Genomic DNA, 72,089 nt, shown 5'->3' with positions numbered 1-72,089 from the left:
AAAATATAAACTATGTGTGTGTCAAAACGCACTTTATAGATGACAATTGGAAGTTGTACAAGAGGATCATCAATTTTTTCCTTGTTCCTAACCACAAAGGAGATACTATATTGACAGCGAGTCTATTCTTTTGTGAAAGCTTTAAAGTTAGGTAGTTGCTGACAGTACTAATGACAGCGCAACCAAATATTTTGAGAAACACGACTTTCAACATGAAGTCTTAAGTGTTGATTATTGCCGCTGTTCTTGACCCTCAATATAATATGGGACTTGTGAAGGTTCATATCAAATTGCCAACTGGTTACACGATAATGACATATATTGTGTGTTATCGAGTTAAAGATATATTGCAAAACTTATTGACGTTTTACAATGAGAATTATACATCTACCAAAGAGAAGCAAAAGCCTCAATCGCAGACAATTCCTCAAAGCTACACTAGTACTTCTGCCATCTTGAGTAGACTCATGGAAACTTGTGATTATAGTCATGGTGCTAAGAACGAAATTGATATTTTTGGTGAAACACCGGGTTGGTATCAGACACAAACAATCGCTCTGACACCAGGGGTTGTTGATTATTCACCTTATCATATTAACCGTGCGGAAAAATAATTAATTACGTTATCTTAAGCAAATCAATTTAATGTTATTAAAACACGATCTAGTTTTGTTTAATTAATTTAACAATGAAAGCATATGTGTCAAGCAACAATATAAATGGACGAATTACAAGAAAACTTACTAGTTTCTCCTTAAGCTTTCTGAATCGGGATCTCATCGAGCTCCTCGTCTTCTTCTCGTCTCGTCTCAGCCTCCCAGCGACGTCTTATACGATCAGCCCTTCGGGATTGTTGTCGGTCGTTTTCGGAAAACCCGAGATACCGAGAAGGTGCGTCGCTCAAAGGGCCGATGGTCAGGCCGGAGGTCCTGAAGAGCGGCAAGCCTCCAAACCCTCGTCCAAACTCTTGACTCCTTGAGTCGAGCTTAGCCCCTCGAGTTGAGACTTGAGTCGGTTCCTCGAGTCGAGCCTCGCTCTTCGAGTTGAGCCTCGAGTCGGTCTCCTCGAGTCGAGCTTCGCTCCTCGAGTCGGTCTCCTCGAGCCGAGCTTCGCTCCTCGAGTCGAGCCTCGATTCGGTCTCCTCGAGTCGAGCTTCGCTCCTCGAGTCGGTCTCCTCGAGTCGAGCTTCGCTCCTCGAGTCGAGCATCGACTCGAGTCCTATCCGTCGAACAAACATTTGTGTCATAAAGCCGAAATACCAAGCCCACAATAGCTCAACGGGCCCGGAAAGCGAGACGATCGCGAAAAGCCCGCAAAGACGAAGCCCAGCGCGCGCCGCACCGGCAGGGCCGCGCGCCGCGCATTGAGCAGCGCTGCCCGCGCGCCGTGGGTCGCGCGCCGCGCGCTGAGCGGTGCAGACCGCGCGCCGTGGGTTGAGCGCCGCGCCTGGTGCGCCGCGGCTCCTTTACGTGCCTCCTCTTGAAAAGGGGCGCGTTCCTAGTCCCACATGGACGCCAAAGGACCCCTTAGGGTCCCCAAACACCTATATAAACCCCCTCCCATTGAGGGGAAGTTCATCCCTTCATCTCCTATCGACACGCTCGATTTCTCACTCTTCTCTGCTTCTCCTGATGCCACCTTTGCCTGAAGCATTCTCACAAGTCTCTCTCGTTCTCAGAGGTTCTGAAGCACTCACGGGAACTCCCCGACGTTGCTCCCTCTGACCGAACGCCCCCCGGTGCTCAAGCACGCCCCTAGGGTTCTCGACTAGAGTTCCCCTCGCGCGTCTAACACGCTAGACGTGCACGCGATCTCCGAAGTTCCGAGACGTCGCCGAGGAACCCTCGTGCCCCGTGTCCTTCGTCGAGTACGCTTCTCCACCAAGGTTCTACGCCTCATACTGCGCTACACACGCCTGAACTACGTTCTGACCTGATCCCACGCACGGGTACGTAGGTAGCCGACAACCAAGGCACGGTCACTCCTCCTCCTCACCCCCTACCTCTCCCGAGAGGCGGGTTGATCGGAGAAAACCTAGCTCGAGACTTTCGAGTTCAAACTCTTGGCCCGGGTGCGATCACTTGGTCCGGCGTTGGATCGAACCGCCCAAGGTTTTCAATAGTTGTTCATTTTCGTGCGACAACATTTTGGCGCTAGAAGGAGGGGACTTCCCGACCTGTTCAGCCCGAAATCCCTTATGTTCATCTTCTTCTTCTCTTCTGCAAACTCAGCTTTCTCGAACTTGAGAAAAGATGAGTAGCCAACCACCCGTACGTTCTGAGGGCGTTAACAACCCCGATAACGTCACTGGGACCAAAAAGTACTTCTTGCGCTCCCGAGCGCATGGTGATGGAGAGTCGCTCCACAAAGGGAGCTCGGCCCGCTCACCATCTCCATCTCCTGATAGCAGGGACAACCGCATCATGGAGTTGGAGGAGAGTATCCGCCGACTAAAGGCAAGGAACGTAAGGTACCACAGCCGACTGGCTGCGAAGCAACCTGTGCGTGACACGATGATCCCCAACGGGGATCCTGAGAACCTCAACGAGGAAAGCCGCGACCGCGACCCTGATTACGAGGGTACTGGTGAGTCGGAGGATATCGAGACTTCTCTCACGAAGAACGGGGGACTCCCCGCCGTGTTTGAAGCCGGTCCATCGAATCCCCTACCCCGGACGGGCGACGCGCCGGCAGCTTCTCAAGAGGGGAATTCCCGACGTTAAGCCCTCGACCGGCTAGGTCCGAGGGAGAATGTTGCGGAAAGTCAGGGCACGCGGAGAGCGCGTCGTAGCAGACGAAGCCTGCGCCTCCATACGACCAGCCCTGACCTTAGGGACCGCCTCACTGCTCAACGCATTGGGCGTGGCAATGATCTGAGAGAGCGACTAAGCTCTAGACCCAACATCCCGCTGGCAGCCCCAACTAACGGGAACCGCCGCGCAGGTCAAGGGTCTAACGATAGGCTACAGGTGACTCATCCCGAACAAGGGGTTACTCCAACGACCGGTCTCGATGTGGTCACTATGATCCACAACCCTCAAAATGAGGTACGAGATCTCCGAGAATACGGAATAGGTGGAAGCACCTATGGGGTCGTTGAGGAGAATTCATCGCCTTTCACGGCTCAGATACTGGCTGAGGTTTGTACGGGGAATTTCAAACTCCCGAACCTCACTCCCTATGATGGGAAAGCAGACTTTGCTTACCACATCCAGCACTATGAAACCTGGATGACAATGCAAGGTGTTTCTCCTGGCGCCATGTGCCAAGCTTTTAGTTTAACCCTCGTCGGACCCGGTTTTGAGTGGTTCAAAAACTTAAGGCCAGGAAGCATCCATTCATTCAAAGACCTGAAGGAGATGTTCCTAGCACGGTTCGCTACATCTATGGTCCAAAAGAAGACCAAGATGTACCTGTGGTCAATCAGGCAAGAGAGTGGCGAGTCTCTTAGACGATACCTCGCCCGATTCACTGAAGAATCAAATAAGGTCGACCGCTTTGACGACGGTGACGCAATTGCCGCTATCATAGAAGGCCTGCGCACAAGTGACTTCCTCAAGTCAGTCGTCGGCCATGTCCTTTCTACCATGGCCGAGTTAATGACTCGAGCTAAGACCTTCATGGGGGTCGAAGATTACCTCAACGGCCGCAAGAGCAACAATCAAAGCTCTCGTCGTCGAGAAGAACCTAGCCACGATCAAGGCGAACCCCGTAAAAGACGAAACAAGGGAAATCAAGTTTCTAATAACCAACCCCATGTACCCCAGAAGCCGCGACTTGCAGAAAACTTCAAAGGATACTCGTCGTTCACACCATTAAACACGGCGCCGGAACGGATCCTGGCTCTGGCATGTGACAAGTTCACGCCCCCGGCTCCAATGAAAAAGGATCCCGCAACTCACGATCGATCCAGATATTGTGAGTTCCATCGAGAATACGGTCATTTGACCTCGGAATGCTACAACCTTAAAAGGCAAATCGAGGCCTTGATCCAACGGGGTGAGCTGAAAGAGTTCGTGTTGCGCATGATTAGCGCTGCGGGCCCCACCACGAACAGACACCAGTCTGGTCAGGGAGGAGGAACAGCCGCTTCTGCCGACCGAACCGCGGCTGCCGCCAATGCCAATCCATAGCTCCACGTGGTGACCACCATATTGGGAGGACCACAAGATGGAGACTCGGCCCGACAACGGAAGAAATTCCTTAGGGCCGTAACCCAGGAAGACGCTGCTATGCACGTTAACTTCACGTATGAAGAACCTCTGTCCGTACCTCACGAGACGATGTATTTCACCAATGAAGAGGCCAAGCGAGTTTAGCACCCGCACAATGACGTAATCGTGCTCAAGGCCCAAGTGGCCAATAACTTGGTAAAAAGGGTTCTTATCGACAACGGCAGCGCTGCCGACATAATTTTCAAGGCCACCCTAGAGCGCATGAAGCTCGGGGGGCTGCGCCCGACTCCGACCCAAACGCCTTTGTTTCGGTTCACTGGGGAAAAGGTTATGACCGAGGGCATCATCGACCTACCGGTCACCTTTGGGACCCCTGGAGGAATTGAGGTTGTTCACATGGTCCCATTCTTAGTGGTCGATTAGGAGTCGCCCTATAATTTAATCATCGGGCGACCCACGTTGAACCGGCTAAGGGCAATCACTTCCACGTATCACCTACTGGTGAAATTCCCCACCGAAGAGGGAATTGGCATTATGGCCGGAGACCAATCCCAAGCCAGAATATGCTACGTGCAAGAAGTTGATGGTAAATCCGCCAGAAAAACGGTCAACACAATCTTCCAACTGGAAGACGATTACCCATGCGACCCAAGGGGCGCAAGGAAGTTCGGAGAACTTGACCCCCGGGATGAAGTCGAAAGACTCCAGGTGGAAACCTCCGATGATCTTGTGCCAATCGTCCTGGACGAATCTAAGCCTGATCAGGTTGTAAAGGCCGGCACCCGGCTTCCACTCGCCATCAAAACTCAGCTTACTGCCTTCCTCAGGGAGTTCAAGGATGTTTTTGCATGGACTCATGCGGACATGCCCGGAATTGATCCCGAGGTAATAGTGCACCGATTGAACGACGACCCAAAGATCGCCGAAAAAGTGCAGGCTAGACGAACGTTCAACCCAGAACGATACCTGGCCATAAATGAAGAGGTCGAGAAACTCCTCACCGCAAACTTCATTCGAGAGGCTAAGTACCCCAAGTGGGTCGCCAACGTGGTAATGGTGAAAAAGCCTAATGGGAAGTGGCGAATTCGTATAGACTACAAAGATCTTAACAAAGCCTGCCCTAAAGACTGCTTTCCACTCCCGCGTATCGAACAATTGGTGGACGCCACGGCTGGCCATGAGCTTCTCAGTTTCATGGACGCCTATTCGGGCTATAACCAAATTCGAATGCACGAGCCCGATCAAATTAAGACAACCTTTGTCACGGATCGAAGTCTCTATTGTTATAAGGTCATGCCTTTCGGCCTTAAAAGCGCGGGATCAACATACCAGCGCTTGGTAAACCGGATCTTCGCCGATCAAATCGGCAAGACAATGGAAGTGTACGTGGACGACATGCTCGTTAAAAGCCTACTGGCAACCAATCACGTACACGACCTAAGGGAGATGTTCATGATCCTCCGCCGATACAAAATGAAGCTCAACCCTAACAAATGCGTGTTCGGGGTTGAATCCGGGAAATTCCTCGGATACATCGCCAGCCGACGAGGCATAGAGGCGAATCCCGAAAAGATCAAGGTGTTCCTTGAAATGAAGTCTCCAAGACGGGTCAAAGAGGTGCAAAGCCTGACCGGTCGGATTGCCGCTCTGACACGCTTCGTGTCTAAAGCCACCGATAAGTGTCAACCGTTCTTCAGAGCTCTAAAGAAAACAGACGGCTTTGAGTGGACGGACGAATGCGAAGATGCCTTCCAATAAATGAAGGCTTACTTCGGGTCCCCACTATTCTTCTCTAAACCAAGAGAGGGCGAGATGCTATACGTATATCTCGCCGTCTCAGAAAGAGCTGTAAGTGTTGTTCTTGTCCGCGAAGAAGACAAGGTCCAATGGCCGGTCTACTACGTGAACAAAGCCTTACTCGACGCGGAAACGCGCTACACCGAGATAGAGAAACTTTCTCTGGCTCTCGTAACGGCGGCTTAGAAGCTACGGCCGTACTTCCAAGCTCACCCAATCGCGGTGCGAACCGAACATCCGATCGGTAAAGCTCTTCTAAAGGGAACATCGACTTGCATGGCGATCTGGTCCCAAGAATTGAGCGAGTACGAGATTGAGTTCCACCCGAGAACGGCTATAAAGGGGCAGGCCTTAGCCGACTTCGTGGCAGAATTCTCCTATACTCCCAATATGGGAAGAGCAGAAACGAACCTAAACGATGAAGCGTTAACTCGGAAAAGGAAGGTAGACCGGACGGGTCCCATCTGGGAGTTATACGTAGACAGAGCATCTAATGCTCGGGGGGCTGGCGCTGGAATAATCCTGATTAACCCCGACGGGGAAAAGTTACGTTACGCCCTCCACTACGGCTTCCAGGCCTCCAACAATGAAGCCGAATACGAGGCGCTCATTGTAGGGATAGAGCTAGCTCAGAAGCTCGGCTCCCATAACTTGCGAATACACTGCGACTCGCAGTTGATCGTAAACCAAGTAAAAGGAGATTACACCGCCAAGGAACCTAATATGGTTGCGTACCTAGCTAAGACAAACTCCAAACTCGATGCCTTCTCTTGGTTCGAGATTCACCAAATCCCGAGAGAACAAAATTCAGAGGCTGACGCACTTGCTCGCCTCAGATCTGGCATCGACGAAGACGGATTGGGGACCATACCCATTGAGTTTCTCCCACAGCCATCCGTCTCCCGAGACGAAATCGGGATCATAGAGGTGGCATCTCAACCGACTTGGATGGACTCAATTGTCGAGTTTCTGTGAAGAGGGGAACTCCCCGAAGACCGCAAAGAAGCCGATAAGCTGAGGGCCTTAGCATCCAAATACATGCTCCGTGAGGGCGTACTCTATAAGCGCGGTTACTCAACAACGCTGCTCCGATGTCTCGATAGCGTTGGGAACCACGCCGCTGGAACTTTCCTCGCGCTCAAAGCACTTAAGCAAGGCTATTTCTGGCCTACCATGAAGCGAGATTCTTGCGAATGGGTAAGGCGTTGCGACAAATGCCAGCGCTTCGCGGAAATTCCGCGACAGCCTCCGACCCCGTTAAGCAGCATCGTTGTCCCACGTCCCTTTGCTAAGTGGGGCGTGGACATCATTGGTAAGCTCCCTAGAGCGCCAAGGCAATACGAGTATGCCATTATCGCCATTGACTACTTCACTAAGTGGGTAGAGGCCGAGCCGCTTGCCAGAATAACTGAAGCGAACACGACAAACTTCATCTGGAAAAGCATCATATGCAGGCACGGTATCCCCGCCTCGATCGTGACCGACAATGGCGCCCAATTCGACAACGCGCGAGTAAGAGATATCTGCGATTAGCTAAAGATTAGCAAGACCTTCTCCTCGCCGCGTCACCCTCAGGCCAACGGCCAGGTCGAAGCAGTCAACAAGACTATCAAGGGCAATCTTAAAAAGAAGCTCGAAGATAAAAAGGGCGCCTGGGCCGAGGAATTGCCGTTCGTCCTATGGGCGTACAGGACAACCGCGCAAAACGCTACCGGCGAAACGCCATTCTCCCTCACGTACGGGATCGAGGCTGTGGTCCCAATCGAAACCGAGATACCCACGTTCCGAGTCGATACGTTCGACGAAGCGAACAACAATGAGGCCATGCGCCTGGAGCTAGCTTTGATCGACGAAAAGAGATCAGAAGCGTTTAGACGCCTCGCCGCACAGAAGCGCAAGGTCGAAAGATACTACAACTCCAAGATCAAAAGGCGAACCTTTGCCGTCGGAAGCCTTGTACTCAGACGAGTTTTCCAGAATACGCAAGTTCAAGGCGCCGGCGTCCTAGGCCCGAACTGGGAAGGCCCCTACAGAGTCCGCAAAGTCATTCACGACGAGACATACTACATCGAGCACACAGACGGAACTCCGATTCGCCACCCGTGGAACGCGGAGCACTTGAGGCAGTACTACCAGTAGCTAGCGTTCCCCGCATTTTTATCGCTTTTATTTCCCATTTTCAATAAGGCCTACGTGCCAATGTTTTAGGATTTCAAATTTTTCGCAAATTTTTCGCAAAAGTAATAAAACTCAAGTCTTCAAATGTCGTTTTGTGCAAGTTTTCCGGTTATCAAAAATCAAACTTATAACCCAAAAACTTGGGGGGGCTAGCTATGGTAAGGAAACCCTCAAAAGAACACGCTCCACCAAAAAAAACGTAAGACGCCTACATGGCGCAACCTAAGACGCCTACATGGCGCAACTAAGACGCCTACATGGAGCAACCCAAGACGCCTACATGGCGCACGTAAGACGCCTACATGGCGCAACCTAAGACGCCTACATGGCGCACGTAAGACGCCTACATGGCGCAACCTAAGACGCCTACATGACGCACGTAAGACGCCTACATGGTGCAACCTAAGACGCCTACATGGCGCACGTAAGATGCCTACATGGCGCAACCTAAGACGCCTACATGGCGCAACCTAAGACGCCTACATGGCACACGTAAGACGCCTACATGACGCAACCTAAGACGCCTACATGGCACACGTAAGACGCCTACATGGCGCAACCTAAGATGCCTACATGGCGCACGTAAGACGCCTACATGGCGCAACCTAAGACGCCTACATGGCGCACGTAAGACGCCTACATGGCGCAACCTAAGATGCCTACATGGCGCACGTAAGACGCCTACATGGCGCAACCTAAGACGCCTACATGGCGCACGTAAGACGCCTACATGGCGCAACGTAAGACGCCTACATGGCGCAACCTAAGACGCCTACATGGCGCACGTAAGACGCCTACATGGTGCAACCTAAGACGCCTACATGGCGCAACGTAAGACGCCTACATGGTGCAACCTAAGACGCCTACATGGCGCAACTAAGACGCCTACATGGCGCAACTAAGACGCCTACATGGCGCAACTAAGACGCCTACACGGCGCACGTGAGACGCCTACATGCGCACCTAAGACGCCTACATGACGCACTTAAGACACCTACATGGCGCGCCTAAGACGCCTACATGGCGCAACCAGGACGCCTACCTGGCGCAACCTGAGACGTCTACGTGGCACAGTCCAGCCCACGTAAGGCGCCTACGTAGCATGGCTGACTCACAGTTGAAAAAAACTTAAAAACGCAAACCATCCAAGTGACTGGCGCGTCTGAAAAGGTATCCTGCTGAGATAAAAACGTTCATAAAAATAAAATAATGTCTCACAAAAGAAAAGGGCAACTGCCCCGAAACCCTAGAAAGCATGCGTTAAGACAAGTGCGCTGAAAGGGAAAAATCCTAGTAAGGAAGCGCTAAAACAAGTGCGCTGAATGGAAAAACCTAAAAGAAAACATGCTCTAAACACTTGCGCGAGAAAAACAATAAAGGAAAAAATGTGTCACTCGGCGGGATCGTCGCCTACAGGGTCGGCCCCGTCGAGTGGTGGGAACAACGAGTCGAATAAATGGAAGGTGACCCCCCGAGAAACATTCTCGATAGCTGTGGCGTCCCGACACTCCACCGCCGCCGCGTGTCTTGCCTCCTCGACTCCGACATCGAAGTCGTCTTGAAGGTCGGACGCGAGCTGTTCTGCCGCGGCTTTCTCCGCGGTGACCCGAGCCACCTCCTCCGCCAAGGAGTCGCGCTCGCACTCCGCTCGAACACGGGCAGCCTCGCTCGATGTAAGCTAGCCTTGGAGAATGCCAACTTCTTCTGTGCGCGATTCCAACTGGCGTCGAAGGTCCCGCGCCTCGCTCCGGAAGACCTCCGTCGATCGAGTCGCCACTTCGAGAGCTTGACGTTCCGTCGTTAGCTCCTCAGCCTTCTTCGCCACCGCCGCCTGAGCACAGTCGCACTTGCCGCGGGTAACTCCCAATTCCACGCGAGCCTCTTGAAGCTGCTCGCAAAGACTCGCAAACTCCGCCTTTGAGTGAGAACCTCGCTCGGCGTGGGCCAGCTGAGACTTCGCTTGAGCAAGCTCCTCTTGGGCACGGCTCATCCGCCTGATGAGGTCGTGAAGGATCTTCTTGCCCCGGGTCGCTCGAGCAAGCACCTGAGAAGGCAAAAAGACAATTCAGCAAAAGATAGGTTCCTAACAAACAAAGCAAGAGAAACTTACTCTCTGTGCATCGGAAACGCCGTGACGAAAGAACTCCACGTCACTGCTGGCCACGACGCTCTTCCACATCTTCATCGAGGATTGAGCGAGACCCAGGGAACATTCCCTTCTAACCTCCGCGGCCTCCACGTCGACCATCGAGTTCACACGCTTGAAGTCCGAGGACGTCTCTGGTAGAGCCGAGGAGGAGGGTCGCTTCAAAGAAGCACGAGGGCCATTCTCCGTCGGATGACCAATGTTAGGTTTCTCCCGACCGTTTCGTGCGGCAATCCGACAACGGACCGCCGCTAACGACTTCGGGTCCCGAGAGGCCTTCGCTAAACGCGCTCGAGCCCTCGCCCTAGCCGAAGAGACTACAAAAGCGACAAAGTCAGAACCCTAAGCTAATAACAAAGACAAAAAGTGCAAAAACGTCGACATACCTTGAAGACCGCCGCTCGAGAGAGATGATGCGGCACTGGGAGCACTCTCAGTCCGCTGACTGTCACCCCGGCTAGGTTGGAATGGCGGGAACCACCCGGTGGAAGCCATCAGCTCAGGGGAACGAAATCATTCGACGGCCTTCCGAGCCTCCGACATTCCCCGGATCTCCTTCACGAAGTCGAGATCATCGGCCCCCGTGTCAGCAGAAAACTCGGTCAAGGGGCCGAACCGGAGCGGCGCGTCGCCAAAGGCCTCCGACGAGACCCACTCCCATGGTCGTCGGTTACACTTCTCTGAGTCCATGATCAGCTTAGTGTTCCGGCGATCGCGGGCCATGAAGAAACTAGGTTGCCCGGGCGCAGGGAAGACCGCGATGAGATTACGAAAGTCGCTCATGGTCATCACCCGCTCAGTCTGGAAATGCCACTCCATGTGACACATCGCCACGATGCGATAGAACGCCGGACTCATCTGACACGCATGCACCCCCAGACGGGCCAGAAGCTGCTGAACGATGGGTTGAAACGGTAACCGCAACCCGCAGTTGAGACTCGCAACTGAAATTGCGGCAAACCCACGGCGAGGGCGGAAAGGACGGTCGCCCTGTAAGGGACGGAGAAGCGCCACGGACGATGGAATGGCGAATGCCTCCCTGAGACCGATGAATGTTCGGTAGGTGAGCGAGCTCGAAGCATCGACCCCCGAACAATCGAAGTCCTCGGGAGTAGCAAAGCCCTCCTCGGGATACCACTCCGTCCTAGCAAGCGACCTCGCCGACACTATCGCCTCTGCGTCAGGGGTCTCGGGCTGAGCACCCCCTGGCTCCATGGAAGGGCCTCCGCCCTCTGGCACGGCCGCGGCAGTAGCCGACGACCCCTCGGGACATTCCGACGCGAGGCCTTCAGCCCCCGGACATGTTTCTGAATCACCTCTGGGATCCTCATACTCGGGACCAAAGTCGTCCACGCAGTCAATCTCGTCGAGGACCGACTCTAGCGGAGTCACTGCATCCACGCCCGTAATATCTCCCGGCGCGCCTTGAGGGTCCAAGTCGGACTGCGGCACGTCGAGGCAGGCTTTGTCGCGAACCCCCTCGCCAACTAAGTTGATTACGAGGCGAGGGGCAGGTCCCCCGGACGTGGGATGATCAAACTCCCCGCCTGTGTCGCGCCCAGCTGGCACGCACTCTTCTTGAGGCTGAGCAACAGGCACGGTCACGCCCAGCTCGCCTTCCTCGAACCACTGCTCTACTCCGCTTGGATTCTCTTCCACGTGCAGAGGAACTTCCCCTAATCCCGCGAAGAGATCATCCTCTGCATGTTCAGAACCCTGAAACAAGAGAGAGAAATCAATCTCGGGACTCTCAGTTGAGAAAAGGGGAGGGACACCCATAATGCAAGCGTAAAAAAAGAAACAAGCGTAGAGAAAGAGAGAAAAAATAAAGTGGAGGAATAAAGAGATAGGGGGGGTCTATTTATAGACTCCTGGGGGGGTAGGAGTCGAAATCCTACTCCCACGAGGAGAAAAAACGGAGAAAAACTCCGAAAAGTCGGATTTCCCCCGCAAGGCGAGCCAGCCCCGCGCACGGGGCGCGCTGCGCGCCAAGACCGCGCGCCGCGCCATCCAGGGCGCGCGCCGCGCGGCTGCGCCACAAAAAAAAAAAAAAGAAGGAAAAATTTCCTTGGATGACGGGACTTGGAAAGTGTTTTCCTCAAACACCCAACTAAAAGGACAAAAAGTTCATCGCTGGGAACCTCCCGAGCGACGAACTTGGGGGGCTAATGTTGTCGGTCGTTTTCGGAAAACCCGAGATACCGGGAAGGTGCGTCGCTCAAAGGGCCGATGGTTAGGCCGGAGGTCCTGAAGAGCGGCAAGCCTCCAAACCCTCGTCCAAACTCTTGACTCCTTGACTCGAGCTTAGCCCCTCGAGTTGAGACTTGAGTCGGTTCCTCGAGTCGAGCCTCGCTCTTCGAGTTGAGCCTCGAGTCGGTCTCCTCGAGTCGAGCTTCGCTCCTCGAGTCGAGCCTCGAGTCGGTCTCCTCGAGTCCTATCCGTCGAACAAACATTTGTGTCATAAAGCCGAAATACCAAGCCCACAATAGCTCAACGGGCCCGGAAGCGAGACGATCGCGAAAAGCCCGCAAAGACGAAGCCCAGCGCGCGCCGCGCCGGCAGGGCCGCGCGCCACGCATTGAGCAGCCCTGCCCGTGCGCCGCGGGTCACGTGCCGCACCCGGCCAAGGCCGCGCCGCGCGCTTAGCGGCGCAGACCGCGCGCCGTGGGTTGAGCGCCGCGCGCCGCGGGTCGCGCACCGCTCCTGGTGCGCCGCGGCTCCTTTGCACGCCTCCTCTTGAAAAGGGGCGCGTTCCTAGTCCCTCATGGACGCCAAAGGACCCCCTTAGGGTCCCCAAACACCTATATAAACCCCCTCCCATTGAGGGGAAGTTCATCCCTTCATCTCATATCGACACGCTCGATTTCTCACTCTTCTCTGCTTCTCTTGATGCCACCTTTGGCCTGAAGCATTCTCACAAGTCTCTCTCGTTCTCAGAGGTTCTGAAGCACTCACGGGAACTCCCCCACGTCGCTCCCTTTGACCGAACGCCCCCGGTGCTCAAGCACCCCCCTAGGGTTCTCGACTAGAGTTCCCCTCGCGCGTCTAACACGCTAGACGTGCACGCGATCTCCGAATTTCCGAGACGTCGCCGAGGACCCCTCGTGCCCCGTCTCCTTCGTTGAGTACGCTTCTCCACCAAGGTTCTACGCCTCATACTGCGCTACACACGCCTGAACTATGTTCTGACCTGATCCCACGCACGGGTACGTAGGCAGCCGACAACCAAGGCACGGTCACTCCTCCTCCTCACCCCTACCTCTCCTGAGAGGTGGGTTGATCGGAGAAAACCTAGCTCGAGACTTTCGAGTTCAAACTCTTGGCCCGGGTGCGATCACTTGGTCCGGCCTTGGATCGAACCACTCGAGGTTTTCAATAGTTGTTCATTTTCGTGCGACAACAGGGATGTCTATGAAACTCTCGGGATCTCTTTTGTTTCGCCTTGATGACACCTTAGTCTTCTGAAACGTAATCTCCGGACGAACAAGAATACAGTGTGGGCACACCTCGAGTTGAGTTCCCTCCTCGAGTTGAGTTCCGAGTCCATGAGTCGACTGATGACTCCTCGTGCTGACTCAATACATAACTCCTCGAGTTGAGTCCCGAGTCCACGAGTCGACTAATAAGCCCTTGTGCCGACTCTTCACGTAACTCCTCGATTTGAGGTCACTCCTCGAGTCGAGTTCCGAGTCCACGGGTCGACTGATAAGTCCTCGTGCCGACTCTACACACGACTCCTCGAGTTGAGTTCCCTCCTCGAGTTGAGTTCCGAGTCCACGAGTCGACGGATGACTTCTCGTGCCAACTCAATACATAACTCCTCGAGTTGAGTTCCGAGTCCATGAGTCGACTAATGACTCCTCGTGCCGACTCAATACATAACTCCTCGAGTTGAGTTCGCTCCTCGAGTTGAGTTCCGAGTCCACGAGTCGACTGATAAGTCCTCGTGCCGACTCTACACGTAACTCCTCGAGTTGAGTTCCGAGTCCACAAGTCGACTAATGACTCCTCGTGTTGACTCTCCACATAACTCCTCGAGTTGAGTCCCGAGTCCACGAGTCGACTAATAAGCCCTTGTGCCGACTCTTCATATAACTCCTCGAGTTGAGGTCACTCCTCGAGTCGAGTTCCGAGTCCACGGGTCAACTGATAAGTCCTCGTGCCGACTCTACACACGACTCCTCGATTGAGTTCCCTCCTCGAGTTGAGTTCCGAGTCCACGAGTCAACTGATGACTCATCGTGCTGACTCAATACATAACTCCTCGAGTTGAGTTCCCTCCTTGAGTTGAGTCCCGAGTCCACAAGTCGACGGATGACTCCTCGTGCCGACTCAATACATAACTCCTCGAGTTAAGCTCGCTCCCGAGTTGAGTTCTGAGTCCACGAGTCGACTGATAAGCCCTCGTGCTGACTCAATACATAACTCCTCGAGTTGAGTTCACTCCTCGAGTTAAGTCCCGAGTCCACGAGTCAACTGATAAGCCCTTGTGCCGACTCAATACATAACTCCTCGAGTTGAGTTCACTCCTCGAGTTGAGTCTCGAGTCCACGAGTCGACTGATAAGCCTTCGTGCCGACTCGATACATGACTCCTCGATTTGAGTTCACCCCTCGAGTTGAGTCCCGAGTCCACAAGTCGACGGATGACTCCTTGTGCCGACTCAATACATAACTCCTCGAGTTGAGTTCGCTCCTCGAGTTGATTTCCGAGTCCACGAGTCGACTAATGACTCCTCGTGTTGACTCTCCACATAACTCCTCGAGTTGAGTTCACTCCTCGAGTTGAGTCGCGAGTCCACGAGTTGACTGATAAGCCATTGTGCCGACTCAATACATAACTCATCGAGTTGAGTCCCGAGTCCACGAGTCGATTGATAAGCCCTCGTGCCGACTCGATACATGACTCCTCGAGTTGAGTTCCCTCCTCGAGTTGAGTCCCGAGTCCACGAGTCGACGGATGACTCCTCGTGCCGACTCAATACATAACTCCTCGAGTTGAGTCCAGAGTCCACGAGTCGACTAATGACTCCTCGTGCCGACTCAATACATAACTCCTCGAGTTGAGTTCGATCCTCGAGTGAGTTTCGAGTCCACAAGTCCACAAGTCGACTGATGACTCCTCGTGTTGACTCTCCATATAACTTCTCGAGTTGAGTCCCGAGTCCACGAGTCAACTGATAAGCCCTTGTGCTGACTCTTCACGTAACTCCTCGAGTTGAGGTCACTCCTCGAGTCGAGTTCCGAGTCCACGGGTCGACTGATAAGTCCTCGTGCCGACTCTTCACACGACTCCCCGAGTTGAAGTCACTCCTTGAGTTGAGTTTCGAGTCCACGAGTCGACTAATGACTCCTCGTGCCAACTCAATACATAACTCCTCGAGTTGAGTTCGCCCCTCGAGTTGAGTTCCAAGTCCACGAGTCGACTGATGACTCATCGTGTCGGCTCTACACATGACTCCTCAAGTTGAGTTCACCCCTCGAGTTGAGTCCCGAGTCCACGAGTCGACTGATAAGTCCTCGTACCGACTCAACACATGACTCCTCGAGATGAGTCGCAAGCCCACGAGTCGACTTGAAATTCCTCGCGCCAAACGCGCACAACTTCTTGAGCCACTAGTCAACGATAGACTCACAAGACTCAATGATAAATCTAAATGCTCTCCCACGACGCACCAAAACTCGCTCCACGACGCTCTCGCGAGAGAAAGAATGGGCCAATTGAGTCCCCAAACGTGACACGCGCGCCATGGCGTCACACTCACAAGGGCACAAGACTCGACCCAAGAGACTCAACCCGAAAATGCGACCAGTGCACTAAGGTGCCATACTCGTCGGGGGATCAAGTCTACACCTAACCCCGCCTATCACATGGCACGCGCACCCAAGGGTGCCACGCTCATAAGATGGTATGGTCACGCTCGCCGCCCAGCTCGTGCGCCGATAGGCAGCGAGTCACATATGGGTTTCAAAGGCCTGCGCCCGCCGGATGAAACTGGTCTAGCCAGCGTCCACGGAAAACTCGGTCACCCAAATGTGACACCAAAGCCGTGCAAATCGATTACGCCTTCATTGGTAAGTCGAGAAAATAAGCCGCGCAATGCCAAGCCGTGCAAATCGATTACGCCTTCATTGGTAAGTCGAGAAAATAAGCCACGCACAACAAAGTCGTGCAAATTAATTACGCCTTCATTGGTAAGTCGAGAAAATAAGCCACGCACCCTCAAGCCGTGCAAATCGATTACGCCTTCATTGGTAAGTCGAGAAAGTAAGCCGCGCACCCTCGAGACGTGTAAGTCGATTACGCCTTCATTGGTAAGTCGAGAAAATAAGCCATGCGACGCAAAGCCGTGCAAATCGATTACGCCTTCATTGGTAAGTCGAGAAAATAAGTCGCGCACCTCCAAGACGTGCGAATCGATTACGCCTTCATTGGTAAGTCGAGAAAATAAGCCGCGCACCTCCAAGACGTGCGAATCGATTACGCCTTCATTGGTGAATCGAGAAAATAAGTCGCGCACTACCAAGCCGCGCAAATCGATTACGCCCTCGTCGGCAAATCGAGAAAATAAGACGCGCACCGACAAAACCGCGCAAATCGATTACGCCATCGTCGGCAAATCGAGAAAATAAGACGCGCACCGACAAAACCGTGCGAATCGATTACGATAGTATGTCGAGAACATAAGACACGTAAAAAGAAAGACAACAAAAGCCGTCCCTCGCGATGCACAAAAGCCTTCCCTCGCAACGCACAAAAGCCGTCCCTCGTGACGCACAAAAGCCGCCCCTCGTGATGCACCAAAGATGTCCCTCGCGACGCACGAAGGCCATCCCTCGCGATGCATTAAAAGCCCTTCTACGGCGCGCTCGCAAACCCGAGAGTGTTTGTCCCATATCCGCACGAAAGCGCAAGTATTGAGTTTCCACTCGACCCACACTCGACCGGAAACTCGGGGGGCTAATGTTGTCGGCCCGTCGACGACCGTCCAACCGGCTCCCGGCCGGCCAAAGACCGCACAGCGCCTCCCGGCCTGCTGAGCCCCAGCCGGCCAAGGCGCGTCAGGTCGGCTCCTGGCCGGCAGCCTCCCGGCCGGCCCAAGTTTGGCCGGCCAATGGCCGGCCCAAAGTTCACTCAGCCATTGGCCGAGTCAAAGCTTCAGCCGGCCAATGGCCGGTCCAAAGTTCACTCGGCCATTGGCCGAGTGAAAGCCTCAGCCGGCCAATGGCCGGCCCAAAGTTCACTCGGCCATTGGCCGAGTCAAAGCTTCAGCTGGCCAATGGCCGGCCCAAAGTTCACTCGGCCAATGGCCGAGTCAAAGCCTCAGCCGGCCAATGGCCGACCCAAAGTTCACTCGGCCATTGGCCGAGTCAAAGCTTCAGCCGGCCAATGGTCGGCCCAAAGTTCATCGGCCATTGGCCGAGTCAAAGCTTCAGTCGGCCAATGGCCGACTCAAAAGTCTCACTCGGCCAAGGGGTGCCCCAATGACCCCTTGGTCGCCTATAAATACAGAGGTCCGCCCTCTCTCAAAGGTAATCCAATTTTGAGTCCTGAAACGCTGTCGAACTCATACCTCACTCGTTTCGCTCATCTTTGGCCTCTAAACACCTAAACCCTCTATATTCCACCTCAATCTTACTAATGTTAAGCGTCGGAGAGGTAAACAGAGGCTCCCCATCTGTTTCCCCTTGTAGTTCACACTCTTTTTCCTACTTTTCAGGTGTTAAGACAAGACGAGCATCAACAACAGCTAAGGGATGACTTGGGATACCAAGTCCGACACGCTTGAGCCCGAACGCGATCACTTGGTCCGGCCTTGGGTCGAACCGTTTAGGGCCCCTAAATCGTTGTCCAAAAACGAGCAACAACACTCTCCACTCCATGTACAAATATGAATGAAATTTAGGATTGTTGGTGAACCAACCGGTTTGGTATCAGACACAAACAATTGCTCTGACACTAGGGGTTGTTGATTATTCACCTTATCATAATAACTGTGTGGAAAACTAATCAATTACGCTATCTTAAGCTAATCAATTTAATGGTTATTAAAACAATATCTAGTTTTGTTTAATTAATTTAACCATGAGAGCATATGTGTCAAGCAACCATATAAAGAGACGAGTTATCAGAAAACTTACGAGTTTCTCCTTAAGCTTAATGAATCGGGATCTCCTCGAGCTCCTCGTCTTCTTCTCGTGCATCTCAGCCTCCCAGCATCGTCTTCTATGATCAGCCCTTCGGGATGTCTCTGAAACTCTTGGGATCTCTTTTGTTTTGCCTTGATGACACCTTAGTCTTCCGAAACGTAATCTCCGAACGAACAAGAATACAGTGTGGGCACACTCTGAATCTCACTATGACTCTGATTTATGATTCAGATCGTACCGTGTTTATGAGAATGGAATCACGGAATTCCGAGGGAAAGGGAGAGAGAGAGAGAATTTCGTCCACACTAGGTGTGATGGGCGAAATTTTTGCCTCTGCAAAAGTGTATATCTTGCTTCCTCTTAGACCGGTCTAGGTGTGATGGGTACCCCTATTTATAGTGGTAGAAATGAGACATTTTAGGAAGATCCTTGAGATATTTAATTTTCATTTATACTTTCCAATTTTTAAGTTAAACATGAGTCATTGGATCTTGACTACAAATCCTACCTTTTATCTCATCCATCATATTATAATCTATGATATTTATTTCTTTATTTTCTCATATATTTAAGGAATCTAGATATTTGAGAATAATGAGTACAATATCTTATTTCCTTATTTAATGGAGAGAATATCTCTACCATTATTATTCTCCTAGATATTAGGAAATTAATTATGAGAGAGAATAAATGACAATATCTTATTTCCTTATTTAATGGAGAGAGAATATCTCTACCATTATTATTCTCTCTCTTATTTAATTAGTTACTACAAATCTAGCAACTAATTAAGGAGAGAATATTAGGTAATTAATACCATAATGTAGGCGCCGAACATAGGCTTATCAAATCCGATGAAAAAGACGAAAAAGTCCTTTAGCTTTTTCTATCGATTCGTCTAATCTTGGTCAAATACTCCACTATATATGCCACTCATCGTGACGAGCGTCCACTGATCTACTCAGATCGTGATCAAGATCCTCCAGGTTCAACCCGTATCGAGAAAGGTCAATTATTCCGTTATACCTTTCTTGATACATATATACCCTAAGCACCGTTGCTTCTCCAGCGAAAGATTCTTCCGAATGTACATACTACGGAAGTGCCGGCAATCTATAGGTTCTGGAATCAACCCTTAGGTGAGTGAATATTGACATTCTTTCAGGAAGGCTGGGTTCCGTATCTGTCAACTACATCCCATTTGAATCATGATCCGAAACTCACAAGACAGAATTTGTAATTAGCATGATAGTAGCCTTTTAGCGAATTAGTCAAAGAGCGCGGTAAAATGATCTAGTGTCCGTGATCACTTCAAGATTTAGATCAAGTCTCACTGTGACCATCATAGCGACCTCGGTTAGTGTGTCATAATGGTACTTAAACGACACATCCACAACCAAAGCTTGTCCGGGTCATGCACTTGCCACAAGTGTAGAATGCTCGCATGCCGTGATCAACCTTCACTAGTGTGCCATATATGACTTTAGATACAGCTATCTAGGCGTGTATCAGTCATCAACCATGTCTTAGCTTACCGCCCGAACTCAGGTGCCCAGCACGTGAATCAGTTTAATACAGAGGCTACGTGTGATAGTTGTTTTGATTATGATAGTCAGAGCTCAACCTAGTAATCATATGATGCTAATAAAGTAGACCATTTATTCTATTTAGTAATCATTTATGATTTATTCATTATCTCTTGTAGGCAAGAATTCCTAACAGGGATTACCCATCAATTCCTCACATCTCTTCTTCTTTCCCTCCTATCGGATTCGGGAGCTCACGAATGGCGCCCATGGAGTTTAGGGACGATAAGCTCTCCGCCTCTAAAAATGGCTATCCGAGGGCGCGATCTAGCGACGATGGAGACGGCGGCGGTCGGACCGGGGCCAACTTTGGCGTCGACGTCCAAAGACTCACGAACCCATGAGAAGGTCGTGATCAGCGAGACGCTGATGAGACTCTTTCCGATGACAGCGACGATCGGATCGGAGACGGGTGAGTTCGGTGATCCGGTCTGTGGAAACCCGAGAACCAGGGTGGTAGCGGAAGGCTTGCCGGGTGAGGCCTTTTGGCTCGGAACCATTGCATGATGGCAACGACGACGTGCTCTATTGGGGCGGAAGATCCATTCGAGCCTTCGGGTACGTCTTCCTCCGTCGTGCATGACAGAGTACCCGTGTTCAAGCTTCCGTCAAAAAGAGCCCGACCAGATCCTGACTCCCCGATCGGGGTCTTGGGGACCGACGATCAAGCGCTCGTGGGCCGAGCGACATAGAGCTCGGAGGCGGGAGGCCGAGCGGTCCATTCGGTCGGGGACCATTTGGTTGATGCTCGCTCGATCATCCTCGACCATCTGGCCGACGACCATTCTGTCATTCATGAACGCTCGACTGGTCCCAACCATTCGATGATCGGTTGGAGACCCCTCGTCGAGATCGCTCCAATCGATCGACGATCATTCGGCCGCCGTGAGCGCATCAATGAGAGCACATCTGACTGAGGAGCGTGATCCCCCAAGGGCAAACCGATTCGTCGACATCCATGAGGACGAATTGGTCGGGGATCCCTCATCGAGCCCGGAGGGGCCTCATGGCCAAGGAGTTGGCTAGGACGTTATCTTTTCCGGTTGTCGACTCGACAGTGGATGACGGGTTCAACTGCTCGGAAGTGGACTGTAGGAGCAGGATCTTTCTCCGACCTCCTACGACCTCAGGAAGCGCTACGAGATTGTAAAACATAAACTTTTGAATCACTCGACTTGTAAATTCAAGTTTAACAAACTTCCGTTTGTTACAATTAAATTCTTGAGTGAATTATGGTCATATAAGTTTATCGAATTAATTTAAAATATTTTAAGGTAATGGGAAATCTCGGAATAAATAAAGGATTTATCGAGTTCGTCTCGAATAATAAATTATTTTTCGAAGAAATATTCCAAAATTTAATTTGATAAGTAAGCTCTCAAGAACGAGAATTATTTCTGAGAAACCTTAAATATATTTAAAGTAATCGAGAACGAACTAGAAAATTATCGGTTTAATCATATAATTAAAATCCGATCTATTAGGGATTTAATTAAATAATTATGTGATGAATGATATAATTGTAACAATATTCAGGACTCATTTGAAATAAATTTGAAAGGAATTTGGAAAGTGGGGTCGGTTTCAGTTTATGAGAGAAAAGGAGGAATTAATGAATAAATTCCGGAAGTTGCTTCATATAAATACGAGTTTTTTTTTTTCTCTTCCTAGTTTCTTCTTCTTCCTCTTCGCGTTTCTTCTTCCTCTCCTTCTTCTCCACCGCGCGCGACCTGCAAGGACAACCGAACAGAAGAAAAAAAAAACAACAAACAACAACGAGAACAATCTCGGCCGCCATAACCACATCACCACCATCGTCAATCTCCTTTATCTTTACTCTTCCCCTTCTTCTTCCTCGCTCACCTTCCTCGTGCGCCATCAATTCCCGAGACCGAGCGGCCCGCGCACAACCGTCGCGAGCCGCCGAGGACACCGACCGAGAAGAGACGCCGGAGAACGAGAGAGAGAGAGTGCCGAAGAGATTGATATCACGAGACAAGGTGAGGAATCTTTTTTCCTCGAATTGATTTTTGAAGTTAGGGTTCGAGATTTCAAATTGGGGATTTGTGATTTCAGTGAGGATTTTGGTGAAATTAATGCGTTTTTGCTGTTGATTATGCTCGAGTGCTGTTGTTTTGGTTCTCGGAATCGTGTTTTGAGATTGATTTCTCATATTTTTTTTTATTTTGGCCGAATTTGAAGAGCTAGGGTTTTTTTATTTAGATATGGGGATTTCGGATTCGAGATGTTTTTGGTGTGGAATTGTTGTAGAGTTTTGTTCCTGAAGTTGATTTTGGCAGTGTGATTTGGAAATAGAAATTATAAAAATTCTTTGTAAGTCTTGTGCCTCTGTTTTGTCCGAAATTGATTGTTTATGTGGCTTGGATTTGAAGCGTATTTTGTTCTGAATTGTTGTTGAGTTTGAGTTTGGATTTGTGATTCGGTGATGATTCGTTGTTTGGGAGATTTCTCGTTGAGTTAGTTTGGCCGAGATTCCGGTTGTGCTTGTGTGCCGAGGCTGTTTTGTTGTGTTGTCTAGCTGTTTGGATTTGGGTTGTTTTGGTTGAGGCTGTTGGCTGAGATGTGTATTGAATTGTCTATGTTTCAGTTTCGGCCGAACCTAATTATGAATCTCGTAATCGCTTTGAAACTCTGTCATATAGTGAATCGAATCTAAGAATCGTGGAATTGGTTAGAGGATTTGAGGAAGTTAAAGTTCATTGTTTGGTTAATGTGATTTGTGATTTGAATTTGGGTGATATTATTTGGGAAGCAATGTTTCGATACTCGTTGTTTGGTTAGTTCGATTTTGGATTTGGAAATGGTTTATTTGATTTGAGAATTGGCTTGAATTTGGTAAACATGATTTGAGATGGACGTTCGTGAATCAGTTAATTCGGTTTCGGTTTGGAAATGATTTGGTTTGGTTTGATTATTTTGTTTCGGTTTTGATTGGAAATCGTTAGTTGTTGAGTTATGGTTCGTCTTTTGGTCTAAGTGTTGGGAATTTTTCGAATCTCGAAGTGAGACCGTGAAACGGGACGTTAAGATTCGAGTCTGAATTTGGATTGTGGAATTGACTCGATGCTCGTCTTTGAAATTTCGCAACTTATTTACAGATCGAGTCGGGATGAGCGAGAGTCGGCGGAGCCGAACGCATTGAAGCCGGAAGTTATAGAATTCAGACCAGAGTGGATCTCGATCTCACTCGTGAGTCGTGTTAATTGCTTTATAGTATTTAGACTTTGAGTTAGATCGTAGATCTAATGATTTGGATTTATTTTAAATAATTGTTAATTATTTAAGAATTAATGACATTTTTGGCCCCTCGTCTTTGACCTCTTTAACACATTGGTCCCTGATTAAAAAAACTTGCAATCTTGGCCCATTATGATAGTTATTTTTTCACTTTCAGTCCTTCTGTTAAAAAAATCGTCAAAACAGATGGAAAATGGATCATGTGCGTATCACGTGCCTTTTAAATGAGGACAAAATCGTAATTTAATAATAAATTAAAAAAACAAATCATATTACAATTAAAATTAATAAAATAATAAATAAATAAAAAATAATAGTTAAAAAAAAAAATCTCTCGCTGCTAACAGAAGAATTTTCAGAGTACCCCGACGAAACCACGAACGCTACGGCCTTGTCCTGGCCACCCTGGCAGTAAATCCGTCCACCACGATCCCCATTCGACAGATCTTTTCGGCGCAATCCTCCGCCGCGGCCACGAGCTTCCAGAGGAAGGCGCAGAAGGACTCGAGCTTGGTGCGGCCCGCGAGGGTTTTGAGCCGCTCCAGCTCCTCGGCCTTGACGTGGTATATGCGGCTCACGAGGGTTACTCTGCCAGCGTGTGATCAAAGCGCTCCACCGCAGGCTTTGAGGACGAAGGGGAACAAGTGCTCGTCAGGAATCCAACCGAGCCTCTTCATTCGGCTATAAAGCCCGAGAACATCGATCAACGACCCGGATCGAATCGAGACTCGAATCAGCTCGTTCCACTAGAACACAGACACGCGTGAAGGCTCGAGAGCCTCGAGCAGAGTCAGAGCACGCGATCGGCCATTTCTGCAGCCGATATACGCTCCGACGAGTTCGGGGACGAATTTTTTACCCAAGCCACGAACTAGGGTTTGTTGGTGCAAGAGCATGGCGAGATTCAGGGACTTGCATTCTTTCAAAAGCCTTGTCGACACTAAATGTAATACCTTTCGCCCAATCGACAAAACTGCCATTCCTAAATTAGGGGATTTTTTTTCAAGTTCGCTGGTTACGATTGGAACCCTAATTTAAAAACACACACTACAGGAAGGGGCGAGAAAAAAAAATGAAATTAACCAGACTTGAGCGAAATCGGAGAAGCAATAATATCTAAGAGACGAAGAGCAAACGTAACCTTGGAGAGTTCGAGCAGAGCGTTCTCTCGGAGATCGTGATTGGAGAGATCAAGCACCAATTGCTCGGCGGAGGCCATTTTCGTCTCCTTGCTCGGCGGAGAGCTCGAAGTCGGGTTCGACGGAGCTCTGAAAGGTGAATTCATGGACATGGAAAGCGATATGTAAGTATAGAGAGAGAAAACTATGGAAGAAGACAAAGAAGAAGAAGGGACAAAAACACCATTGATAAACTTTCTCTGCCTCTTTGCTTTTCTCTCAGTTTCAGTTTTGTTTGGAAAAATAATTTAGCGAGTTCGCGGTTCTCTGAGAGCTCGGAAGCCAGGAGAGGATTCTGAGCAGAGTCTCGTCGGGCAAGAGGAGAGTCCAGTCAGAATCGGCGGCTCTGAGAGGGCGGGAAGTGAGGCCGGGCCGCGGAGGAGTCGCTCGGGAGAATCGACGAGCGTTGGACGCGTACCAGGCGAACCAGGTCCTGAAGATTTATTTTAATGGTGGTGGTGGTGTTGTAGTGGGGGGATTGAGAAGATTTATTTATTTATTTATCTATTAACAATAATTAGGAAGTAGAATAGGTAAGGGTATTCTGATAATTTCCTTTTCTTTGTTTTACACGTGAGAATTTTCAGTCAATTTTAACAACAATGCTAACAGAAGGACTGAAAGTGAAAAAATGACTATCATAATGGGCCAAGATTGCAAGTTTTTTTAATCAGGGACCAATGTGTTAAAGAGGTCAAAGACGAGGGGCCAAAAATGTCATTAATTCATTATTTAATTAAAAGATGTTCATATATTTAATTTCGGTTTATTAATTTAGAATTCTCGGTTTGTATGAGTTTTGATAATTTATTTAAGACTCGTTAAAATAATTATTGGATTTTATTTCGTACTATTTCTTCGGTACGAACACGTACGAGTCTTAAACAAGTTTACTTTTCAAAAGACCGAGAAATAAGTAAATTAAACTCTCGAACCCTGAACCGACTCGCAACGGATCTCGACAACGAACCTTAAACTCTTCAAAATTTCTGAATCGAATAACTAACGAAGTTTCATCTACGGATTCTAGTTCTCTCGATGCTTCAGGACGTGCTAAGGGTCTCGAGAAGCGTGTAAAGCAAAGAAACTCAGTAAGTCAACAAGTTTTCCGACGAACTATTTCGGGTAAATGTGGAGACCTAAGTCAACTATATACCAAGGGAATAGCTCTGTTTACGTGCATTTTTACATGTTACTAAACAAGAGTAGGAAAAACCTTAAAAACTAATAATCTCAAAAATTAAGGCTTTGGCCGCTTTTTCTTGAAAACTTAGCTCGAGTTCGCCCGATAAGTTCAAACATAGACTTGTGAAACCCAGCCTCTGCTACGTGATATAATCATCCCTTAAGTTCTGCGTTGACCCGTTAGAACGGGGGAGACAAGAGAGCAGTGATAAACTCTCGGATTCGAATCGAGGGTAGAAGTACCGGGAGTCACATCCCGAGACTTCAACCTAAAGCATTAACGAGCAGAGGCTTTTGGGATTTATCCCGAGTCGCTCTACTGTAAGTAGTATATGTGTGTACTCTGAGTGCTGCAGAGTACCCAAACCATAACGAACTGTTGTCGGTGGTACCTACAAGGACCGTATCGGTCTGGATGGCGCTGAGTACTCAAATGGATGCCCACTGAGTGCCACGTACCCAATGAATCGTTTCTCGAAACATGTGCTCATTGTCGGCTGGAGACCCTGACGGAGGCTCACTGAGTGCCCCGTGTGCCTTGGGACTTCTTCACGAAACGCGAACCCATTGCCGACTGGAAATCAAATTGATGAAGAGGAGGAGAAGAAACACTCACCGTCACCACCACCGAATTTAGAAACAACTTGTTCATTACATTGTTACTACAGACCACTCATTTAGTCATCTATAATCCGAGGGATTTCTTATATTCATATATTATTTAGTCCTTGGTATTCAAATGATTACGAAGACTCAATTACGAACATACAATGATGAAATTTTTTCGAGAAGAAACTAAAAAAAATGAAGACATATTTGTGTCGGGCTAGGTTTAGTGTAGCTTTAACCTCAGACATATGGTCGGAAAATAGTAAGATGGATTTCATGAGTGTCATAGTTCACAACATAGAAGACTCATGGAATTTATGCAAAAGAATCATAGCCTTTAGGAGAATCGAGGGAGGTCACACGGTAGATAGCCTCCTAAAAATCCTTATTCGATAGAATAATTTTCATAACTTTAAACAATGCCTTAAGTAACAATGCCATGGTTACATGCTTAATACGAGAGATACATTGTGAGGACAACCTTCTATAGTAAATGTGTGCAACCCATATTATAAACGGTTCCGAAACCTATGACCCGTGCATTGCCAAAGTTAGGGACGCAGTAGATGAGTTGAAAATGTATTTTTTTTTACTAAATGGCCTAAATGAGAGGACCTTCCATCTTGACAATAGAATTAGGTGGAATTCAACGTACTTAATATTGATGAACTTCTTTTCTCCGGGTAAGTACGAGGTCATAGTACAATTTGTCAACGGTACGGGTAATGCTAGCATAAACGATGACGACATTGTTATGGCTAAAGTTTTTTTGTAAGTTCTTTCACATTTTCTATGATGGAACTTGTCCATTATCTGCTGTGTATACACCTACTTCACATTTAACAATTCATAGCATAATAAAAATAGCACAACATCTTGATGAAGTCAACCATTTTCCACTTTTTCAACCATGCATTATAGCCGTAAAAGCAAATTATAACAAATATTGGGGTCCAAACAAAATTCTTTTTCTATACGCCTTTGGGTGAATTTTAGACCCCCGAATCAAATTTGAAGGGTATAAAGACTTTTTTCAATATTTAGTGGATATGGCTATTAAAAATTACATTTTAAGCGATCACGCCAGAGTCATGAAATGTTTTTATTCTCTTTTTAGGACCAATCAATCGAGGATTGGACCACAACCCGAGCCGAGCCCACCATGCAGCCAACCCACAAGCGTAGACATGTTTCAACAACGCTATCAATGCGCACGAGGTGTGCATAGATCTCGAACTCAATTGCCAACATCATCAAGAACATTGCAAGATTCGGCCAACAACAAGGAGATCGCACTGTACAATGCATCTCGGTTCAATTTCATGCAACAAGATACACTTGACGTCCTAGTGTGACATACTCTCGATGCTTGTCTTGACTGTTTCATCCGAGGCCGCACTCAACAGTTCTGATCGCGTTATCGATGATAGAAGATGTAGTATAGCTCCCAAAATGGTGGATGCATTAACTATTGGAAAAAAAAATGGCTTCTACATGATAGACGAGCTCAAGAGGCGTTTGTTAACTTCGATCTCGTGGATGATTTCAATTTCTATCAAGTTTAAACATTGATGATTAGATGTGTATTTGTGACTTTGAATAATTATGAATGTAAATAAATATGCTCTTTCCTACGCTCGGAGAGGTTTTGAGGAAGCCGTTTTCAATAAATTATTCTTTATTTTTCTTTTTTACATTTTAACCTTTATTTAAAAAAATACTACATTTTAATCCGTTGAAAGAGTATTTTTTAATTTTTTTTTAAATGCATGGAAGTGGAAATATTTTCATTTCATGGTGAATGAAATTTTAGTCAACATTGGAAGAAATAATTCATTTAAGTCAAACTTGGAGTTTCGTGCCTAATGGAAGTGGATTTCCACTTCCTTTCACCAGCCCAGGATTAATCCAAACTAATTCATTGTAGACATTGATTAAATCTTTGGAATTGTATTCAAATATTAGTAAAATTGAATTTTTTTTTTTCAAAATCATAATTAAGATAAATCTATTGTTAAGTTCAAAAGAGACTGGAAAGCTTTTGTACAATTGTACCCTCATTTAATTTAATACATATCTCGCTTTGTCCGTCCTCTTTCGTGCTCTCTCTCTCTCTCTCTCTTATCAAGTTCTTTTACAATGTAAAGAAGAAGAAGATGAACGAGAGAAGAAAATGCTTTTCTCATTAAGTTTCAATGAAATGAAATACAGAGTATTTATATTATTCTGGTAACCAATTAGAATGCTGATGCTATAACAGAATTGCCACGTCAGCTTATTGTACTAAAATATCTAGGCTAGGAATAAAAGAGGAAAAGACTATAATGACAAACGACAGGAAGCAAAATGACATAAGAAATATGTGTCGTAAGACTCCCCCTCAAGATGGAGAGTAAATATTATGTACTCCCATCTTGCGAAGAAAAAGGTGAAACTGAGAAGGATGCAGGGCCTTTGTGAGAATGTCTGCGAGCTGCGAAGAGGAGGAGACATGAAAAGTTTTCAGAACACCAGCCTGAATCTTTTCTCTTATGAGGTGGCAGTCTATTTCGATATGTTTCGTGCGCTCGTGGTAGACGGGGTTGGCGGCAATATGGAGAGCAGCCTGATTGTCGCAATAGAGCATAGCTGGGTTAGGGTGCGGAAGGTGAAGCTCTCGAAGAAGGGCAAGAAACCACGTGAGCTCACAGCTAGCGTTGGCCATACAACGGTACTCGGCCTCGGCAGAGGATCGAGACACGATGGATTGCTTCTTCGACTTCCAGGAAAGTAGAGAGGAGCCGAGGAAAACGCAGAAGCCGGAGATCGATTGGCGAGAGGGAAAGAATAAACGTTGTCCTGGAGCTTTCTTAATATATTGCAGGATCCGATTAACAGCGTGGAGATGGGGAACTCGAGGTTCAGCCAGGAATTGACTAAGCCGATTAACAGAGTAACTCAAATCGGGGAGAGTGATGGTGAGGTATTGGAGCTTCCCAATGAGTCTGCGATAACTGGTTGGGTCTGGAAGCAAATCTCCGACATCTTTGGAGAGTTTGAGATTTGGAGTCATGGGAACAGACGCAGGTTTGCTTTCCAGGTGGCCAGTTTCAGAGAGAAGCTCAAGGGCATATTTCCGTTGGCAGATCGAGATCCCTCATGTCGATCGGGCAACCTCGATGCCTAAGAAGAAACAAAGAGGGCCAAGATTCTTGATCTTGAAATGTCGATGAAGGGAGGACTTGAGGACATCAACAACAGAATTGTCATTACACGCAATGATAATGTTGTCCACATAGACTAATAAGTTGATCAAACTGGTTCCACGTTGCTTAATGAATAGAGAGTGGTCGCAATCATATTTGTAGAAACCATCTGAGAGAAGCGCATATGTGAATTTCTGGAACCATTGTCGCGAGGCTTGCTTTAAACCGTAGAGCGATTTGTGGAGTCGACAAACTTGAGGAGGTGAAGACTCCCCCTGAACCGGTGAATATCCAGGCGGCAATTGCATATGTATACACTTCCTCATCTAAGTCGCCGTGAAGGAAAGCGTTTGCAACGTCCAACTGCGTCAATGACCAGCCTCGAACAACAGCTATAGAGAGAAGAACTTTTATAGAAACAGACTTCGCCACCGGTGAGAACGTGTCGAAGTAGTCTATACCTTCTTGTTGGATGTAGCCCTTGGCAACCAGCCGGGCTTTGTGGCGTTCAATTAAGCCATCGGAGTTGAATTTCAGCTTATACACCCACTTACAACCAATTGGGTGTTTTCCCGGAGGTAAAGAACATAAGGACCAAGTTTTGTTATCCTCCAAAGCTTGTAACTCACTTGCCATTGCTCGTCGCCAAACCTCACACTTAGAAGCAATAGGATAATCTGGTGGTTCATCATGGGAACTAATGGATAGGGTAAATGCGCGATAGGGATCAGAGAGGTGGCTGTAACTAACAAAGGAACAAATGGGGTATAGGGAGGCTGAGGTGTTATCAGGAGAAGATTTTGAGATGGTGAGGGAGCAATGGTAGTCACGAAGATAGGAAGGGGCATTACGAACCCGAGATGGGCGAGCTGGGGTGAGATGGGGATGATCAGACGGTGAGGTGACTGGTGAGGGAAGGTGCGAAATGTGGTCAATCGGGGGCCAAAGGATAAGGTAGAACCCTATCATAAAAAATTGAAGGCTCCGACGGAGACTGATTGTGGTTAAGAAAAGGGAAGATTGATTCGTGGAAAACAACATCTCGGCTGATGTATATTCTATGACTCTCAATGTCGAGGAGTTTGTACCCTTTGACCCCAGGTGGATAACCAAGAAAAACAGAGGCAAGAGCACGGGGAGAGAATTTGTGGCGATGGCTGGGCAAGGTAGAACCGTAACAGAGACGCCTGAAAACACAGAGGTGAAAGTATGAGGGTTTTTTTGTGTGTGAGGAGCTCGAAAGGGGTTTTATGCGAGAGCAAAGGCGACGGGGTGCGGTTGATGATATACACAACAGTGAGTACACAATCACCCCAGTAGCAAAGAGGGACATTAGACGGAAAAAGAAGGGCTCGAGCGACATTGAGTAGATGTTGGTGTTTGGGTTCGATTACGGAGTTTTGTTCAGGGGTTTCGACACATGAATGGAAGGGAATCACACCATTTTCTTGGTAAAAATCAGTGAATCTGAGTTCTGGGGCATTGTCTGAACGGAATTGGGTGAAAATGAGTTTAAAAAACTTGGGAAAAATAGTGAGAACATCAGATTTGGTTTTTAATAGGTAAACCTAGGTAGTGCGGGTGCAATCGTCGACGATGGTGAGGAAAAAACGATGGTCCCCTGGAGTTTGAACGTGAAATGGCCCATAGATATCAATATGAATGAGATCAAATGGTGATTCAGACAGTTTATTGTGAGATACAAAAGGCAAACGACGCTGTTTTGACAAATGACATGTTTTACAATGAGGATTCAAATCAGAAACAGAGCCTTGGATATTCAAATCATTTGACAAAATTTTGAGTTTTACAGGAGAAGGATGCCCGAGTCGAGAATGCCAAACATCCGGCTTGGAAACAGCAAAACATGAAATAAAATTACAAGAACTGGTTGTAGGCTTTAAGACATATAGGTTGTGCTCTCGTTTACCCCTCCCAATCGTCCAGTCCCGAGTAAGGTCCTGAATGACACACGTATCAGCTAAGAATTTGACATAGCAATGGACATCTCGAGTAAGAGTACTAATGCTTAGCAGGTTGAAAGAAAATGTTGGGGCATGTAAAAATTTTTGCAAAACAAGGTTCGGAGTGACAAGGAGAGATCCTATGTGGCTGACAGGTACCGTATGGCCATTTGGGAGACTAATGGAAACATTGCTAATGGGTTTGTAATTGGAGAAAAGTGTGAGGTTAGAACATATATGATGAGTTGCACCAGTGTCTATTATCCACATGTAAGATAAGGATATAAGGTTAGGTGTACCGTTCAAAGTGTGAGATGTAGCAGCAGAGGCAAACGGTGGTGAGTCATCTTGCAGTGGAGTTTGCAGCTGTGAGCTGAGGAACAAGATGAGCTACTGCACTTGATCTATGCTTAGTGAGACGGATGGTTGCAGTGGAGATGAAATCGGTGGTGCTGGTGGAATTGCAATGGATTGAAGGGAGCTCACAAGGTTTAAGGCTGCTGAATAGCCTTGCTAAGGTGCCTTGGTCTTGGATTTGAACTGAAATCCTGGTGGAAACCCATGGAGTTTGAAGCATTTCTCAGCTGTGTGCCCAAAAACTCCACAGTGAGAGCAGGTTGGGCGTTTCCCTTTGTTGAACTGGGCCGCCAAGGCAGTGGGCGGGGCCTTCGTGGGAGTGGAGGGTGTGTTGACATTGAAGGTAGCTATCTCTGGTGCAGCTCCGAGAACGCTGACCCCCAATCCCCGTTGCCTCTCTTCTTGCACCACAAGACTGAACACCTTAGCAACTTGAGGGAGTGGTTCGATCATCAAGATCTGACCACGAATGCTTCAATATGAATCATTCAAACCCATAAGGAATTGCATCACCGTCTCTTGTTCTTGGTACTTGATCCATGCCTTCATGCCTCCACACGAGCAGATCGGAGCAGGTTGATAATTCTTCAGCTCGTCCCACAGTATTTTCAGCTTCGTATAGTATGTGTTGACGTCGAGGGAACCTTGAGACAGCCCATTCAGCTGTTGCTTGATCTGAAAGATCCTCGGAGCATTACTTTGGCGGAACCGATCGTGAAGATCGATCCAGACAGCTCGAGCAGAGTCAAGATACAAGAGTGAATCTGCTATATCTTTTGACACAAAGTTCAAGATCCAAAAGGTTACCATGCTGTTACAGCGAGATCCTGAGCTGTAGAGATGATCTTCAGCCGTCAGAGTTGGAACAGACCCATCTACGAACCCGAGCTTATTTTTGGCATTCAAGGCGATGGTCATCGCTCGTCTCCATGCGTTGTAGTTAGGGCCGGTGAGAACGTGAGAGACGAGAACCATTCCTGGATGATCTCCGTTGTGTAAGAAAAATGGGTTTGAGGAATCCATGGTCGCCGGTAATGGATTTTCGACGGAGGATGGAGAGACTGGGCTGACTGAGGCAAAACGATTAGTCTTGTACGTTGTTGTTGCTGTTGTTTTGTCCACCACAAGCCGTGGTGAAGAAAGGAATGAGAAGAGCTCAGAGTGCAATGGAAGCTAAAGCTCTGATACCATTTTACAATGTAAAGAAGAAGAAGATGAACGAGAGAAGAAAATGCTTTTCTCATTAAGTTTCAATGAAATGAAATACAGAGTATTTATATTGTTCTGGTAACCAATTAAAATGCTGATGCTATAACAGAATTGCCACGTCAGCTTATTGTACTAAAATATCTAGGCTAGGAATAAAAGAGGAAAATACTATAATGACAAACGACATGAAGCAAAATGACATAAGAAATATGTGTCGTAAGAAGTTCTGTTATTCCCACCCTCATGAAGCTTGTGATCTCTCTCTCTCTCTCTCTCTCTTTCTCTCTCTCACCACGGTCTCGCTTGAAAAAATAAGAATTTTTTTAATGGTACTCATAGTTAGTTACGATAATTATCTAATATTAAATTTTAAAACTTTTTCTTTACTTATGAAGTAATTTTGAAGTTTATATAAAAAATTTGTGGTAGTTAGCTTGGTATACTAGTAATTTCACAGATAACTCGTTTGAGAGGTCCTAAGTTCAAATCTCATGGGCTGCAAAAATGCATGCTCCCTTAAGATTTATTATAGATCATGTCATTTTGACCAATAGTGCCATCTGCGCTTGCATTGCTACTATATCATTTAATTTTGACTAATAGTGCCACATATAAAAAAACAAAAAAACTTGTTATTAAATCTGAGTTTGTTTGAAGGTTTAATGACATCTATAATCAAATAAATTATGAATTTGATGATATATACATTATTACAAATAATTTGTTAATCAATAAATAAACAAAAAATTAGGTAAATAACCAATTAAAACATTTGAAATTGCTATATAACCAACGTTTTTGTAAATTTTAAGTAAATAGCCATAAAAATAACATTACCGAATAAATGAAAGTGACTATTTACTTAAGATTTACGTCTGTAAATATATGAAAAGTGATTATTTATCTAAGATTTATGAAACGTTGACTATTTAGTAATGTCAAACCGTAAATATGATAATTTACCTAATGGATCATAAAATAAGGAAGAAAAAGTAAAGTGGAATTTGTTTAAAAGGATATACGAAAACGTTCCGTTCTCATCAAACGTAATTACTCGGCTCTAATTCCTTCAATTTCACGTTAGAACACGAAATTCGTGCATTTATAAATGTAAAGAAAAAGGTTAAAAAAAAACATTATTATAAAGTTTGTTTTTGCTTTTGTTTTAATTCATGGAAATCCCACTTTAAGTCAAAACTTCGAAACAAAGACTAACCATCTATGATTCCGCTCCCGTCCTTTTTAATTATAAGAATGTTAGCAAATGTATAATACATTTAATCTAAACACTCTACCTTTAAGCTATAAAAACCCGTATACAATTAGCTATTTTGAAATTTTGGGATGATAAAAACGAAAATTCCTTTGCCTGAAAACATAAGATCAATTCACATAAAAAAAAGAAAGAAAGCCGGTGCTCTACTTTTACTTTATTTTCTGACAATTAATTAAGACATACATTCTTACAACTTACACATCTGTTCAATTTCATGCAATAATTTCCATATTTATAGAGGGAAATATAATAGCTTTTTAATCACGTAGCCTAAATTATTACAATATATATATATATATATATATATATATATATATATATACATATATATTTTAATCGAGTTAATAAATGCAAATTTTTGACTGGGCAAACCGAGCTCAGGCATTCCCTTCTCTTCGGCTTCTCTCTCTCATTCATTAATCGATTCTCAGAATTTTTTCTTTCGCCATTTTCATTCACTTTCTCGATCGTTTCCGTTTGGGCTTTAACGAGGAGCTGCGAACTGATTGAGGTAACTGCGTTCGTTCTTTGCTTTTTTGGGCGGCTATTTTCAGTCGTGTTCGATTTCAGTAATTTATGTTCGTTGTTTTTCCATTTTTGATGCGCGGCATTTTGTAATTTCGATCTCGAGGAGTATGATCACTGTTGTTGCTCTCTGTGTGCTGTAATTTTTTGTACATTTTTTCGTTTCTGCGTTCCATCGATCGGTTTCGAGTTTCTCAGTTTAGACAATGTGAGGCGTGATCGATCTTAGTTTTCTGACGAGTCAAACTAGGCGTGAGTTTTCTTTTGATCCTGTGATATTTTGTTTTTCGTTGGATCTCTGATAAATTTGATTGAATTCTTGTGTTTGTTTACGAGTTGGTTATGGCGTTTGAAAATAGTTTGCGGTTCAACTCTCTCAGATCAGAAGTGAAAAAACGGGGACAGAGGAATCTGAAATTAATTGGAAGCAAAAAAAAAAAAAAAAACCCCTGAAAGAATCCGAAATTAATGTTTGGGACTCGTTTGCAGTCTTTTGGCTGTTTTAATGTCAGCGATTAATGATCCAGTTAGTGATTACTTACTGTAAAGAGACCTATAGAAACTTCAAGTTCCAGAGTCCAGACTAGATTGGTTAAGTTTGCGTAGATTTTCATAACGTGGAAGGAAGCTTTTATATCTGATGTACAAACTGTGCTTGAGCTTTGTCTAATTACATGCATAACAGCTGTGCTTAGAAAAGAATTTATGAACTGACATATGCGAGATTGAGTTCATTGGTGTACTGGATTTGATGTATGTATTTTTATTGCTTACTTGATTTATCCCGCTGATGGTTCTTATATGAAGCTTATAAAAATAATAGTTTTTTGTTATGATTTTTTTGTTCATTGGTGTACTGGATTTGATGTATGTATTTTTATTGCTTACTTGATTTATCCCGCTGATGGTTCTTATATGAAGCTTATAAAAATAATAGTTTTTTGTTATGATTTTTTTAATACCTGTCAACGTGGTCAATTTGTGCATACATGCTGGACAAGGAGAACTTGTTACCATTATTTGTTTAATGTACCTCACATATCTTGAAATTTATTTCTTCGCGGCTTTTTTTATTTTTTTTATTATTTTTTTTTATTTTTTAAAAACAAGAAATCCTCATAAACAAGAACTCCTTTATTTGTAGGTAGCTTGTCGATAAAAAAAGTTGAATGATTACAAAAGCAGTTTTCTGATGGAAGAAGAAGAAATAAAGGAGGCTGAGGAAATATCTGTGAATGATTCAAATAATTGTGAAGTAGTTGGTTCTGCACAAAGAAATGTAGACTCGTCTTATCAGGGGAATATTAATAGTGATGATGAGAACGTAACCATTGTTAATAGCGATGATTCTGATCTGCAAGGGTTTGAGACAGTAAATATATCGGGGAATGATGATCATTTTGAGCAAGTTAGTTTGAAAGATCAAGAGAAAGCTAATGTTACTCGTACCAAACTCTTTGAATCTAGCAGATCATCTAAATCTGAGGATGCAAGAATATCATCAGGTGGGTTTGAAGATGATTCCCAATTTTCACCAGTCACCTTTACAGCCGAATCTGATTCTTCCCCAGTTGAGAAGATGCGACACGATCTACCTTCTTGGAACCATCAACACGAAGGAAGATTTGACTCAACGAGACGATCTAACACTAGTTTTGAATCTGCTTCGTATGACGATCCTTCATATTCCCCTGGTGGTTCTCCTGGAAAACAAAAGCCAAAAGCTGCCATGCCAAATGTTTCTCCGGAGTTGTTACATTTGGTTGATTCTGCTATTATGGGGAAACCAGAAAGTTTGGAAAAGCTGAAGAATATTGCTTGTGGGGTGGAGACTTTTGGCGACACGCAGGAAGTGGAAGGCATTGCCATACTTGTAGTTGATTCACTCATTGCAACAATGGGTGGTGTGGAAAGTTTTGAACAAGAGGAAGATAACAACCCCCCTAGTGTGATGCTAAACTCTCGGGCCGCCATTGTGGCTGGTGAACTTATTCCATGTCTTCCTTGGGAAGGTGACAGTGACAATGCCATGTCTCCTCGTACACGGATGGTCAGGGGGTTGCTTGCAATATTACGAGCTTGCACAAGAAACAGAGCAATGTGCTCAATGGCTGGTTTGCTAGGAGTTCTCCTAAGATCAGCAGAAAGTGTATTCTTAGAGAATGACGGTTCAGCTGAACAAATGAGATGGGATGGAACCCCTCTGTGCTACTGCATTCAATACCTAGCGGGACATTCACTTAGTGTCACCGATCTGCAAAAGTGGCTTCAAGTGATTACAAGAACACTTACTACAGCTTGGTCAACTCGTCTAATGCTCTCTTTGGAGAAGGCAGTTGGGGGAAAGGAGTCAAAGGGACCGGCATGTACCTTTGAATTTGACGGTGAAAGCTCTGGCTTGCTTGGTCCAGGAGAAAGTCGTTGGCCATTCATGAATGGGTATGCGTTTGCAACGTGGATTTACATTGAGTCATTTGCGGATACACTGAATACGGCAACTGCTGCTGCCGCTATAGCAGCGGCTGCTGCTGCAAAGTCGGGAAAATCTTCAGCAATGTCAGCCGCTGCCGCTGCCAGTGCACTCGCTGGTGAAGGGACGGCTCATATGCCGCGCCTTTTTAGCTTCTTGTCCGCAGACAATCAGGGAATAGAGGCGTATTTCCATGCACAATTCTTGGTGGTTGAAAGTGGCAGTGGGAAGGGAAAGAAGGCTTCTTTACATTTCACTCATGCATTCAAACCACAATGCTGGTACTTCATTGGTCTGGAGCATACTTGCAAGCAAGGGTTGCTTGGAAAAGCAGAGAGTGAACTGAGATTGTACATTGACGGGTCCATGTATGAATCTCGACCTTTTGAGTTTCCTCGGATCTCTAAGCCACTTGCTTTTTGTTGCATAGGGACAAACCCTCCTCCTACAATAGCTGGTTTACAGCGTCGTCGTCGACAGTGTCCTTTGTTCGCTGAAATGGGACCGGTTTATATTTTTAAGGAACCGATTGGCCCTGAAAAGATGGCACGTTTGGCTGCTAGAGGAGGAGATGTGCTGCCTTCGTTTGGCCAAGGAGCAGGAACTCCATGGCTCGCATCAAATGAACATGTACAGAGATCGGCAGAGGAAAGCGTTCTTTTGGATGCTGACATTGCTGGAGCAACCCATCTTCTTTATCACCCCAGTTTACTTAGTGGGCGGTTTTGTCCTGATGCTTCCCCATCTGGTGCTGCAGGTAAAATAAAATAATTTATTTCTCAGTCATTTTTGTTTTTGAACATTTAGTCTGTTTGTTTCTCAACTTGAAATCAGTTTTTGACTTTTCTAACTTGAACAGTTTTATGAAAAAACTGAGTTCACTGTTTGTTTGATGATTCTCAGAATACAACTCAAAAAGTTTTCAAACTGTTTTCTGTTTTAACGAAGAAAATCAGAAAACAGTTTTTAGGTGTTTTCCAATTTTTTCACTCAACTTTTAAATTTTTTTTTTTTTTTTTTTTTTAATATCTCCTCTTGACATCTCCTTCTCTCCTATCAACATCATTTCATTTTCCTCACTTTTGATTATCGAATTTATTTTCGTTCCCTGAAAAACTTAAGTTTACAATTATGACAAACTTTAAACAATAAAAACTTCATTTTACAAACTGTTAATTAGTCGTGATCCTCTCGTCGAGCACATAAGTTTTCACTATTTTTAGTCAACATAAGGTATCAAAATTTGATATTTGTTGTATTGACTACAAAGACAAACGGTATTTTCCGATGAACTTGTGAACAATCATTATAACTAAAGGTACGACCATTATATTCGCAGCAAAGACTTTCAATTAGTATATATCTCGACGTCTAATTTGTATGTGAATTATTACACTACAATTACAAAAAATTGAATAAAAAAAACTGAAATCCTTACAAAACAGTTATTTGAAAACAACTGCAAACATTTTTTACACTACAACTATATGAAAACAAAAACCGAAAACAAAAACAGTTTGTGTGAACAACCAAACAGGCTTTAGCTTCGCATTCCTCATATCTTAAGATGGTGGCAAATTGTTGTCTATACGAAAGTGGTAAATGATTTAATATTTGTGTGTAGATAATAGATTGTTTTTAGACTTAATTTTTCTTTTTACCTCTAACTTCATATCGTATCTTTTTTCCCCTTATCTCAGAAGGGTATACTATATATTTTATTTTGGGGTAGGGTATACATATTTAAGTGTTACTACAAAGAATAAGCGAAGTGGAGCTAAATAACTCAGATTGTTATGGTCTTATATTGTGTTATGTTTACAATGAATTCCTTCTTTTCATCATATGGTTTATGGTCTGATGTATCGTATTTGTTCATTTCTCAAATGTTGATTCAGGCACACTCAGAAGGCCAGCTGAGGTTCTCGGGCAGGTCCATGTTGCTGTACGTATGCGACCAGCGGAGGCTTTATGGGCCCTGGCATACGGAGGACCAATGTCTTTACTTCCTATGACAGTTAGTGATGTTCATAAAGATAGCCTTGAGCCACAACAAAATACTTCTCCTTTGTCATTGGCCACTGTTTCTCTTGCTGCTCCAATATTCCGAATCATTGCTCTAGCTATTCAGCACCCTAGGAACAATGAAGAATTAAGTCGAATCAGAGGACCTGAAATTCTTTCAAGAAATTTAAATTACCTTCTGCAAACTTTATCATCTCTTGATATTGGAAAGCACAATGGTGTGGGCGATGAAGAACTTGTTGCGGCTATAGTGTCGCTTTGTCAATCTCAGAAAAATAACCATGCTCTTAAGGTGCAGCTTTTTAGTACATTGCTGTTGGATCTCAAAACTTGGAGCTTGTGTAGTTATGGACTACAAAAAAAGCTTCTATCATCACTCGCCGACATGGTATTCACAGAATCATCAGTAATGCGAGGCGCTAACGCCTTTCAGTTGCTTCTAGATGGCTGCAGAAGGTGCTATTGGGTAATTCGTGAAAAGGACTCGGTGAATACCTTTTCTTTAACTGAGGAAGCACGTCCTGTTGGTGAAGTTAATGCTTTGATTGATGAACTCTTGGTGATAATCGAGCTTCTTATAGGGGCGGCATCTCCTTCATCATCCTCTGATGATGTTCGGTGTTTACTTTGGTTCATGGTTGACTGTCCACAACCAAATCAGGTACATCTACTTTACAAAATACCGTCTTTCTTATCATCTCAGTAGGTAGAATTAATGTTTTGGTGCTGGTAATCCTTCAAATTCCATCATGTGCATGAGTCTAGAGCACTTTATTTCCGAGATGCTAAATTTAACAGATTTGAAGTGATATAAGTTTTGAAATTATCTTCCACTGATTTCATTGGAGTTGAAATAGGCTTCTATCACTATTATGATTATGTGCTTGTAAATACTAAGATTGAGGTTTCATTCCACAACGAAAGCTTGAAATCTTCAGTTTTGCAATCGTAGTCGAGCAAAGATTCTAGACTATCTTAGTCATCAATTATGAGTACTTTTGTAGTAGCTCATTAATTTTCTAATTTTTTTTTTACCCGAGGAAGAATTATTTGTTTCTGAAAAATGAGAAAAAGATAGCAAAGTTCGGACTCATACACTTGATGAAGTGCAAGGCATGCTTAGATCCTCATATTCTTCATTTCAATAACAATCATTTGTTTCTTTAGGGCTTGTAAGCATCCTTCTCAACCTTCAATAATTTGTTTCTCAGGTTGCAAGAGTGTTGCATCTGATCTATCGATTGGTAGTGCAACCAAATACATATAGAGCTCATGCATTTGCTGATGCATTCATAGCTTGTGGTGGGGTGGAAACACTTTTGGTTCTCCTGCAACGAGAAGCCAAAACTGGTGATATTAGTGATCTTGAATCAATCACACCAAACAAAGAAGATTTAGTGAGCCAGGGACCTATGCTATATGGTGGAAGTGGGGAACCTGAAAACTCTGAAGACGATGAAGTAGGATATTCAGAAAAGGAACTCGGTTATAGTGAGAAAATTGATGAATCTGCACTCTCTGACAGTGGTGGCAACTCTGTCGCTGTTTCGCAGAATCAGAATATTGAAAGGATGGTTTCTGTTTCTGATGGCCAATTTCTTAAAAATCTGGGGGGCATAAGTCTTTCAATAAGTGCTGACAGTGCGAGGAATAATGTTTATAATGTCGACCGAAGTGATGGGATTGTTGCTGGGATCATAGGGTTATTAGGGGCGTTAGTCGCATCTGGTCATTTAAAATTCGATTCTTGTGCCTCAGACATAAATAATAATATTTTGGAAACTGGGCTAGATGGAGGTGGTACCATGTTTACTGATAAAGTTTCGCTTCTACTTTTTGCGCTGCATAAGGCTTTCCAAGCTGCACCGAAGAGGCTCATGACTAGTAATGTATATGCAGCATTATTAGGGGCATCGGTATGATTTTCTTATCTATGATAATGTATGTTGTTATTCTCCTTGTTGGGTTTCCTTAGATATATGATTGCGTTCTATGGCCCATCAGACCAAGATAAACTTATGTTGACTATTATGTTGTACCATAATGCCGGTAACACTATCAACACGGGAGACCCTGCTAATATATGGATATATACCTCTTTTGCTTCAGATCAATGCTTCTTCTACTGATGACGGACTGAACTTCTATGATACGGGCAATCAATTTGAACACTCACAGCTTCTTTTGGTTCTTCTGCGTTCGCTCCCATATGCATCCAGATCCTTTCAAAGCCGTGCAATCCAGGTATCAGTTTCTTGTTTCTGGTTCCATTATATGTATTTATACTGTAAGCAAGATCTTTTGGTTGAATGTGATTAAAACAAACAAAAATCTGTTTCTACACATATCTTTCACCAGTATTATGGATTTTTTTTCTTCCCTTTTAAGTCAGAAAGATCTGAAATGATCGCTATCCATATGATTTCAGGACCTGCTGTTCTTGACATGCAGCCATCCAGAAAATAGAAACATCTTGACAAAAATGGAGGAATGGCCAGAATGGATTCTTGAGGTTCTTATCTCCAACTATGAGGTATTGTGAATGAACTCTGTAGTGAACCCTCGCCCTTCTTCGTTGCTACGACCGTAGTCTTATTTTTTTTGAAACGGTAACTCCATTATATATATGAATGGGCGAAAGCCACTTTACACAAAAGAAGGGTCGTTTATAGCTAGCTCCCCGGATCCAACGCCAATCGAGCACGCGAACCCGGGCTGAGCCAAACCATAAAAACGAAACCACTACCAAAAGCTAGCCATATAGGCCTTTACATAGAGGAAAGGTGAAACTTGTATGCAAAAGCTAATCTAATGTGTGTCTTAAAGAGACAATAACCAAAAGAGACCCTGTAGGTCTTTGTACACAAAAACTCTAATGAGACAAAAGCTCCCGCCCCTGGTAACCGGGATGAGACACTAAACAAAAGGAAGGAACTTCTTTCTTTGCGGCTATCATATGGCACTTGCCCAATCTCTTTGTAAATCTGCCAAAGAGTAGCCTTTGAAATCTTTCTTCGAGCAGTGAAGCCACATAGCTATGAGTCTGTTAGATGTATCTTGAAGACCTTCTGCGTTCCAGCCTTCGTCTTCAAAGATGCATTTGTTCTGTAGAAGCCAAATCGCCCAAAAACCCGCAAGCACTCCTGCTTTAACTGCTGCCACCCATCGAGCCGTTTTCCTAGTCGCTGTGTGAACCTGAAAAAAGTCAGCCAACAAAATAACAGAAGAAGCGTGGATACCGACTTTACCGAAGAACCAACTCCACCAACTCGCCGCTGCAGGATAGTCAACAAATAAATGTTGATCGTTCTCGGCAGTGCGTTTGCACACCATACAGCAGCTGGGAGTCCTGTAGCGAGCCCAGGGTCCCACCCGTTGTCGTGGTAGCCGTAAATGGCGACTATCACCTTGTGCCAAAGAGTCCTAGGCTCAAGTGGAAAGCGCCATAGCCATTTTGCGAGTAGCGCGACGTTTTTCTCTCTCAAGCCTCTTAGGCCCAAACCGCCCTTTTCCTTAGGCCTACAACACACTTCCCAAGCGACTCCGGGGCTGCCTTTCCGGCCTTCAAAGCCTTCCCAGAAAAAGTTTCTCATGATCTTCTCTAAGTCGTCTGCCACCCCTTTAGGCATTTTGAACACCGACATAAAATATGTTGGGAGAGCGGATAGCACCAACTGGATCAGGGTCATCTTGTCTCCTTTGGAGAGGAACCCCCTTTTCCACCCAGCTAGCCTTTTAGTGAACTTCGAAATGACGGGGTCCCAAAAAGTTTTGCTTCTCGGATTATTGCCTAAAGGCATACCAAGGTAGGATATTGGTCACGATTCCTTTTGACAACCGAGAGTGGCAGCCAGGCGCGAACAATCGGCCGGGTCACTGTTGATCCCGATAAGACTGCTTTTCTCGATGTTTATTTTAAGCCCGGACTCGTCGCAGAATCTGGAAATGATGTCGATCATGTTCATCCAATTCCGGTCATCAAACTCCCCGAAGATGAGCGTGTCGTCTGCGAATTGAAGATGGGAGATTGAAAGGGCGCCCAAAGAGAGAGCGTGAAAATGACCTTCCACTACTCCGCGCGTGATGCGTCTTGACAAAGCATCCACAACCAAGATGAAGAGGAAAGGCGACAAAGGATCGCCTTGTCGAACCCCTCTCGATCCTGAGAAGCGTCTCCGGTCTTTACCATTAACAATTACCGAGAAAGACACCGAGGAAAGGCAGCCTTTGACCCACTTCCTCCATCTACCATCGAAGCCTTTGCGTTCCAACACGAAGTTCAGAAAGTTCCAATCCACCATATCATACGCTTTTTCAAAATCGATTTTGAGGACCGATCCAACTTTCTTGGTCCTGCTTGTCTCCTCGACCAATTCGTTGGCTATAAGTATGAGATCTGTGATCTGCCGACCTTTGACAAAGGCTCCTTGGAATTCAGAAATGGTTTTTTCCAGAACGATTTTAATCCTCTCTGCCAAGACTTTAGCCAAAATTTTGTATAGGCCCGTCACCAGACTTATTGGCCTAAAGTCCTTTGCTCTGCATGCATTTAGCTTTTTTGGGATTAAACATATGAAAGTTTCATTGACGCTTTTGTTGATTACCCCTGTTTCCCAAAATTCTTCGAAGAATTGGTTGATGTCCTGTTTGATCGTCTCCCAAAAATCTTGGAAAAATGCCAAAGAGAAGCCATCCGGCCCGGGCGACTTATTCCTTCCGCATGCGAAAACCGCCGCCCGAATTTCATATTCCGTGAAAGGTAAAGAGAGACTTTTGGCGCTCACCTCGTATAAGGGGTCACATTCAATATTGTTCCACTCACAGTTTGTTGTAGGGCCAGCCCTGTAGAGAGTTTCGAAAAAGTGATTTATTTCCTCCACGATTTCAGCCTCGACTATCGTGATGGACCCGTCGTTCCTTTCCAATTTCCACAGTGCGTTTTTAGCTTTCCTAGCGCTTAGTAGATTGTGGAACATACTCGTGTTACCGTCGCCGAATTTGGCCCAACTGATTTTTGATTTGAACCTAGCTGCTCTTTCTTCGTTTGCTAAAATGCCATCTAGTTGACCCTTAAGGAAGGCTCTCTCGTGTCGTAACTCTTCCGTCCAGTCGACACCCCCTTCGGTTCTGTCTAAAAGTGAAATCTCCTTCTCGATTTTGAGTTTTTGGCCGTATCTCCTTTCTCTCTCCCCTACGGACCAAGCCTTTATTTTATTTTTGAGTTTGTGGAATTTTCCCATGATTCTGTGTCCTGACCATGATGCCGACACCGCTTCGGACCATGTACTTCTAACCAAGTCTTTGAATTCTAGGTTGTCCAACCAGTCATTATCTAGCCTAAAAGGACCCGGACCCCAAGTTGCCTTATCCGTGGTTATGACCAACGGGAAGTGATCTGAAACCCCTCTTAGTTGAACCTCTTGTTGGTAATAGGGAAAAATTCTCCGCCAACCTGGTGAGAACAAAAACCGATCCAAACGTGAGCAAGTCGGATTCTCCCGGAAGTTAGACCAGGTGTACTCGCCGTTTGTAAGGGGGGGATTGAACAAGGAAAGCTCGGCGATTATTTCGTTGAAGCATCTCATGCTCCGCCTTGCCCGAACGGTTTTGTTCTTTTCCGAAGCGAACCGTAGTCTTATTGCTTGCATGCATACTTCTTTATACAGATGGATTCAAGCAAAGGTTCTGATTCTGTGAGCCTTAGTGACATAGAGGACTTGATACACAACTTCCTCATTATAATGCTAGAACATTCAATGCGGCAGAAGGATGGGTGGAAGGTTAGCGTTTATTTACATGTTTTTTTGCTGTGATTTTTCTTATCTGACAGTCTGCTGAATTCTCTGTTTCATGTAATAGTTTCATTAACTCTTTTTTGTTTCTTTCAACTCTCAGGACATTGAAGCTGCGATTCATTGTGCAGAGTGGCTTTCCATTGTGGGAGGATCTAGCACCAGAGACCAAAGAATTAGGTATGCATTAGTTGTTGCTGCATGTAACTCCTTCAAATCCAGAACATTTCATTGCAGTTACAGAATCGTGCCTTTACGATAGAAATGTTGAAAAAAATCAGTTTGTATGTTTATATTTTGAAGGCGGGAAGAATCACTACCCATATTTAAGAGAAGGCTCTTGGGTGGTTTGCTTGAATTTTCTGCTAGAGAACTACAGGTCCAGGTGAATTTGAATTCTTGTCATCTCACCTATTCTGCTGTCTAATATGTTATTATCTTTCTTAAAGTCAGTTTGCAAGTACAGTTTGCGAGTCAGGGTTTGTTTTTTGTGAAAGCTCACATTTCAACCTGTCAGATATGATGAAAATTCTGTTTTTTTTGTTTTGTTTTTTTCAGTAGCATATACTTGGTTCTTCCAACCTTTTCCCATTTAGTGATCCTTATGCTGCTTAATCTTTTGATAAATTACTTTATGTATTCAAGTTTTTTTTATTTTGTTTTTGTTCCTCTAGTAGCAACAGAAAGAATAAAAAATTTACGGGGCAGTGACAGATCGAGTTGCTTCTGTTTACATTTAGCTTTTCTTTTGCGACAGACTGAAGTCATTGCGGCCGCAGCAGCTGGAGTTGCAGCAGGGGGGTTATCACCAAAAGACGCTAAGACTGAGGCTGAGAATGCTGCACAACTTTCGGTTGCTCTGGTTGAGAATGCAATTGTAATATTAATGCTTGTTGAGGATCACTTGCGATTACAGAGCAAACAATCGTTTGCTTCACGCGCCACAGATGGTTCCAGGTCTCCCGTGTCTTCATCGAATTCCCATGGTGGTGCATCTTTGGGAGCCGTTGATGAGAACAGACCCCTACTGAGTGTATGTATTTACATCTCCAACCGAACTTAATAAAACAAGCATGCACAAACAATGTTACTGCTTTCATAGAACGGCTAGTTTTGATATTGGCACGTGTCGGAATATTTTTCCTTTTACTTTTGCTTTTATCACTTCTTGAGAAAGACATACAAGTTATTATATATCAATGACCCCTATCAAAAAAGAAAGCTGAAAAGAAAGGAAAAAAAAATTGTTGGATCACTTCTATAATTAACACGTTAATTTGCTCCTTTTTTTGCCTACCATTTTTTTTTCTCTGATAAAGGATATTTCTCTTGGTCTTCTTAAATGGTCGGACTGAAGTCATCTAATATCAGCTGAATTATCTTATATATATATATATATATATATATTTAATGTAATCTTATATATTCTAACACACCATTCTCTGATACCTTTTTTTTTTTTTTTTTTTTTTGTTTGTTTACTCTATTTTGGCTGACATATTGTTAGCTTCTTTTATTTTATCTGGACTCTCAATTGAAGTTGTATTATTCAATATGCTGTTTCTTTTGCAATTTTGACCAGGCTCTTTCTTCTGTGGCTGATGTGAATGAGCAAGAATCTGCAGCAGTAATGGAGCGTCTTACTGCTGCTGCAGCAGCTGAGCCATATGAAGCTGTTTCTTGTGCTTTTGTGTCTTACGGAAGCTGTGCTGTGGATTTGGCTGAGGGTTGGAAGTACCGAAGCCGGCTGTGGTATGGAGTTCGGCTTCCTTCAAATGATGTTCCCTTTGGTGGTGGTGGCAGTGGCCAAGAATCTTGGAAATCTGCTTTGGAGACCGATGCAAATGGAAACTGGGTTGAACTTCCTTTGGTAAAAAAATCAGTCGCAATGCTCCAAGCTTTACTGTTGGATGAATCTGGCCTTGGCGGTGGGCTTGGTATAGGTGGTGGATCAGGAACTGGAATGGGAGGGATGTCTTCTCTTTACCAGTTGTTGGACAGTGATCAACCATTTCTATGCATGCTTCGGATGGTTCTTCTTTCGATGAGGGAAGAAGACAGTGGTGGAGATAGCATGCTATTAAGGAGTATAAGCATAGATGATTTGAAATCAAAGGGAAGGAAACCACGTTCCGCATTATTGTGGAGGTGATTAGCCCGAATTTGATTTATATCTTATATTGTCGGAAGTATTCAATGAATCGCATAGATATCTTGTTCTTTTACAATATTTGTTTGTCAACACTAACTCTTCTTACTTTATTTACAGTGTACTTTCACCTATTCTGAACATGCCGATTTCAGATTCGAAGAGACAGAGAGTGTTGGTGGCTTCCTGTGTTCTGTATTCTGAGGTTTGTTCCCTATGTCCTAATTCTTCATGTTTTTGATTGTCCCGTTACCTTCCTTATCTTACTCACTTGCATTCATATAAATAGCCAAAGGAAAAAAAAGAAAAGAAATGGATCTTGCTGAAATACTTGCAGGATATTTAATATAATTACTGCTGTACGACTCATATATTTTCCCTAATTACGACAACACATTTTTTTTTTGAAACAAGAATCTTATATTAACAGGCTAAAAATGCCAATTTACAAAAAGAGAGAGCAGAACGCTCTCCAGACCAATTCATAACCTCCCACAACAAACCAGGAGGTCGGTCAGAAAAGGTACAAAAAAAAAACAAAAACCCAAAATTATATCCAAAAGATTTCTATGTAAACCGGGAGGTCTATATAGCACTACTCCAGTCTCTCTGAAGGTCCACCAAAGAGTATTTTTTAAAATCCTTGCAAGCAGTGTGAAGCCAAAGAGCAATGTTCCGATTGAGAACTTCCCGGACTCCTTCTTGACACCATCCCTCGTTCTCAAAAATACATTTATTCCTGCTTAGTCACAGAGCCCAAAAGCCTGCCAGCACCCCCGTTTTAACCGCCTCCTTCCAACGATTGTTCTTCCCCGGTGTCTCGTGAAGCAAGAAAAAATCAGAAAGAACAATCGAAGAGGCATTAATGTTTAACTTCCCGAAGAGCCACTTCCAAATGCTTGAGGCTGCTGGACAGTCGACGAAAAGGTGATGAATGTCCTCCGCTGCTCTGTGACAGAGGATACAGCAGCTCGGGGAAAGGGCCTGGTGAGGATTCTGCCTTTGAATGACGTCCGCCGTGTTTATTCTTTTGCGTGCCAGTCTCCACCCGAAGATTTGAACTTTTTTTGGGGCAGCGCACTTCCATACTGTTTCGTAGAAAGGCACTGTAGTGGTCGGTCCCGGAGACGCGAGTGCAGCATGCATAGCTTTTACCGAGAACTCCTCCGAGCCATCCATCCAAACCCTCCAATCCTCTACCCCGTCCCCGAGGGAAATTGACTCTAGGGAGTCCATCAGTTGCGCATATTCCGAGGTCTCTCTATCTGTTAAGTTTCGTGATAAGTTGAAGTTCCACTCGATAGTACCTGTAAGAGGGTTAGAGACCATTTGCCTAATTGGCACATTTTTAAGAGAGCTTAAACGGAATAACCCGGGGAAGCGTGATTCCAGAGTCTCACCGTCGCACCAAACATCCTCCCAAAACCTGACTTTATTACCGTCTCGTACTATCCATGTGCACCGCTTAAAAAATTCTTCTTGGATCGAGAAAATGGATTTCCACGGACTCCTTAGGGTGTGTCCCGTTGCAGGCACCGGATCCCATCTGTTTTCTTGAGTTCTGTAGATTGCTTTAATCACCTTTTCCCCAACTCGTTCGGCTCGATTGGGAAGCGCCAAAGCCATTTCGCAAGCAAAGAATTGTCTTACGCAACTAGTCTCCCAATCCCCAAACCTCCCGTCTCTTTTGGCTTGCAACACTCATCCCAAGAAACCGCTGCCCGCCTTTTATGGTTTTCGAATCCTTCCCAAAAGAAACATTTCATAATTTTCTCCATTTCGTCTGCTACCCCTCTGGACATCTTGAAGATTGACATGAAATATGTCGGTATGGCAGATAACATCGATTGTATGAGTGTCAATTTTCCACCTTTCGAAAGAAAGCGCCTCTCTTCCACCCAGTGAGTCTCTTAGCAACCTTGAAGAGTACGGGGTCCCAGAAAGATTTGCTCGGGTTGTCTCCAAGGGGTAATCCAAGATAGGTGATGGGCCAATCCAGCTGCTGCGAGACTCTCACTTTCCTCTACTTCGCAGTTAATACCAACCAAACTACTTTTCTCAATATTGACTTTAAGTCCCGAATCTTTGCAAAAGTCACGAATGATGTCTACAAGGTTTGCCCAACTTTGTATATCGAAAACCCCAAAGATGAGTGTCATCCGCGAACTGTAGATGGGAGAGACTCAAACTCGGGGAGCCTACCTCGAGGGGTCTGAAAGATTCGTTTTCCACACCTCGTAGAATTCTTCTGGACATCGCATCCGCGGCTAAGATGAAAAGGAAAGGCGAGATAGGGTCTCCTTGGCGCAAACCTCTCGAGCTCGAAAAATGATTCCTATCTTTCCCGTTTATGATGATAGAGAAGGAGACCGATGAAAGACATCCTTAAATCCATTTTCTCCATCTTTCGTCGAAACCTTTCATATCCATGACGAAGTCAATAAAGTCCCATTCCACCATATCGTAAGCTTTCTCAAAATCTATTTTAAGGACTGCTCCTTTCCTCTTGGTTTCCTCAACCACCTCGTTTGCAATAAGGATCATATCTGCGATTTGACGTCCTTTTAACAAAAGCACCTTGGAAAGGGGAAATAATTTTGTCCAAAACTGTTTTGATTCTTTCCGCCAATACTTTTGCCAAAATTTTGTACAATCTTGTTACCAGGCTGATTGGTCTGAAATCCTTGGCTCTACTGGCATTGAGTTTTTTTGGAATCAAGCATATGAAGGTCTCATTTACACTTTTGTTTATTATACCCGATTCCCAAAACTCGCTAAAGAATTGAAGCACCTCGGCCATGAGGATCTCCCAAAAATCCTGGAAAAACGCCATGGAGAAACCGTCCGGTCCGGGAGATTTATTCCTCGCACAACCAAAAACCGCTCTTTTTATCTCTTCTTCTTCGAAAGGTTGCGAGAGGTTTTCAGCGATATTGGAGTCCATAGGCTGCCAAAGAATGTCGTTCCACTCTCCTCTCGTAGATGGGTTCGCTCGGTACAAAATTTCGAAAAAACTGTTAATTTCTTCGACGATTTCAGCCTCATTGACCGTGATGGTCCCATCCACCTTTTCCAACTTCCAAATGGAATTCTTGGCCTTTCTCGCACTCAAGAGAGAATGGAAGAGACTCGTATTACCATCTCCATGTTTGGCCCGTGCAACTTTCGACTTCATCCTAGCTATCCTTTCCTCATTCTCGAGAATACTATCCAATTGTCCTTTCAAAAAGGCCCTTTTGAAGCGGTTTTCTTCCGATAATTACGACAACACATTAAAATGGCGTGTTTCCTTTTCTGGATACTGATAGAATCTATTATTATTCACCAAATCTTACTGGCCATATTTTTTGTGTCCCTCAATCTTCTTTTAGTTTTAATATATATAATTGTATGTGCATATATCTTGCAGGTATTTCATGCAGTTGGCAGTGACAGAAAGCCTCACCGTAAACAGTATCTTGAGGGTATTGTGCCTCCATTTGTTGCTGTTTTGAGAAGGTGGAGGCCACTTTTAGCTGGAATTCATGAACTTGCTACTGCCGATGGCTTGAATCCTCTTATTGTTGATGACCGTGCATTAGCTGCTGATTCGCTCCCTGTAGAGGTAAATTTCATCATCTTTGCGTAGATCAACAAAGTTGTAGATTTAGAAAAATCTGCTTCGAATTCATGGCTGGCTGTGTTTCCTGCTTTTTTAGGGTTACTCTAGACTCTTTTTCCTCTCATTTGTGTGTTATGTGTTTTAGGTTTTCTTTTAATTATCCACACCATACACACTTTCAGTATATTGAATTACTCGGTCAAACGGCGACCAGATATTGATGTGGTTTCTACTTAGAACAATAGCTTTGTTGTAGATCAAAATCTTGCGTAATTGATGGTAGCCACCATGATATTAAGTTTTTGTTTTACTTCTTTTGGTGCATCAATGTTGATATTCACATCCCCTTCAAAAAAAAAAAAAATGTTGATATTCACATTATTTATATTTTTTCAGGCTGCTCTTGCAATGATCTCTCCTTCTTGGGCTGCTGCTTTTGCATCACCGCCTTCTGCGATGGCCCTGGCAATGATTGCGGCCGGAGCATCTGGTGGGGAAAATCCAGTTCCTACAATGACTGCTCAGCTCAAGCGCGACTCCTCGTTACTTGAGCGTAAAACTGCTAGGCTCCATACATTTTCAAGCTTTCAGAAAGCTGTGGATAGTCCTAACAGATCATCAGCTCTTCCAAAGGATAGGGCTGCAGCAAAAGCTGCAGCTTTAGCCGCTGCACGTGATCTTGAACGCAATGCAAAGATTGGTTCTGGGAGAGGCCTCAGTGCTGTAGCTATGGCTACATCTGCACAAAGAAGGAACATCAGTGACATGGAGCGTGTAAACAGGTGGAATGTTGCTGAAGCAATGGGAGTTGCTTGGATGGAGTGCTTGCAACCAGTTGATACAAAATCAGTCTACGGAAAAGATTTTAATGCTTTATCCTACAAGTTCATTGCTGTCCTTGTTGCAAGTCTTGCTTTAGCCCGGAACATTCAAAGATCTGAGGTTTCATCACTGCTTATCCTTTTTCTTGCCACATTACATATTGGGTAGCTTGCGTTACTAAATACTTCTGTTCTTCAGGTTGATAGACGTGCTCGAGTAGATGTATTAGCTCATCATCGTTTAGGCAATGGAATCCGTGCATGGTGTAAACTCATCCATTGTTTGATTGAGATGAATTGCCTTTTTGGACCACTTGAAGAACTATGCAGCCAACAACGTGTATGTCATGATTTGGTTACTTTTATGCTCTCTGATCGCACACTATAATAATAATAATAATAATAATAATAATAATAAGAATAATAATAATATTAATAATAATTATTATTAGGTTACATCATTCTCTCTTATAGAACAGGGAAACATGAATAAACTGCAAAATTTCAAAGTTAAAGTTCATTTATTCTGATTTCTTGCTCCTTAGTTCTTCCAAACTTCCCTTTACATATGTTTTTTTTTTTATCATGTTCACTCACAAATGTTTGCAACATTGTATAGGTGTTTTGGAAACTAGACTTTTTAGAAAGTTCTTCTCGGATGAGGTGTTGTTTAAGGAGGGATTATAGAGGTTTAGATCATTTTGGCGCTGCAGCTGATTTTGAGGACGGTGCTAACATTAAAGAAGATCAAGAAGACATCATTATTTCATCAACTGCTCCTATTCTTGCGGCAGAAGCAATCTCGGTGGATGCGGTACGCGAAGATGAGGATCAGTTGGAAATTGATCATTTGGATGAAATAGGATTTTCTAGAGAAGAAAGTGGGGAGAATCAATCAGGCATCTCTGCACCAACCGAGCAAACCCTGGCTGTACCTATGGAATCTAGTGATATTAGACTACCTAACGACCAAGAATTTGTTGAAAGTTCACCTACAGTTGCACCGGGATATGTTCCAAGTGAACAAGATGAAAGAATTATTCTTGAGCTTCCTTCATCTATGGTTCGACCTCTGAGAGTTGTACGCGGGACCTTTCAGGTGTGTATGACGAGTGTGATCTCTAGCAGACTAAATTTTATTCTTTATGGTCTCCTGTTTCATCCAGGCACTTTCTTTATGTGTCTTTAATCCACCAGAGCTCATAGTAGCTTCTCTAGGTTGCAATATTTAGTCCCAAGGGAGAAGTAAGATTAATTTTTTCTAGCCACAGAACCGTTAGTAAGATCTTAGCGGTATAAAGCTCTTAGAAATGTATAGATGGATTGATTATTCTTTACTTTCGGCTCAAGCTATCTGCTAAAATTACTTTCAGGTAACAACGAGAAGAATAAACTTTATAGTTGATGCTGGTGTTGATGGGTCAGACTGTCTAGAACTGCGAGAGGAAGAAAAGGATCGCAGCTGGTTAATGTCATCCCTCCATCAAATTTATAGTAGAAGGTGAAAAAACAGCATAACTCATAGTTATGTCTTAATCTTGGTCCATGACGTGTAAAGTAAGAAAGCTTCAAACTTCCCAGATTGGTTTATATCTCTCTCTGTGTTTAGAAACAAAATCTCAGTGCTGTAAAAAATAAAGAATGTTATGCGATTGAATATTCCAGCAGTCAATAGATTATTTAAGTTTTCTAGCATTTTGGCTATCGTTCTAATACTCCTTGGTTGCTGGAGGAAGACAAAAATAGAGAGAATACATTCCTCTGCTAATGTATTATATATCACTAATACATTTCCATTTTTTTTTCTCTCGTGAAAGATGAAACTTGTTGTGCATGCTCTCATATTTAAGTGGGAAAACTAATTATGTCAAATGTTTGTCATCTGCATGCTGGTGCCTCATTCCCAAATTGGGTTTTGAGTCCTTGTGAAGATGTCACTTCTGTGTTTAATAGTTCTTAACTATTTCTGTTTTATATATATCTTATTTCAAAGGTTTGGTTTTGGTACAGATATCTTCTAAGAAGAAGCGCTTTGGAACTTTTTATGGTTGACCGTTCGAACTTCTTCTTTGATTTTGCGGTAATTTCTCATTCACTATTTAATTCATATATATCAAGTTATTTTCGTTTCTGTAACCTTAGTGGCATTTTAATGGTAATCGATGGCAAAAAATGACTACCTATTGACATACCTAAATTTCAATATTGAACTTTCTACCCCGTTTCTTGTTCAGAGTACGGAAGGAAGAAGAAATGCATATCGAGCTGTTGTACAAGCTCGTCCTCCTCATTTGAACAATATTTATCTGGCAACACAGGTTTTTACCATATCTTTCTTGTACTGCTTACCAGTTTTTTCTACTGTATGCCTATAGTGGCTTTTAACTACGAGATCGGAGATTCAAGCTTGCATTTTTTTTAATATCTAAATAAATGCATATGGTTTTTTTTTTTTTTTTTTTTTTTTTTTTTTTTTTTCTTAACTAGGGTCTAGGGCAGTGAGGTTTAAGAAATACTAGTGTTTAAATATAATTTAAGTCGATTGTATGGACTTTTTCTTGGCGTTGTACTTGAAATTTAAACCAATATATTTGTTGCAGAGACCAGACCAACTTCTAGAAAGAACTCAGCTTATGGAGCGCTGGGCTAGGTGGGAGGTAAGGATCCATACAGAATTCTGGATATTACAAAGCTATTGTCATCTACAAATTTATCTTCAATAAATCTGCATCTGTGTTATGAGAGGATAAATTAACTTGTGGAACCAAAATTGCTGCAGATCAGCAATTTTGAATACTTGATGCAGCTCAATACGCTGGCTGGACGGAGTTATAATGATATCACGCAGGTTGGTTCTTAGGATAATTTCTCACTAGTATTTGCATAATTTTTTTAACAATAAGTCCTTTGTTTTTAAATGATAATATGTCAATTATTAACTCAATTAATCAATGTGTCAGTATCCTGTTTTCCCTTGGATTCTATCGGATTACACTTCAAAGCATTTGGATCTTTCTGACAGAAATTCTTACCGAGATCTTTCCAAGGTGGATTCTTTTGCATTCCCAGTTTTCAGTTTCTGTATAATATGCAGGCTTTATGATTTACTAAGCAGCGTTCATCTAATTATTTCAGCCTATTGGTGCACTCGATCCTGATCGATTAAAGAAATTTCAAGAGCGATACTATAGTTTTGAAGATCCCATCATCCCGAAATTCCATTATGGTTCACATTATTCAAGTGCTGGAACTGTAGGTTTTTCTTTCCCTCCAAGTTTAGTAGATATATGGTTCTCTAGAATTCTCATCAGATGTGTTCTCAGTGATTATAAGTGTATGCAAGCCTGAATTAACTAATTCTCTACGCTAGAACGATGAGTTATTATGTTCCAATTCAGTGTGGATAATTTTGGCATATCTACTTGGACAGTTGATCGTTCTACTGAAGAAATAGGGAAGTGCCAGAAAATAAGGACTCCACCGGCCAAAATAAAACCAGCAAATACTATCCCAGTCCCCAGATAGGTCTTAGAGCAGAATACCACCTAATTGTACACGGTTATGACTCCGAAATAGTAGCCCTGTAGATGGAGATTTTTGTTTATTTTTTTCCTCAAGTCTAGATGGAGATATTAATGTTATGAAATGTGGATCCATTTTTGTTGATGGCTTTATAGGCAACTACATCATCATCGCCTGATTCTCTTTAGCTATTATGATTACTTCCCTTGTCATATTAGTATATGTTTTTCTAAAAGACAATATTAGTATATTGTAGCACTTAATCTAGCTTTTTTCTTCTGCTTGTAGAGTATTAACATTTCCAAAATTATATCAGCATTGTTGATGCGTCTCTTTCATTAAAATTGAAAAAGGCGTCACTTTCTTTATATTACCAGATACCTTATTCCATTTCTTAAATTGATGGGTTTTGTTATATTATTATTATTACTCTCTTTTTTGGCAGGTGTTGCATTATCTATATAGGGTTGAACCATTTACAACGCTTTCAATTCAACTGCAAGGTGGAAAATTTGACCATGCAGATCGGATGTTTTCAGATCTTGGTACTACTTGGAATGGAGTTCTCGAGGACATGAGTGATGTGAAGGAACTGGTATGGGTTCCAATATTAACTGAAGCTTGGTGGTCTTATTTTATGCCAAAGCTCTTTTTCCTTTTTTGTTCTGTTGGATATTTGGAAAGTATCGCTGATAGGTATCTTAAGAGATATTGATTTTGGATCTAATACAACCATATTATATGTCTTTTTGTTAAGTAGGTTCCTGAGCTATTTTACCTCCCTGAGATCTTAACAAATGAAAACTCAATTGATTTTGGTACAACACAGTTGGGAGAGAAGCTTGGTAAGTTCCCACAAGCTTGTGGCATTTAGTTTTGTATGGGAAGTTCAACGGAGTAATTGTTCAACTTTTTTCTTTTATGCTATCAGATTCTGTCAAACTTCCCCCTTGGGCTGAAAGCCCTGTTGATTTCATTCATAAGCATCGGATGGCTCTTGAGAGTGAGCATGTGTCTGCGCATTTACATGAATGGGTTGATCTTATATTTGGGTACGGCTCTTTCTTATTGTGAAACTATCACGGGGTTCCATATCAAAACCAATTGGTAATGTGACGAGTACCTCATGACCTTTATAAGCTCTTATTAGTTCCCATTCACTTTTAATGTGGGATTCCTAACATGCCTCCTCAAGATGGAGGCTCTTTGCGTTCGCTCATCTTGGGCCGAATCCCAACGATTGGATCGGTTACCCATTTGGGCTTAAAGGGCTCTGATACCATGTGAAAGTATCATAGGGTACCATCTCAAAATCAATTGGTAATGAGAGGAGTAACTCATGACCTTTATAAGCTCTTGTTAGTTCTCATTCACTTTCAATGTGGGATTCCTAACACTTATCTAGTTAATCCATTATCTTTGAAGCATTTTTTTCCTCTCATTTTCAGTTATATAAGTTGGTGAAGGGTGTAGGTATGTAAATTAAAATATAACCCTGAAAAATTGGACTATCCAGGTATAAGCAGCGGGGAAAAGAGGCTATTTTGGCTAACAACGTTTTCTTCTACATCACGTATGAGGGAACTGTTGATATTGATAAGATCTCAGATCCAGTAAGTCATTTTTTATATATATTTCAAATATATTGCTCTGTTGATTTATTGATCTGATCCAGAACTTCCTAAATTTGATTGTTAATAAAGGTACAACAGCGTGCCACTCAAGATCAAATTGCTTACTTTGGGCAAACTCCATCCCAACTTCTTACTGTACCACACATTAAAAAGATGCCATTAGCAGATGTTCTTCATTTGCAGGTAAATCATTCCCATTCGATTTGTTAAATGAGCAAAGTCATGTCAATGTAGATTGCATGAAGTAATTGAATTTCCAGTTCAATTTTTCCAATGAAAAATAGCTGGCTTCAATAACTATATGAGGAATAGGTTTTAATAACCAAATGCAACATGCCACAAAATTTAAATCATACAATGAGTGAATGAATGATATACACTGCTGCAATAAATCAAGATACACATGTCTAGTATATATATTAGTTTACAACATAACAAACAAATTAATCGACAATCCTGTAATCAGGATTTCCTAACTTGTTGTCTCCTTATATCTAAAAAAGCCCTTGCCTCTTATATAAATGCTGTTGCGGCCCCTTGTGGAGAGATGGATCTAAGAAACTCTCTGTTGATTATATATGTGCCTGAACTGGTTATTCTATTTTATTATGACCCATTACACTATCTAAGAGTTGTTGAAGGCCTTTGGTTTATGTCCAAGAAGGCTTGGGTTGTAGCTCCTAGTTAGTGTTTCCAGTTCCATGCAAAAGCAAAAGTTGGTTTCCAGCTCCCCAAATGTTTTGGGGTCAAACGGGGGACCTAAGGACTAAGCTCTAGTTTAAAAATAAATAAATTAATATATTATGCTCCATTACGGACCGGTAGGAGATCCGTACAAACATACAGAAATAGAATCGAATCAGAGATGACTATGAAGTTCCTCGTAGCTGGTGGCACTTGATAGTAACATGTTCCCGATGGTCAAACTTACCGTTAATATTTTCATGCAGACTATATTCAGGAACCCAAAAGAGGTAAAACCATATGGTGTTCCATCATCCGACCGCTGCAATCTACCTGCCGCTGCCATTCATGCATCCACAGACACTGTTGTGATTGTGGATATAAACGCTCCAGCGGCTCGTATTGCACAGCACAAGTGGCAGCCAAATACACCTGACGGCCACGGATCACCATTCCTCTTTCAACATGGAAAGACTATTGTGAGCTCCAGCGGTGGATCATTTATGCGTATATTCAAAGGACCAACTGGGTCAAGTTCTGATGATTGGCATTTCCCCCAAGCAGTAGCTTTTGCTACATCGGGGACTAGAAGCTCAGCTATAGTTTCTATAACATGCGATAAAGAAATTATCACTGGTAAATATCAGTCCGATAATACCTAGAAAAATCCAATTCAAGATGATGAAACTGACTTTTTATTTATTATTTAATTATGAATTAGGCGGACATGTGGACAACAGTATCAAGCTTGTATCACCGGATGGAGCAAAAACGATAGAAACAGCATACGGTCATTGTGCTCCGGTAACTTGTCTCGGTCTTTCACCTGATAGTAGCTACCTAGTGACCGGAAGCCGAGACACTACCGTGTTACTTTGGAGAATACACAGAGCATCTACTTCTCGCTCAAGCAACATGTCGAATCATCAGACTGGAAGTGTTACCCCGAATACATCAAGCAGTAGTAACTCACCAAACACATCGGCAGACAAAAGCCGGAGATATCGTATAGAAGGTCCTATACACGTTCTCCGTGGACACCGAAGTGAAATTCTCTGTTGCTGTGTTAGCTCGGATCTCGGCATTTCTGTCTCGTCGTCATATTTATCCGATGTTCTATTGCATTCTTTAAGAAAAGGTCGTCTCTTGAGAAGATTGCCCGGCATCCTGGCCGATTCTGTCAGCCTCTCGTCTGATGGAGTTGTACTGACCTGGAACAAATCACAACATAGTCTCAGCACCTTTACTCTTAACGGGGTTCCAATTGCGAGTGTATATTTACCTTTATCCGGAAATATAGGATGTATGGAAATCTCTATTGATGGACAGAGTGCTGTTATCGGAGTGAACCCAGTAGCGGAAAACGACGGGGCGTCCAATAGTAGCTGGGAGTCAAAGTTGAAAAAATCGGGAGTTGACAAACATAATCAGGAACTTGTTGAAGATAATGAAAGGAACCGGTTAGAAATTTCATCGCCTTCAATCTGCTTCTTCGATCTGCATACGTTGAAGGTATGATAAATTTGATAAATGTATACTTGATCTCTATATTCCATGTTCTTGGTCAAGTCAATTTAGGGTTATGTTTCTTATTGATATGAGGGATGTTTTGCGTTAAGTTCATAGATGATAGATTGTTTCTCATTGTAGATTCGTTTATCTAGTTTCCCTGAGATTTTCGTCACTGGTGAATATTAAAACTTGAAAACTTGCAGGTATTTCATGTGATGAAACTGAATCAAGAACAAGACATTACTGCTTTAGCTTTAAACAAGGACAACACGAATCTTTTGGTTTCCACTGCAGATAAGCAGTTGATCATCTTCACCAATCCCTCTGTAAGTAACGACGTACTTTAGCGGAACTCTTTATTTTTTTTCCTTCATTTATAGAGAATTCATATGCAGTCTTATGTAGATTTAGGAGACACATACTTGCACCAAAATATTGTCTTGAATTTGATGCATAATGTAGATAGTTTCTGTGAGCTATGATGATAAACCCCAGCTGGTAGTTTCTATTTTTTTTCTGTTTATTGACCATTATTCGAGCGACTCATGGTAAACAAGTTCATAGATTTAGAGGTCTGTACTTAATGCTCTGCATAAAATGTGACAAGATTTCAGAAATCGATCTCCATCAATCGGTTCAAAACCGAAGTCATATGAATGTTTTTGTTTGATAACTGAAAACGTCATAATCTTTTGTCGAGATTCACATTTGTAAATGTTCTTACTTGCAGCTGAGCTTAAAAGTAGTGGATCAAATGCTCAAGCTCGGTTGGGAAGGCGATGGACTCAGCCCCCTAATTAAATAATAGGTTTAGGTCATACTTGAGTGAGAGGGATAGTGAAAGCTACCCAAACAAGTAGTTTCAGTTAGGACGCCCTTCTGTAAATCAGGCATTAAATTCTCTATCTTGGTTTGAAACTATAACATATGTATTTATATTATATCAAATCATTCCGACCATAAATATCTTTGGAGATTTAGGTTTCTAGATATACCAAAGAGTGTCATTTTTTTTTCTTCTTTCCATTCACTTGAGTTATACGTATCAGCCTTAGGCTGCAGAGGCTTCAGCTGTTCAATTTATTTTTTTCCCCATTGATTTTTGACAGAGCAGGGAATGAAATGAAATTTAGTTATCTGGATTTTCTTGCTTCTATTTATACCTTGTTTTTCCTGAAACTCAAGTACTGGATTGTAAACATAACATTTCTTCTTCTTCTTCTTCTTCTTCTTCTTCTTCGTTTTAAAGAAAGACCTTCGGAATTTATCTTGTCCCTAGACCCTAGATAGTAGATGTTGGACATTTATCTTGTCCACCACCCTACAAAATTCTTGGATGTGAAAAAACTTCAGAATTTATTTTGTATATCATATCCTTACTCTTGTTTCTGTCATGTCCTTATGAGGTTTGCTTTTTAATTGCTGCTTATATTAGTTAATTATTACACAATATAACAAAACCCATTATTATTATTATTATTATTATTATTATTATTATTATTATTATTATTATTATTATCATCATCACTTGAACAAAATTTTAAGTTACATCCAATATTGTAATCTGAATTCAACGTATTATTTGGAAAAATTTCATAATTAAATTTAAACATGCATCGTTTTTCATATTTGACTAATATTTTCAAAATATTTTACTAATAGTCATTTTTTTCGGATAAAAATACCTTGATGTTTAAGAAATTTAGTCAACAATCTTTGAAATTTGATCAATAATATATTAAATAACTATTGAAATTTGGTTATAAATTATTGAAATTTGATTATAAGTTATTGAAATATGGTCAACAACTATAGAAATTTGATTAACTATTTTTGAATTCTGGTCAACATTTATTGAAATCTGGTTGGCTGATATTGAAATCCGGTTAACTGTTATTGAAAACGGTTATGTATGAAAATTAGAAGGTTCAACAGTTAATATTGAAAAAAAATACGAAAATCGGTTACTTTAGACTATTTTCACTAATGTAATGTGTTTTCTCATTGATAAAGAAATCTCAAATGGCAACTCAAATTGAGTAGTGCACCATGTTACACATTTATTTATTTTTGGCGTATCTGATATTTATTGAGAATCATCGAAACTAGCCTGGCCATAAATTGGGATTCCGATATCTGATCTCTTGGTGAAGGAATGAGAGTAATGCTTGTAATCTAGTCTGTTGGCCGAAATCATGTAATTAGTTAGGCTTTTATACCTGTCCTTAGAAAGCTAGCAGTGCTACATTTTGACCTCATGTCGTGTTATAAAATTACTACCGGAGATTTGAGATTTATCATTTTCATGTTTAAGACAAATTATAAGAAAACCTAATTCTAAGCATTTAAGTACCAAGAATTAATGTGAGCCGTTAGGCGTGCTGCTGGAACGATACTAGGATTGTAGAAAAAAGGGGTTTGAAGTTTGAGCCATAATATGTTTCCATTGCGAAAGAGCATGTTATTATATATTAATACGTGACACGTACTAAAATAGAAATTCATCACATATTGATGATTGCTATATGACTAGCACAACATGGTCCAACAACTGTCATATAGTTGCTTCTTTGTGTGTGGTCTCAAAGTGATAAATAGAAACTTAATATTGCAGTCATACGTGGCCTATTTGTACTACAAATTATTTCATCAACGAAGTTAGTACATAGCGTACGTTCTTAGAGTTATGCAGTACATGATCATATTGACCAGAAATATTTATGTGCTCAAGTGTAACCTTAAAATGACGTAGCCTAAGCGTGAAATGTGTATCACCACAAATATAGAGGCAAATAGTTCAATGGAATGCACATACACATAGGTTTAACTAAAATAGTTTTTTCCCTTCATTCGTAAATCGTAATGCCATTGTTTGAACGACTATGATCATTTGAACTTTGTCTATATCATGTGGGTGAGGTATGCCGTGACGTCATTGAGATAGAGACCGTGAAAAGCAAAAAAAAAAAAAAAAAAAAAAATGCACAATGATATGATATATTGTTCGTGAGAGTATATATACAAGCTTTTATATTAAATCTGGAAAGGGACGAGCAAGTGGATGATATCGTGGCCCTTCTCATTGGAGAGTGACATTAAAAAAGAAATTCGCTCTCATACACTTCACACACCTCACTAATCAAGCCAAATTTTGGGACCGCAATGCCTACTTTGGACACGTGGTCAACACTTTGTCTGCTCTCAAATATATGTTGTTCACCGGAGACCAAAGAATAGACTCTTGCCATTTTCCCTCGAATATAGGTCATCATACACTATCTTTTAGATGTGAAATATTTGTATAGTAAATGTCAATTCTTTCCTTCCCTTTTGAGTCTTTTGTTTAGGGCTCCGTTTGTAGTGAACTTAGAGCAAAAGTAAAATGGTGGTCCAAATTCCAAACAAGAGTATTGCAAATATTGTGGGTTTGAGTAGCTTGGCATACAAGTTATATAACTTCATATTTACCTTGCATTGCTTGCCTGATAGGGCACTCTTTAACTCTTTCGGCTTTCGTAAATCTGTCATGATTGGTCGGTTTTTGTTCTATTAGGCACCAATATATATGAATCAAGGATTTAAATACCGTTACCATTCCGAGGTTTAGAATTTACTGGTAACCGTCGGTACCGTAAAGGAATACCGGGGGAAGCAGGAAAAAAAAGGAAACCGATACCGTTAAACTTACCATTACCGTTGAGGAATACCGTCAAATACCATATTTACCGAGAGGAATCTAGAAAAAATATACAAAAAACATACATAGTACGTAGGATAAAGTCCATAAAATTAAAAATAGTGTACAATATTTCAATACATTACCAAATTATAAACACAAAGTTCAATAGTACAAACCAAAATGATAAAGTTCAATAGTACACAAACCAAAATGATAAAGTTCAACACAATCCACTAAATACCATAGTTCAAATTCAACATAAAAGAAATAATTTGAACTAAATTATCAAAAACTAACGATAAATTTCGTGAAGAACACTAAATATTATCAGATTTTAAGAATTGTCGGTATTTGACCACTTACCGGTAAGTTTCCGTCGGTATGCGTAAAAATTGCCTAAAGACTGTCGGAAAGTGGACGGTTCCCCCGGAAACCGGAATGGTTTCCCCGGAATAAAAAAAAAACGGAAAGTGAACGATTTTATACATTCCGGTACCGGGACTTTGAAAAAAACGGTTTCCGGACTGGTTTCCGTCCGGTTTCCGGACTGGTTTCCGTCCGGTTTCCCCGAAATTTCAAACCTTGATATGAATAAGAAATGACCGTCGTCAATTTTATTTCCCTCTTGTATATTATATGCATGTGAGAATTATTGTAAAATATCATAAGAAAGTTCCAGGCGTTGTTCTAGGCCTTATATATATATCCTATACATACCTTAAAAGAGCGGATGGCCAAAGTGTTGTGCTCTTGCCACGTGTCAACGTCTCTTTTTGTGCTCTTGCCACGTGTCAACGTGTCTTTCATATTCCTTTATTTTGCGAATTGTTGCTTTGTTTGCTTTCCTCTTTTCTGCTCTTGCCACGTGTCAACGTCTCTTTTTGTGCTCTTGCCACGTGTCAACGTGTCTTTCATTTTTCTTTATTTTGCAAATTGTTGCTTTGTTTGCTTTCCTCTTTTCTTCCCTTAGGTTCTTGAGAGATCTCTTGGCTTGTTAAAAGAGGCATGTGCGTGTATTGATTCTGTTCGATTGAGTCGTCGTCCAGAGGTTCGTAGTGATTATTTTTATTTGAAGGATTATACTTGTTTGCTATTCTAATTAGCTGAAAACGACTTGTATAATTAAAAAATAAAGTGAACTTCGTTTCTACAGTTGTGTTCCTTACAATTCCGAGATCACTTTAGAAGAAACGTTCCTGTGTGGAACAACCCGCCTCAAGCTTGATTTGGTATGATGAAGAAATCGAGCTTGGATTGCACAGGTCGAAGAGGCTCGTCACTTGGATAGTCATTGATGGTGAGATGAGCTGACCAAATGATGGTGAGATGAGTTGACGACCTGATGATGAGACGAGCTGACGTGATGATGGTGAGACGAGTGACGTGATGATGGTGAGACGATCTGACGAACTGATGGTGAGACGAGCTGACGTGCTGATGGTGAGATGAGTTGACGAACTGATGATGAGACGAGCTGACGTGATGATGGTGAGACGAGCTGACGAACTGAGGCGAGTTGACGAACTGATGGCGAGACGAGCTGACGTGATGCTGGTGAGACGAGCTGACGTGATGATGGTGAGACGGGCTGACGAACTGATGGTGAGATGAGTTGACGAACTGATGACGAGACGAGCTGACGAACTGATGGTGAGACGAGCTGACGAACTGATGGTGAGATGAGCTGACGATCTGATGGTGAGATGAGTTGACGAACTGATGATGAGACGAGCTAACGTGATGATGGTGAGACGAGCTGACGAACTGATGCTAAGACGAGATGACCAACTGATGGTGAGACGAGCTGACGAACTGAGACTAGCTGACGAACTGATTTTCTACACCCCCTCAAGCTTGATTTGGTATGATGAAGAAATCGAGCTTGGATTGCACAGTTCGAAGAGGCTCGTCACTTGGATAGTCGTTGATGGTGAGATGAGCTGACGAACTGATGATGAGACGAGCTGACGAACTGATGGTGAGACGAGTTGACGTGATGATGGTGAGACGAGCTGACGAACTGATGGTGAGACGAGCTGACGTGCTGATGGTGAGACGAGCTGACGAATTGATGGTGAGACGAGCTGACGTGATGATGGTGAGACGAGCTGACGTGATGACGGTGAGACGAGCTGACGAACTGATGGTGAGACGAGCTGACGTGCTGATGGTGAGACGAGCTGACGAATTGATGGTGAGACGAGCTGACGTGCTGATGGTGAGACGAGCTGACGAATTGATGGTGAGACGAGCTGACGTGATGACGGTGAGACGAGCTGACGAACTGATGGTGAGACGAGCTGACGTGCTGATGGTGAGACGAGCTGACGAATTGATGGTGAGACGAGCTGACGTGCTGATGGTGAGACGAGCTGACGTGATGATGGTGAGACGAGCTGACGAACTGATGGTGAGACGAGCTGACAAACTGAGACATTCAACTGATTGACGAATATGGTGAGACAGTCAACTGATTTAAATTCTTTTTTCGTAGATTTTCGAGTTTGATTTTGACTAAGTGGCTTTTCGTCTCGCTCGTGTAATAGGTTTGATCAGACAACCAAAGTACGGTCACTTAAAGGATCTTCATAATGCCATTAAACAATGTGAAAATGCTCTGCTAAACGCCGACCCTACCATCACATCCTTAAGCAACTATGAAAAGGTTTGTCAATTATCATTAGCTCTCTCAATAGGATACTAAGAAGAAAAAGAAAAAAAATACTCGGTTGATTGTGTAAATATGAATAGGTGCTCGAGCTTAGCTTGTTTCCATTATTTGTTTTTGTTCCGGGTACATTTACATACTAAAAATATGATGAGACGAGCTAACGTGATGATGGTGAGACGAGCTGACGTGATGATGGTGAGACGATCTGACGAATTGATGGTGAGACGAGCTGACGTGCTAATGGTGAGATGAGTTGACGAACTGATGATGAGACGAGCTGACGTGATGATGGTGAGACGAGCTGACGAACTGAGACGAGTTGACGAACTTCTCGATTGTAAAAACGACGTGTTTAACACTACTAAAGTAAATCACTCACACAACCGTAATGCTAATTTTATGTTTAGAAATATGACATCACATAAATTACTCTAATCTATAATTCATCACAGATGATATGTTGTCTATATTTTTGCACATGTCATCTCTGTGTCCGAATGTCTAAGGAAATACTGAACTGTCAAACTTTTCTTGTACTTGCTTAGTGAATTAGCTGGTTCAATCTACTAGGAAATATCAGAGAATGTGAAATCAGATCACAAAATTCCACCATTTATAATATTAAATAAAACCAAAGCTGTGCCACGGGCACAGCTTACAAACAAGTACACATAAAAAATTTATATCTCGTAGACAGGTTGAGTGAGCCTGAGCCTGAACATGTGGTTCGAATATTTACACCTCAATATATATGCAACGTACGTCACATTTCCTTTATATCTATATACAATATATATATATATATATATATATATATATATATATATTAGTTAGTATGTTAGTTATTAGTTATCAGTCAAGTTGGTTAAACCTTGACTGCAGCTCAACCGTAGGATTAGAATCAGTTGAAGTTGTTAGTAACCAATGGTTGAGATGTAGTCAAGTCTGATTGTATTTATATCAAACAGTTGAGAGGCATTATTCAGTTAATGAGAATCAGAGCTCATTACAGCCAAACACTCTCTTTCTCTCTCACTCTCTCTCTCTACTCCAGTTTATTCCTTCGTTTATGGTATCAGAGCGAGTTTGATCCAAACTCGATTCCGCTCAACAATGGCGTTCTCAGGAAACACACATGCATCTCCGACGGCGTTGCAGTCTTCTCTGAACAGTCAATTGCAAACTTATCAAAGTTTTGCACCTCACATCAATCCGCTGAGTCTCAAACTGGATCGCAACAACTTTCAGTTTTGGAGCTCGCAAGTCCTCTCAACAACACGAGCGCACGGACTGGAAGGTTTTCTTCAAGGCACAATTCCAGTTCCATCTCAATCGCTCAACACAGTCAACACCGATGGATCTACGATCCAATCACCAAATCCAGAGTATATGCTCTGGCTCAGGCATGATCAATCCCTGCTCAGTTGGCTTTTCTCGTCAATATCTGAAGGAATGCTCGGTCACGTCAATCGATGCCTGAGATCGGCAGATGTCTGGACTACTCTCAATCAGATCTTTCAAACGACGTCCAAAGCTAGAGTGCTTCAACTTCGTCTGGCGCTTCAAACAACGAAGAAAGGAAATCTGAGCATTGATGAGTACGTTCTCAAAATGAAGACAATCGGAGACAACCTAAGCCTTGCTGGATCTACGATCAAAGATGACGATCTGGTTCTTTACATTCTTGGTGGCTTAGGCTCTGAGTATGAGTCCGTGGTAGTGAATCTCACGAGTAGATCTGATGATCTATCACTACATGAAGTGCAATTTGCACTTCAATCTCATGAAATGAGATTAGAGGCTATCAATTCAGTCAACAACTCAGATCCACTGTCTGCACCTATGGCAAACCTGGCGGTTCGAGGAGGACGTGGAAACAATGGCCGATCAAGAGGTCGTGGCCGTGGACGCTCTGGTGGACGCAATCACAGCAATGGCAACAGACCGACTTGTCAACTATGTGGAAGAGTAGGCCATCTCGTCAACAAATGTTTCCATCGCTTTGATGTTCACTTCTCAGGGAATCCATCACCTGCCTCGAATGTGCCTCAACAACAGTCCAATGGTGGTCCTCAGCAGCAAGGTTCCCAAGCCTATGCAGCAGCCTTGACACCTAATGAGGATCACTCAAGCCAAGACTGGTTTCTGGACAGTGGAGCGACTCACCATGTCACATCTGAGGTCTCAAACATCAACAACAATGCTGAATACAAGGGTAAGAACAAGCTCATAGTAGGTAACGGTTCTCACTTACCTATATTGCATATTGGTGATTCTGCTTTAAAGAGTAACAATGGAAACCTGCTGTTGAAAAACATTTTACATGTCCCTAGCATTACCAAAAACCTCATTAGCATATCCAAATTCACCAAAGATAACAACATCCTCATTGAGTTCTATCATGATCAATGTCTTATCAAGGACAAGGTCACGAAGGAGGTTTTGCTAGCAGCAGCTGTTAAGGACGGACTGTATCAACTGGATCTGTCAAAACTGTCTCACCACCTCAAACCTCGTTTTCAAGCTCTCATTAGCTCTCTAGATGGAAGTCTTTTCTCTGTAAATGTGTCACAAACTGTTGAGTCTTGTACTGAGCCACAAATTGTAGAAACATGTACACAGTCAAATGTGTGTAATACTGTCTCAAATAATGCCAGCACTGAGGATGTCAACATTTGGCATAGCAGGCTAGGCCATGCGTCAAAAGATGTTCTTAGGGATGTGTTAAGAGTTGTCAAGAGTCCTGTGTCTGTATCAAAACTCAATTTTTGCTCAAATTGTGCTATTGGAAAAATACATCAATTCAACTTTGTTTCTGTTGAGACTCATTCTAAGCATCCTTTTGACTTAATACACTCTGATATTTGGGGTCCTGCACCTGATTTGTCTGTGGATGGCTACAAGTATTACATACATTTCATAGATGATTTGACTCATTTCACCTGGATTTTCCCTCTCAGAGCTAAGTCTGAAACCAAAGCTATCTTCCATAGATTCAACACCTACATAGAAAGACAATTCAACCAGAAAATCAAGGCCATACAGACAGATTGGGGGGGTGAATATAGACCTTTAGTGCCCATTCTTCAAAGCCTAGGGATCAGATTCCGACACCCTTGCCCTCACACACATCAACAAAATGGAAAATCTGAAAGGAAGCACCAACATATCACAGAAATGGGGTTGACTCTTCTGTCCACAACCAAATTACCCTACAAATATTGGTGGGATTCCTTTGTAACCTCTGTGTATATAATCAATAGACTGCCCACCCCAACACTAGACCACAAAAGTCCCTTTGAAACCCTATATCACACTGTCCCAGACTACAAATTTTTCAAAACCTTTGGTTGTGCTAGCTACCCTTACCTAAGACCCTACAATCAAAACAAGTTCAGGTACAAATCATCTAAATGTGTGTTCCTTGGCTATAGTCCTTTTCACAAAGGCTATATGTGCCTCCACAGCTCAGGTAGAGTGTACATAGCTCGGTCGGTTCTTTTTGATGAAACTGAGTTCCCTTATGACAGTCTGTTCTGCACAAATACAAGTTTCTCACCTTTGTCCAACAGTCCTGCAATGTGCCTGTACAAACCACAAATAAACGTGCACCAACCTTTTCCTGACACAACTTCTGCCAGCAGACACACCAGCACTTCATCCAGTGGTCCCAACACTCAAACAGCCAACCAGTCCCAAGTCTCAGCCACACCTATCTCGCAACTCAAGGTAGTACTTCCTTTTCCCATCAATGCTAACCCTCAGAATATAGCCAGTGAACCACAAATGCACCATGCCAACACTGAACCCACCCATAACAACACCACCATCAATAATCATGCCATGGTCACCAGGTCTAAAGCAGGCATATCAAAAGCAAAACTCTTTAATGTACAATCATCAATTGCTGATATAGTAGATGAGCCATTATCTGTTAATGATGCTTTGTCTAACCCTGGTTGGAAGCAAGCCATGGACTCTGAATTTCAGGCACTACAGAAGAACAAGACCTGGTCTCTAGTACCTGAGGAGCAAGCAAAGTCCATAGTCAGTACCAAGTGGCTGTTCAAGGTAAAGCAAAATTCTGATGGATCGCTGAACAAGTTAAAGGCACGACTGGTAGCTAGAGGCTTTGAGCAGACACCCGGAGTTGACTACTTTGAGACTTACAGCCCGGTCATCAAGCCATCCACCCTCAACGTAATGTTCACACTGGCAGTAACGTTCAACTGGGAGATACAACAGATAGATATCAACAACGCATTCCTTAACGGAGTGCTAAATGAAGAGGTGTACACATACCAACCAGAGGGATATGAAGATCAGTCCAAGCCAAATCACGTGTGCAGACTACATAAGGCGTTATATGGCTTGAAACAAGCCCCAAGGGCCTGGTATGAACAGCTTAACTCAGCTCTTCTCAAATGGGGATTCAGCAACTCCACATCAGATAGTTCTCTGTTCGTCTACAAGAACGGAGACAAGTGCATTTACATGCTCGTATATGTTGATGATATCCTGGTCACAGGCAATGACTCTCAGCTTATAACTAAGGCAATAAGTGACTTGGACAAAACGTTCACCCTGAAAAGCCTTGGCTCCATTAGCTACTTCCTTGGCTTTGAGGCTGTGAGAGATGAGACTGGGTTGAAACTCACACAGAGGAAGTACTTGAGAGATCTGTTGCGAAAGACTAACATGCTAGACTCAAAGGCAAGTCCTACTCCCATGTGCCCGAGTCACAAACTCTACAAAGCAGACAGTCCTGAGTTTGAGCATGTCTCACTATATAGGAGCACCATTGGGTCCCTTCAATACTTGACCATGACAAGACCTGACATAGCTTTCACAGTGAACAAGCTTAGTCAATATGTACAAGCCCCCACAGTCAAACACTGGGCAGCTTGCAAACGTCTACTTCGATACTTGGTTGGCACACAATGCTCAGGGTTGCATTTCACTCCAGCAAAGCGACTTCAGCTCACAGCCTATGCTGATGCAGACTATGCAAGTAACTTGGATGATCGGAGATCCACCACTGGCCAATGTGTGTTCTTGGGAGATAGTCTGATCTCATGGTCGTCAAAGAAGCAAGATGTGGTGGCAAGAAGCTCTACAGAATCCGAGTACAGAGCAGTGGCACAAGCGTCAACAGAGCTAATTTGGTTCAAGTCACTCTTTGAGGAACTGGGTGTCAAGCTGGAACCAGGTCCTAGTTTGATCTGGTGTGATAACATCGGAGCCGGCTCCCTAGCTTCAAACCCAGTATTTCACTCGCGAACGAAGCACATAGAAGCAGACGTACACTTCATTCGCGAGAAAGTCGCCAACAAGCAAGTGGAGATTCGATACATACCAACAACGGAACAAATAGCTGACATATTCACTAAACCGCTCACTATACCCCAGTTTGTATTTCTGTCTTCCAAACTTAACATGTTTCACAATGTGTAAGTTTGAGGGGGTGTATTAGTCAGTATGTTAGTTATTAGTTATCAGTCAAGTTGGTTAAACCTTGACTGCAGCTCAACCGTAGGATTAGAATCAGTTGAAGTTGTTAGTAACCAATGGTTGAGATGTAGTCAAGTCTGATTGTATTTATATCAAACAGTTGAGAGGCATTATTCAGTTAATGAGAATCAGAGCTCATTACAGCCAAACACTCTCTTTCTCTCTCGTCTCTCTCACTCTCTCTCTACTCCAGTTTATTCCTTCGTTTAATATATATATATATATATATATATTATTTTATTACCGCTGGTCCACAACTAAATTATATGCACACACACACACATATTCATACGTGCCCTAGCGCTTAAACTTATTTTAATAATTTGTGTCACACATGTACTGTCCCGGGGGGAAGAAAATTCATTACATATGTTGATTCAAATTCCTTGAAAATCAAACTCGATCGGTGGTGTCACAACTAAGTAAATTTATATATTTACGACAACTATATTGAATGTAGTCCTTTATTTGACCGTCGATCGTCACCATATAGCATTTTTATTTAGGCATGCACTTTTGACCTGTTAGCTGGGAGAGAGAACTTGACACATGTCTGCATGTATATTTGACAAATGAACTCAGTGTTATAATATATAGATATTCCAATATATATATATATATATATATATATATATATATATATCACTTTCGTCGTCTAATCCTTATGTATTTCCGGCGCAGATCCTGGGAAACTTCTAGGCCTTATCCAACATTGGAAATATTAAAATGTAAACTGTTAATGCCTGAAAATGGATCAACACGAAAACCGGTCCGCGGTTCGGTCTAGGGCCGGACCCTATGACTGCGCGGTGGTCGAACGGAGAAGTTGTCCCAACACCTGTACCTCTGCCGTGCCGGAAAAGGATTTCCGACGACTCGTCACCTGAGAAAAGAGAGAAACGTGAACTAAAGGACCGCGGAGGGGTTTCCTCCGGCGGGCACTCCGTCGCTCAACATTAGTCTAGGTGTCGTGCTTCGAGTTCTAGAGAGAGAAGCTCTGATGAGAGAGAAGCAGAGGTTTTGTAAGTGTGAGCAAACTTACCTCCAAATGGGAAAAGTGGAGGTTTTTATAGAGATGTGATGATGGGTCGGAGTAAAATCGTCATCTACTCGGGCTCCCCCCCCTCCCCAGATATGAGCCTGGCTGGAGGTCGAGCTTGGCTGCGGGTCGGGCCTGGCCTGGAGGTCGACCCTGCCTGGAGTTGAGCCTGGCTGGAGGTCGAGCCTGGCTGGAGGTCGA

At 43.5% G+C, this 72,089-nt stretch overlaps 1 protein-coding gene, 1 long non-coding RNA gene and 1 pseudogene across 4 annotated transcripts; 2 read left to right on the top strand and 1 right to left on the bottom strand.

The window, feature by feature from the left end:
- The first annotated feature begins 21,707 nt into the window (after nt 1-21,707).
- On the top strand, nt 21,708-25,249 carry LOC149401479 (uncharacterized). Its single transcript, XR_016296294.1, has 3 exons — nt 21,708-22,032; nt 23,152-24,829; nt 24,863-25,249. It is a non-coding gene; the product is annotated as an uncharacterized LOC149401479 (long non-coding RNA).
- Nucleotides 25,250-31,924: 6,675 nt separating this feature from the next.
- LOC149401478 (uncharacterized) lies at nt 31,925-32,791 on the bottom strand (annotated as a pseudogene).
- A 1,813-nt stretch (nt 32,792-34,604) lies between these two features.
- Nucleotides 34,605-60,251, top strand: LOC149401477 (WD-40 repeat family protein / beige-like protein). 3 transcript variants are annotated; one of them, XM_089612571.1, is made up of 32 exons: nt 34,605-34,764; nt 35,923-38,005; nt 39,147-39,934; nt 40,485-41,189; nt 41,383-41,517; nt 41,702-41,806; nt 44,940-45,053; nt 45,169-45,245; nt 45,369-45,444; nt 45,823-46,098; nt 46,648-47,213; nt 47,335-47,419; nt 50,624-50,818; nt 51,212-51,757; nt 51,836-51,976; nt 52,256-52,735; nt 53,010-53,137; nt 53,647-53,716; nt 53,871-53,954; nt 54,237-54,293; nt 54,416-54,484; nt 54,597-54,683; nt 54,772-54,888; nt 55,604-55,753; nt 55,919-56,003; nt 56,090-56,210; nt 56,675-56,771; nt 56,862-56,975; nt 57,743-58,112; nt 58,198-58,988; nt 59,192-59,314; nt 59,719-60,251. In XM_089612571.1, exons 2-32 carry the CDS (start codon nt 35,971-35,973, stop codon nt 59,791-59,793), a joined length of 8,862 nt encoding a protein of 2,953 aa, XP_089468697.1. In that variant the 5' UTR covers nt 34,605-34,764; nt 35,923-35,970; the 3' UTR covers nt 59,794-60,251. The 3 variants fall into 3 exon arrangements, with proteins under 3 accessions (XP_089468697.1, XP_089468696.1, XP_089468698.1); XM_089612570.1 differs by having other exon boundaries at nt 45,369-45,450; XM_089612572.1 differs by lacking the exon at nt 44,940-45,053 and having other exon boundaries at nt 45,369-45,450.
- Nucleotides 60,252-72,089: the final 11,838 nt, after the last annotated feature.

The sequence above is a fragment of the Urtica dioica genome, chromosome 4, assembly GCF_054948205.1.
Source record: "Urtica dioica subsp. dioica isolate 48M chromosome 4, U.dioica_male_clone48M_v1_H2, whole genome shotgun sequence".
NCBI lineage: Eukaryota > Viridiplantae > Streptophyta > Magnoliopsida > Rosales > Urticaceae > Urtica > Urtica dioica.
This window is presented reverse-complemented; position numbering and strand designations above follow the sequence as displayed.

Bases quoted from the DNA above. Each gene is read 5' to 3' on its own strand.
- LOC149401477 (XM_089612570.1), top strand. From the start codon at position 35,971: ATGGAAGAAGAAGAAATAAAGGAGGCTGAGGAAATATCTGTGAATGAT. The intron at 56,211-56,674 runs GTACGGCTCTTT...TGGACTATCCAG, and splicing joins TGGGTTGATCTTATATTTGG to GTATAAGCAGCGGGGAAAAG. The intron at 58,113-58,197 runs GTAAATATCAGT...ATTATGAATTAG, and splicing joins CGATAAAGAAATTATCACTG to GCGGACATGTGGACAACAGT.